The sequence below is a fragment of the Malaclemys terrapin genome, chromosome 2 (assembly GCF_027887155.1).
Source record: "Malaclemys terrapin pileata isolate rMalTer1 chromosome 2, rMalTer1.hap1, whole genome shotgun sequence".
Taxonomy (NCBI): Eukaryota; Metazoa; Chordata; order Testudines; family Emydidae; genus Malaclemys; species Malaclemys terrapin.
The window spans coordinates 25,882,622-25,954,710 of NC_071506.1; the positions used below are offsets into that span (position 1 = coordinate 25,882,622).

The 72,089-nt window shown below is 43.8% G+C and overlaps 1 protein-coding gene across 2 annotated transcripts; it reads right to left on the reverse strand.

Moving 5' to 3' along the window:
* Window positions 1-7,477: 7,477 nt before the first annotated feature.
* MED30 (mediator complex subunit 30) lies at window positions 7,478-37,392 on the reverse strand. 2 transcript variants are annotated; one of them, XM_054020030.1, is made up of 5 exons: window positions 37,238-37,392; window positions 34,905-35,110; window positions 29,526-29,684; window positions 22,667-22,777; window positions 7,478-7,961 (listed from the first exon to the last, which is right to left on the reverse strand). In XM_054020030.1, the coding sequence occupies exons 2-5, from the start codon at window positions 35,076-35,078 to the stop codon at window positions 7,866-7,868; spliced, it is 540 nt and encodes a 179-aa protein (XP_053876005.1). In that variant the 5' UTR covers window positions 35,079-35,110; window positions 37,238-37,392; the 3' UTR covers window positions 7,478-7,865. The 2 variants fall into 2 exon arrangements, with proteins under 2 accessions (XP_053876005.1, XP_053876006.1); XM_054020031.1 differs by lacking the exon at window positions 37,238-37,392 and adding an exon at window positions 36,945-37,231.
* Window positions 37,393-72,089: the final 34,697 nt, after the last annotated feature.

Here is a 72,089-nt window from a genome sequence, read left to right on the forward strand (position 1 = left end):
CAAAGTTCCTGTTCTGACAATGTTTATTGTGATAATTTACAATTCTGTCCATTTCTACTCTTTGCAATTTAGCTAGTGTGCTATCTGTTCTGGTGGTAGTTTACAGTGTTATTTGTCTCTCTTTCAGCTGAAAAATTGGAACATAATTCTTGGCCACTAGCTGCAGATGTATATAGTGTGTTTAAAGAACAGGAGTACTTGTGGCACCTTAGCCCTGGTCTACACTACGAATTTAGGTCGAATTTAGCAGCGTTACATCAATTTAACCCTGCACCCGTCCACACGACGAAGCCGGTTTTTTCAACTTAAAGGGCTCTTAAAATTGATTTCTGTACTCCTCCCCTGACGAGGGGATTAGCGCTGAAATCAACCTTGCTGGGTCGAATTTGGGGTAGTGTGGTCGCAATTTGAATGTATTGGCCTCCAGGAGCTATCCCAGAGTGCTCCATTGTGACCGCTCTGGACAGCGCTCTCAACTCAGATGCACTGGCCAGGTAGACAGGGAAAGGCCCGCGAACTTTTGAATCTCATTTCCTGTTTGGCCAGCATGGCAATCTGCAGGTGAGTGAAGTCCTCATCAGCAGAGGTGACCATGATGGAGTCGCAAAAGAGCTCCAGCATGGACCAAATGGGAGGTACGGGATGTGATCGCTGTATGGGGAGACGAATCCATGCTATCAGAACGCCATTCTAAAAGACAAAATGCCCAAACATTTGAAAAAATCTCCAAGCGCATGAAGGACAGAGACTATAACAGGGACCCACAGCAGTGCAGAGGGAGGGTCGACTGACGACATGGCTTACAGGGAATTAATATCAACAAAGGGAGTGGGTTTGCATCAAGGAGAAACACACACAATGGTCACACAGAATGGCCCCCTCAAGGATTAAACTCAAAATCCTGGGTTTAGCAGGCCAATGCTCAAACCACTGAGCTATCCCTCCCCGCAGTATTCCAGGCAGGACTGAATCTCCATTAAACTTTTCAAGGTGCCCCTGCCAGACCTCGCCGAAACGATTGTGGGCCGTTGATTTCACGGGGGGGGCGGGGAGGTGAGCAAATGAATACAAAACAAATCTGGTCTCTTTCTTGTTTTGATCCACTCCCTCTCTCTTATACATCTTAGGCTGGCAGCAGACGGTGCAGTATGACTGCTAGCCATCGTCGTCTCCTGGCTGCTCGCCAGAAAACGGTGCAGTACGACTGCAAGCAGGATTGAATCTCCAGGAGACGAAACTTAAAAAGAGAATGACCTGGAGTCACTCCCATTTATGTCCAGGCGCCCCTGACAGACCTCGCCGAGGTCTGCCAGGAGCACCCATGTCTGCCCAAGTGCCCCTGACCAACCTCACCAAGGTCGGCTAAAAGAGCACCCAGGAGACGATGACGATGGCTACCAATCGTAATGCACCATCTGCTGCCAAAAGGCAATGAGCTGCTGTGAGGGGAGGGATAGCTCAGTGGTTTGAGCATTGGCCTGCTAAACCCTGGGTTGTGAGTTCAATTCTTCGGGGGGGGGGCACTTAGGGATCTGGGGCAAAATCAGTACTTGGTCCTGCTAGTGAAGGCAGGGGGCTGGACTCAATGACCTTTCAGGGTCCCTTCCAATTCTATGAGATAGGTATATCTCCATATATTAATCCAGTACCACATTTGCCAGCACCCAGGAGATGTACGGTGAGCTGAGCAGGCTCCATGCTTGCCGTGGTATGCCATCTGCATGGGTAACCCAGGTGAGAAATGATTGTTTGCTGTTGCTTTCACAGAGGGAGCGGGGGACCTGATGACATGTACCCAGAACCACCCATGACTATGTTTTGACCCATCAGGCATTGGGATCTCAACCCAGAATTCCAATGGGCAGCAGAGACTGCAGGAACTGTGGGATAGCTACCACAGTGCAATGTTCCGGAAGTCGACGCTAGCCTCGGTACTGTGGATGCACTCCATAGAGTTAATGGTCTTAAGTGGGGACACACACAATCAACTGTATAAAATCAATTTCTAAAAAATCAACTTCTATCAATTTGACCTAATTTCATAGTGTTAGAGACTAACAAATTTATTTGAGCATAAGCTTTCGTGGGCTACAGTCCACTTCATCAGATGCATAGAATGGAACATATATATTAAATATTATAGTGATTTGATATCTACCTGTAATATTTAAGAATATAAGCATGACCATACTGGATCAGACCAATGGGCCCTCTAGCCCAATATCCTGTCTTCTGACAATGGCCAGTGCCAGATTCTTCAGAGGGAATAAACTGAACAAGGCAATTTATTGATTAATCCATTCCCTGTGGGCCAATCCCAGCTTCTGGCAGTCAGAGGTTTAGAGACACCCAGAGCATGGGGTTGTGTCTCTGACCATCTTGGCTAATAGCTATTGATGGACTTATCCTCCATGAATTTATCTAATGCTTTTATGAACTCAAGTTATACTTTTGGTCTTCACAACATCCCCAGGCAACAAGTTCCATAGGTTGACTGTGTTATATGAAGAAGTACTTCCTCATGTTTGTTTTAAACCTATGGACTATTAATTTAATTGGATGATCCCGGATTTGTGTGTTATGTGAAGGGGTAAATAACACTTCCTTATTCACTTTCTCCACACCATTCATGATTTTATAGACCTCTATCATATCCCCCCTCAGTCATCTCTTGTTTGAGGCTGAACAGTCCCAGTCTTTTTAATCTCTCCTCATATGAAAGTTGTTCCATATCCCTAATCATTTTTGTTGTCCTTCTCTGTACTTTTTCCAATTCCAATATATTTCTTTTGAGATGGGGGGTATCCAAAGTGTGAATGTACCATGGATTTATAGAGTGGCATTATGATATTTTCTTATTCTCTCTCTTGTTCCTAATGGTTCCTAACATTCTGTTGCACTTTTATTCCTGTATTAGGCTGTTTTTACTGTTTACCTACCACAAAAAAGAATCCAGCTAGCTTCAAGGAAATTTTAACAAAAATGCAATCACAGTCACCCATAATGGGCCTTAGTCTCCACTACTCTGCATCTCCTATAGCAGGGGTGGGCAAACTATGGCCCGTGGGCTGGTTCCGGTCCACCAGCTGTTTTAAGCTGCCCGTCGAACTGCCGCTGGGGAGCGGGGTCTGGGGCTTGCCCCACTCTGGCACTCCAGCCTAGGAGCAGGGTTGGGGGCCGCTCCATGCGGCTCCCAGAAGCAGCAGCATGGCCCCCCTTTGGCGCTCAAATGGGAGTTGCAGGGGTGATGCCTGCAGACGGGGCAGCGTGCAGAGCCACCTGGCTGCGCCTCCACGTAGAAAACAGAGAAGGAACATGCCGCTACTTCTGGGAGCCGCTTGAGGTAAGCGCCGCCTGGAGCCTGCACCCCTGAGCCTCTCCCCCTGCCCCCACCACCTGCCCTGATCCCCCTCCCGCCTCCAAAGCTCTCAATCCCAGCCTGGAGCACCCTCCTGCACTCCAAACCTCTCATCCCCAGCCCCACCTGAGCCCTCACCCCCCCGAACCCAGAGCCCCTCCCGCACCCCAAACTCCTCATTTCTGGCCCCACTCCAGAGCTCGCACTCCCAGTCGGAGCCCTCACCACCTCCCGCACTCCTTCCCCCCCTCCATTTCGTGAGCATTCACGGCCTGCCATACAATTTCCATACCCCGATGTGGCCCTCCGGCCAAAAGGTTTGCCCATCCCTGTTCTATTCCCAGATGTGGCTCTCGGGCCAGACAGTTTGCTCACCCCTGTCCTATAGTCATTTACACCAATAACAAAGTGAGTATAAAATACCACCAAATGAGAGTTCCCCTCTCACTTACACTGGTGGCATCATTTTACACCCATTGTGAATTCCTCTCCTTCTATCGGCAACAACACAAAGAAAAGGTCTCTGTGATGGAGTGTCCATCCCACACAAGGCCTGAAGGGGTAAATTAGGCCAATTAACCTTAGTCTGCACCTGGAGAAAACCTAGGGAGGGCTAGGGCCTAATGGCAGATTAAGCTCAGCTGGGGGGAGGAGCTGGGCAGGATCTATAAAGGGAGGAAGTTGGCAGGCTGGTAGGAGGAAACCTGCAGTCGCACTCCCTGGTAGAAGAGGTAAGAGCAGGAAGCTGTAAGGACAGAGTAGGAAGCAGTCCAGGGAAGGAGCAGTAAGGGCTTGGAGAGGAAAAGCCCAGACCTTCTGGGCTGAATGTCCCTGGACTAGAATCTGGAGTGGAGGGTGGGCCTGGGTTCCCCTACCAGCCACTGGGTGAGTGGCCCAGACCAGGCAGCGAATTGCCTGGGACAGTTTGCTTCAAAGAACTTGTATTACTCTGGAAGGGGAGAGGACTTTAATGTGATTTGGCTGGAGGGCTAAGCTATGGAGAGGAAAGCGCTGCATGAGAGGCTACAGAATGAGTGAAGTGAAAGACTGATTGAGTAACAGTGGGAAGGGGTGTCAGACCAAGTGCCAGAGCTAATTCCCCAGATGAGCCACAAGGTGGTGCTGCTGAGCAGTGAGTGGACCAGTCCCTGTCACACTCTCCCTTCCTACTCCATTACATGGACCCACAAACACACAGGGGGTTTGTCTAAATAGCGATTTAGAGTGCAGTGAGCCAGGGTGCAAATCTACAGTGCACCACCCTGCTGTGCACTTAATGGGTATATAGTCATGCCCACACACTCACCGAAGCAACTGGAAAAAAAGCGCTACTGCACCATAAATTAGAAGCAAGGTGTAGACTAGAGCGTGCACTTTTTAGAGAGGCCCAAACAGTGTCACCCATTTGCAACTCTCTTTCTATTACTCTGAAGAGGATCTTCACTAGCTTTGCCCTTTTTTCACAGTACAGCAACAGCAGAGTGTCCAGGGGCAGACAATCTTTCCATTATATTTGGTACGACTCCAGATCATCACCAAGAGCTCACCCTCGCTCAGCTGAGATGAGCAGCAATATTGGTCTGTTGAGGTATCTGGCATATTATTAGATCACCATTACTTCCAATTAGGCCTCTAATCAAAAATAAATTAATCTGAACCAAAATCCAATCAGTGTGTCCACTGAATTTGCGAGTCCAGAGACAAGACAGTTTGGGCACCTGCTATCTATAAACTTTCAGACACCAAAGGAGGAGTAAAGGGAGCAACTAATGACTTGTTTAGACTAGGAAACTTGCATGAATTTGTGTGTTTAGTTAACATGAACTAGCTCAGCTGATCTAAATTTGACCACTTTTCCTAATGTAGATATAGGGCAAAACCACTAGCTTTACTACAGCAGGTCAAACTAGATTATAACTTCCATTAGCTAAACCTGAACTAAACTCAGCTTTGTTCCCTAGTCAAGACGTGCTTAAGGCAGCAAAGGAAACTGCAGAGGACCTAAATGATATATCTATAACAGCCTTCAACACTGAGGTTGGGAAGATGCCTACTTTAGACCTCTGCTTTTTAGGTAATGAAAGAGGAGACTGAAACAAATGGATAGCAAGCCACCAAGATTGAATTGCATATATCCAAAAGTTCTGAAGGAATTTTAAAATGAAGTGACTGAGCTATTGAAAAAATTGAATGGAGTTAAAAAAAAAATAAAAGATTCTGGTGATGATCCTGGTCTTACCTCCAGTACGAGGTAAATTGGTTGAAACAGGAAATAAAGAACTTTAGTGGTGGGCATCATCTACTGAGAGGAAAGGACAAAATAATGAACCCTCTGCTGAGATAGTCAGATGCAGACACCTTGCACATGATGTAAGAACAAAGCAGTACAGCTTCTGTAAAGAAATTTCTAATCCACTGGAATTCTTTGAGTGTATCAGTGAAGTATGAATAAAGGAGAGCTGGTAGATATATACGGACTTCAAAAAGGTTTTGACTAAGGGCTGGTCCATACTGGGGCAGGGGATCGATCTAGGAAACGAGAATAGCGTAGCTGAAGTCGATGTTTCCTAGATCGAACTAAGTTTACTTACTGCGGGTCCACGCGGCACAGGCAAGCTCCCCCGTCGACCGCGCTTCCTCCTCTCGGCGAGCAGGAGTTCCGCAGTCGACGTGGGAGTGCTTCTGGGATCGATTTATCGCATCCAGATGAGATGCGATAAATCGATCCCAGAAGATCCATCTCTACCCGCCAAATCGGGCAGGTAGTGTGGACCTAGCCTAAGTCTTTCACAAGAGCCTATTCAGGAAACTAATTAGACACGAGATGAAAAGTAAAGTAATAGTATAACCCGTCTATGAGATGGGGTAGGAATAAATGGTCAGTTTTCAACCTGGCTAAATATTAACAGTAGGGTGCCCTAATGATCTGCAGTGGGAACATATTGTTTAACATAGTCATTGGTCTGGAAAAGGGGGTAAACAGTTAAATGGCAAAATCTGTGGATGATGCAAAATTATTTAAGAATCGGATAGTTTTATGACTAGAGAAGAGCTGTGAGGAATGCCAGAGTGACCCAACCAATTTAGGCAAATGGGCAGCACAAATACCAATGAAATGTGATGACTAATGCAAGATAATGGACTACTCACATACATTGCTGGTTTCTAAATGAATGGTAACCACTTAGGGAAAAAACATGGAGGTCATGTTGAACAATTTAATGAAAAATTTGCTCAATGCACAACAGGCAATAGCAGCAACCAAAATACTCAGGTAGAAGTATATTAATTCCATTATACAATACATGGCTCACCTGGAATACTGCATTCAACTTCTGGTTGGTCACCTCATCTTAAAAAATGGGGGTGGAGGGATTCAGAGAAGAGGATAAAACATGAGGAATGGTGAGACCTCCATAGAGAGAGATTGAAAAGAGTAAGTGTTCAGTTTAGAGACAGCATAAAGATATAACGAATGATATACAGGAAAAGAAATCAGGCACTCATGGTTACCCCTTCTCATAATATATGAACAAGAATGCTATCCAATGAACTGAAAGCCAATATATTTAAAACTGATAAAAAGAAATACTATCTTTAAACCAAACTACATAATAAAGCTGTAAAACTCAATGCCACAGACACACTGAATTCAAGAGCTTAGAAGGATTCAAGAAAATTAGACATATATAAAGGATAATAAGAACATCTACCGTTACAGTAGACAAGATAAAAATCAGAGACATAAATGTTTGTTTCAGGATGTATAACTCTTTAGTTAAGAACAATGATTAAGAGGAAACTAAATCCCCTAAAGGCAGGTTATTTCAGAACTGTTTCGTATGTGGCTTCTTGCACTTTGCTCTGAAACATCTAGTTCTGTCCTCTGTCAGACACACAACACTGGACAAAATGAACTAACCATCTGATTTGGCATGGCAATTCCTATGTTCCCATTATGTATCATCCTAGGATCCTATTATTACTTACATCAGAACCATAATCCTTTAGTTTAAATTTCCTTTGTATCACTTACATCACCTTCTTTCCCACCGGAGTGCTTTTCACTACAGACCACTGAAAATATTGAAAATACATTGAACATATTTGAATACTGACTATATTTTAAACAAAAGCTTTATTTGTTTAAACATTGAGAAATGTATTTCAAAACACAAGTTTTGAAGTCAGCTTAAAAAAAAAAATATCAGCGGAATTGGAATGCTAACCAAATGCCAACTACAGGTTACGAAGCTTATTGTAGTAAACACAAATGACTTTCTATTGTGTATACAAATGACATGATGAATTGTTTACACAAACAGAACCAACACATTTAAATATCACAAAAGAAACCACATAGTAACATTAAAGGAGTTTTGTATACCAGTGGGATTAGGAGAGGGGAAAATGAATGGCTTTTTAGAAAAAAGAAATTATGTATTTTCAAACAAATAAAGAAAGTCTATTTTCATAATTACAAAAAATAGTTAAATTGTATCATAGTTCAGTTCCTCATTGCCAACATGGCATTTATGTCCCAAATGAGATTCCGTAATTGATCCATAATTTGCTTCAGCTGCTGATTCTTCTGTTTCAGTTTCTGTGAAAAGAAAGAATTTATCAAGTGGTGTTTGATCAAGCCCAGACTATGTAATTGGAATTTCAATTAAAAAAAAAAAATCGTACTACATAATGTAGCACAGGGGTTTATTCTCACACACCAATGCTCCCTTTATCATCAACTGAATGCCATGCTCTCTTTAAAATGTACTCTTAGAGGATTAGAAAAACCAGGAATTAAGGAGTGCTGTAGGAATACTGTTTCTTTTCAAAACAGTTTTTTGGTCAGAACCCTTGTCTCTCACACCACAAACAAGCTCCTTTAAAAATTGAGTGATTGTGGGCATCAGAAGATATTAGCAAAGCCCTTAAAGCAACAAAAGCTTGCTTCTGTAGGAAGAAAAAACTGCACAGTCTGAACTAGTTAAAAGGTCTAGGGGGAACAGGTAAATTTATGCGAGCATATTTTGTGTAAATTGAGTGCTTAGAAAAGTGGTGGATTAATAGTACAGTAGAACCTCAGAGTTACAAACAACAGTTAATGAACTGACCGGACAACCATATACCTCATTTGGAACCGGAAGTATGTAATCAGGCAGCAGCAGAGACCCCCCCCCTCCGCCCCCCACCTGCCCAAAAAAGAAAGTACAGTACTGCGTTAAACATAAACTAAAAAGATTTCGCAAAGTTTAAAATTTTTTGACAAGGTAAGGAAACTGTTTCTGTGCTTGCTTCATTTACATTAAGATGGTTAAAAGCAGCATTTTTCTTTGGCATAGTAAAGTTTCAAAGTTGTATTAAGTCAGTATTCAGTTGTAAACTTTTGAAAGAACAACCATAATGTTTTGTTCAGAGTTACGAACATTTCAGAGTTACGAACAACCTCCATTCCCGAGGGGTTTGTAATTCTGAGGTAGTCAGAACTAGGCATGGTTTGAGGAAAAGAGCTGTTCAAGTTTTTTCAACAGCTCTCCCAAAGCACCTCAACCCTGATTTACAACTGATGTGCAGGCCAGCAAATAGGGCATCCTATTCATTCTAGATTCTGATGTGCACAGTCTAGGGATTAGGTGACCAGCAAAATCAGGGCTTGTCTATATTTATAGTGCTGCATTTGTGCCAATGTAGTGCATAGTGAAAATGCTATCTATGCCAACAGGAGAGCTTCTCCCATCAGTGTAGATACTCCACCATCACAGGGGTATCACCTTAGACCGCCTGACTGGTCAACTAGAAAAAAACAGTCTGAGGCAAAAAGGACTTCATACCTAGGGGTTGTAACAAAAGCCTCTAAACCAGTGGTGGGCAACCTGCGGCATGTCCGGGTAATCTGCTGGCAGGCCGTGAGACAGTTTGTTTACATTGACCGTCCATGCATCAGGATACTCCTCTTGGCGTCACCAGTAAAATCCAGAGGAGAGGAAGAACCAATACATCCGGTACCCAATCTGGAGTTCCCAGAAAGATACTAAAATGTCAGTACCTGACCGCCTTAGGGGCTCCACTCTGGGTTTCCTGTCTCAGGTTACTCTCATAGCCTTACATTCTCCCGAATTCACCCACAAGGCAGTGGAGCTTTTCTGTCAGGGGTTGCTCCCTTAGCCTTATGCCCTCCCAGGGTTCTCACAAGGTAGTGGGATTGATGAGCCACAGAGAGTACCATCTACTCTCATTACAGTAGCAGGCATAGCCTGACCTGAGAACTCTCTGCACTCCCCCGCTCTGCCAGTGCACCCCAACCCCTTGTGTCCCCCAGAGTCTTGGGGGAGGGGAGGAGAGGTAATTAGGGGATGGAGCAGTGGGGGAACACGCTAAAGTGGTAATGGGGCTGCAGTGAGGGGAAAAGGGATTATGAGGAGGGGGATAAATGGGGATGGGTGATAGGGGAGGGGAGAGAGGTTGGGGGCTCAGCTGAGGGAAGTTTGGGTGACTGGCAGGGAGACTGGGGAAGACTAGGGACAGGGACATTCTTCCTTCCGATGTGTTAATGCCCAGATCTGGGAGGCTCTTGCCCCTGTAAGGGGGTCTGGGCCCCGCTCCCAACCCTTCTCCTATGAACTGGGATTTGGGGGGCCTAGAGCCTTTGGGGGTGTCTGAGGCCCTCCCACTGCCCCCCATGAGTGTCAGGGTCTTCATGGGCCATGTCCATCTACAGGGGTTGGCTTCCCTCCCCCTTACGTGAGCCATTCTGGGGGTGTTGCCATTTTGGGAGGATCTGAGGCCTCCTCCTTGCCCTCCTCCTTTTCACTCCCTCCCCCCGAAAGTCAAGATCTGGGATAGTCCTGCCTCTTTGGGTGGGAAGCTGAGAAAGGGTATACTTCATCCATATCACAGATTCTAGAGCATTCAGGAGGAGAATGAGAACACATGTCTCAGAGCCATTGCTTCACATTGTATTCATTGCAATGCGGGGTTTTCATTTGGTTGAGAACATCATACTGAGATGAATGGGCCACTTCACATCTTTCAGAGCTTCCTATCCTGCAGGTGGATGTGTAGTGAAGCCCTTTCCCTCCATTTTCCCTCTATCCTTTCTGTGTAAAGGATGATGGTTCTAAGGCCTGGTCTATAGTACAAAGTTAGGTTGATGTAAGCTGCCTTATGTCAATATATTTGTGCATATGTCTACACTCAAATTTGTCTCCTGCTGGTGTAAATGCCTCATTATAGCAATGCAGGAAAATCAGCTCCCCAAATGGCACGGGGAACAAAGACATAGAAACATAGACATCTCGAAAAAGATTGTAGACGGAATGCAGGCAAAAGGGGTACAACAGCAGCACCATGCAAAAGTGAATGAATGTTGCTAGTCATACCACAAGGCCAAGGGAGGCCAAAAATCTATATGGTGCCGAGCTGCAGACCTGTTGCTTTTACTACAAGCAGCTTGCCATTCTTGGCAGAGACTGCACCAGGATCCCACAGAACATGGATACCTCAGAAGAGACAGATCCCTGCCATGAACAGCAAGGAGGAAGAGGAGGGAGAGGTGGTGGTGAGGGCTCCAACCAGGACCTGTTCGAGATTCTACCCCAGTCTAGCTAATCCCACCAGCTGAGCACAGATAAGCATGGTGCAGGAGAAGGCACATGCATTCATTTTTCCCTAGAATGTTTAAAGATGGCACTTGGTCTATCCCCAAGTTAACAAGACTCAGGTGTAGACTTTCCATTGTTTTATTCATTCAAGAAGAGGCAGAAGTACAACAGAGATAAAGTTGGCATCTGCTTTTCATTCCTCTATTGGGTTGGGGGGGGAACAGGCATGCAGAGCACTTGTTTATGTATATAAGGATATCCCTTGTATCCTCCTGAGAGATCTTGATGAAACTTTCATGTAGATACTCTGCAATCCTCTCCTGAACGTATCTATGGATGAAAGCCTTATTTCTTCCTCCATGATGGGACACTTTCCCAACCCATTCCACGATGTGTTTGGCTGGCACCATTGCAGTAAACAGGCTAGTGGCATACAAAGCCGGGTGGCTTCAGAATGCCAGTAGCAGCTTTGTTCTTTGTGCCTTTGTTAACCTCAGGAGTCAGATATCTGCTAAAACCACCACCACCACCTATGGAAAATAGTGCCAATATTCAGTGCTGTTGCCCTATACTTTTATCCATGAAACAGGAACTGAAATTTTATTGCTTCGTGCAACCAAAATTCCTTCCGTTCCCCACCACTCCTGGAGGGCTATACTTACCATGGTTGGGAATGGAGAGCGGTGCTGTGCAGAGGCGCTCCAAAGCTGAAGTGTCAATAAGTGTCTCTTTTAAAAAAATTTTATGGGAATAAGTTTCAAAACTCCCTTCCCTTATCTTTTCCTTTCCGTTGTGACTGTAAACCCAATGATACATCTGTCTGTTTTTATCAGCAGCTTCTGCCATTGCAGCCTTGAGGAGTGCCTCCTCCACTCCCCCACAATGCCTGATCCTGATGAGGAGAAAGAATAGCACTAGGGAGGATGTGTTTTGCAAGGTCCTGCAAGCTAGTGCTGCATCAGACCATGAACAAAGGGCTTAGAAGGCCAAAATGGCAAACTGCCTAGAGAAGGAAAGAGTGGACAGGAGAGAGACCCAAAGGTCCCAGCAGGAAAAGGAGAGTGGGATGCACTAGGGCATGATGGGTCTTCTCAGGCAGCAAACCCAAATGCTCCAGACCCAGGTTGATCTACAGGTCCAAATATCTCAGAGACTTTCCACCCTTTGCAGTCCTTGGAGAACACCATAGTTGCTGCTCCCTATGCCCTACAACTTACCACATGACATCATGGGCCACATCATTACCCCATCACCCCAGCATGGAAAACCACAGCTTCACATATACTGACCTGCAAGAATCATAATTTGTGTACTTATGGCCACAACAAACTACATTTGTGCACTGAAATGGACAGAAATGTTTTCTGCCTTTCCAATTTCTAAGTCCCATTCCATTAATCTATGTTTATAGTTTGTATTGCTCTGCCTGATGGTTTTTGCACTGCCTATTGGTTTTTACACATTGTTTTTCTGCACTGTTTTTGCCAGTTAATAAATTTCTATTTTTGGAGAAAAACAATTATCTTTATTAGTTCACAACACATATTGCAAAATACACAACATTACTCAAAGCACACAATACATGTAAATGTACAGCAATCATTACTCAACTCCTAGCAGCATCCAGTGCTCCAGGTCCAGCGAACAGTCCAGCATGAACATTACTGTGGATGACCATGAAAATGCCTTTTCAAAGCCTCCCTCAACTGCATAGCTCGATGGTGAGCTCTTGTAACAGCCCTTGTGTCTGGCTGTTCAAAGTAACAGACAGCTGCTCCACCTCTGCCTTTCACCTTAGCCGCAGCTTTTCCTCCTTTGCCTCACAGATATTATGCAGGAAACAAGAGACAACTATAACTATAAGGATATTTTTCCTCACTGAGATCCATTCTAGTAAGTAAACACTGCCAGCACTCCTTCAATCTATCAAAACCACTAACAATTGTTCTGCACCTGCTGAGCTGGTAACTGATTCTTTCCTTGGTGCTATCAAGGTGGCCAGAATACGGCTTCATGAGTCAGAGGAGCAAAGGGTAGGCTGGATACTCCAGAATCACTACTGCAATTTCAATATCACCAATGGTAATCTGTGAACTGGCAAATAATGTCCCTGCTTGCAACATTCTCCTTATCTCTGTGCCCATAGATACTTTCCCACAGCCATAACCAGGCCCTGCAGCTGTTCAACCAAGGATTGCATCTGAGCTTAGTAAGTACAGATAATGGTGTTAAATTTCATTATTATCAGCATTTTACTTGCAAACATTTTCAACAGAACTAAAGAAACAACGTCTGTCTTGCTATATAGCAGTCTATTGTGCAAATAACTTACTTCCTCTTTCCCTTCATGAGCATTAGGGGTATTTCTGACCACTAAATTATGCTACAATTACGTTTTGAAAAAGTGACTGCAAATTCCTGCTAAGGTTACAGTGACCTTTATTTTCCCCCTTAAACTAGGAAAACAGATGTTAGAGAAAAATTAATATTTCTGTTTAGGTAAGAACAAGTTCAGGATGCTTAGGCAATTTTACTTTCTTCTTTTAAAAATTCTTTTGAGTGGAATCCTTGAGGAAATGTGGGAAGTAGGGCAGGCCTCCTCCTTTGCTTTGTCCAGCTTTTGACTTTAGAGATTTACATCATTATGTGTAGAAGGGAGTTGTGGGGTAATAAATATATTACATAAACAACTATTCAAAGAATGGTAAAGTTACAAAGTCAAACACTCAAAAATTAAGAAATGCCACAATTAAGGTTGTCTGTGCCAACTTAATTTGACCCCCTTGTATTATTCCTTGGGGAATTCTGTACCACTGCGGACACGCATAATTCATGTGTCCTGCAGAATTTTTTCTTCCCTGCAGAAAATACATTTCTGCCCAAGAAGTGCTGCAGTTCTGCTTTTCACCCACCAGAGGCTGCTGTGGCACCAGAACAGTTAGCAGCATGAATGCATCTGGCTGTTCTGGCACCACAGCAGCCTCTGGTGGGCAAAAGGTGAAACTGCAGCACTTCTGGGGCAGAATGTATTTTCTGTGTGTGTGTGTGGGGGGGAATCTTGTGCATGCCCAGTGGCAGAGAATTCCACCAGGAGTAGAAGTTCATCACAGCAACCTGCCTGCAGAGTCAGATTAGGACAGAGTGGGGCTCACATGGCTGCTGGGGGGTGTCAGAGACTGAGGTTCAGAATGGCTAGTGGGAGACAAACTGAGGCACGAAGATGGGGGAGGAAGCTGCAGAGACCCATGGGGATGGGGAATACAGGGACAGAGGCAGACGTGCCTGACTGAATGGGAGAGGCTTGGGGTCAGCCAGGGTCTGCATGGGGGAGGATCCCCAATTCCCTAACAATCTCAACTCTCCCCACCCAAAAAAACCTGTACTATATTTCATCACCCACACCCAACAACCCTCCAAGTTCACTCCAGGCTCCTTCCCTCTCCTTCAGCTCCTCCATTACCCGACTCCCCCCCAAGCCTTTGCGTTGCTTCTGACAGGTGCAGGAAATACAGTTCTGTATTGTAATTTAAACGAATTACTCAAAGTTCTGTATTAATATGCCTAGTAAGGAATCTATTTGTCAAACAAACAAACAACAACAAAAAACCCTACCATAATCGGGGTTTTTTTTGGTCTGTATTGTTACAGACATACTTGCTGGCAGATATTTTGAAATAAATTATCAAAATAATTGAAACTGGCATGATTATATTGTGTTATTTTGACAAATAAAATATGCAGCATTTTGCAAAATTTTAAAAAAGACGGTTACTCACCGTTGTAACTGTTGTTCTTCGAGATGTGTTGCTCATATCCATTCCATTAGGTGTGTGCGTGCCGCGTGCACGATCGTCGGAAGATTTTCTACCCTAGCAACACCGGCGGGTCGGCTGTGGAGCCCCCTAGAGTGGCGCCTTCATGGCGCTGAATATATACCCCAGCCGACCCGGCGCCCCCTCAGTTCCTTCTTGCCGGCTACTCCGACAGTGGGGACGGGGGGCGGGTTTGGAATGGATATGAGCAACACATCTCGAAGAACAACAGTTACAACGGTGAGTAACCGTCTTTTCTTCTTCGAGTGCTTGCTCATATCCATTCCATTAGGTGACTCCCAAGCCCAACTTAGGTGGTGGGGTCGGAGTGAGACATTGCCGTGTGCAAAACCGCTGATCCGAAGGCAGCATCGTCCCTGGACTGCTGCACTAGTGCATAGTGAGCTGTAAACGTGTGGACTGATGACCAAACCGCCGCTCTACAAATGTCCTGTATCGGAACATGTGCCAGGAAAGCAGTCGAGGAGGCTTGGGCCCTCGTGGAGTGAGCGGTGAGGTGCGGTGCTGAGACACCTGCCAGGTCATAGCAAGTCCGGATGCAAGACGTAATCCAGGAGGATAGGCGCTGTGAGGAGACCGGTGAGCCTTTCATTCGGTCGGCCACTGCAACGAAGAGCTGCGTCGTCTTTCTAAAGTGCTTTGTGCGGTCAATATAGAAGGCCAGGGCCCTTCTTACGTCCAGGGAATGCAGACGTTGGTCCTGGCGAGTGGCATGCGGTTTGGGATAAAAGACCGGGAGAAATATGTCCTGGTTGATATGAAATGGCGAAACCACCTTAGGGAGAAAGGCAGGATGTGGACGAAGTTGCACTTTATCCTTATGAAAAACTGTGTAAGGGGGCTCAGATGTCAGCGCCCTGAGTTCAGAAACGCGCCTTGCTGAGGTGATGGCTACGAGGAAGGCTGTCTTCCAGGATAGGTACAGAAGTGAACAGGTGGCCAGTGGCTCGAATGGAGGACCTGTGAGCTTGGAGAGAACCAGGTTGAGGTCCCACGTCGGTACGGGCTGACGTTGTTGTGGGTACATCCGGTCTAAGCCCTTGAGGAATCTAACGACCATCGGGTTAGAGAATACCGAGGACGCGAGTTCCCTTGGGTGAAAGGCCGATATAGCGGCCAGGTGAACCCTAATTGAAGATATCGCCAACCCCTGATGTTTTAGGGAGAGGAGATACTCCAAAATGAGAGGAATGGGTGCCTGCAACGGGGACGTGGCTCGTTGTTCGCACCAACAGGAGAACCGCTTCCACTTGGCCAGGTACGTGGTGCGTGTTGAGGGCTTCCTACTGCTCAGCAGAATCTGTTGGACAGAGTGCGAGCATTGCTGCTCTGCCTGGGTGAACCATGGAGCAGCCACGCCGTGAGGTGGAGTGATTGCAGGTCGGGGTGACGCAGCCGGCCGTGGTCCTGCGTGATGAGATCCGGATACAACGGAAGCGGGATCGGTGTCTGAACCGAGAGTTCCAACAGTGTGGTGTACCAATGTTGTCTCGGCCACGCTGGAGCGACCAGAATTACCTGTGCCTGGTCTCTGCGCAATTTGAGCAGTACCTTGTGGACCAGAGGAAACGGAGGGAAGGCGTAAAACAGGTGGTCTTTCCAGGGAAGGAGAAACGCATCCGAGAGGGAGCCCGGAGCTCGACCTTGTAGGGAGCAGAACACGTGGCACTTCCTGTTGTCTCGGGATGCAAACAGGTCTATCTGGGGAAACCCCCACCTCTGGAAGATGGAATGTATGATGTCCGGACGGATAGACCACTCGTGCGTCTGGAAGGACCTGCTGAGTCGGTCCGCTAGAGTGTTCTGGACTCCAGGGAGGAACGATGCCGTGAGGTGGATTGAGTGGGCGATGCAGAAGTCCCACAGGCGAATGGCCTCTTGGCATAGGATTGACGAACGTGCTCCTCCTTGCTTGTTGATGTAAAACATGGCCGTGGTGTTGTCGATGAGAACTAACACACATCGGCCACGTAGGAGGTTGAGAAATGCCTGGCACGCCAGTCGTACCGCCATCAGTTCCCGAACATTGATGTGCAGGGCTAGCTGGGATGCAGTCCACAGGCCCTGGGTATGGTGTTCGTTGAGATGGGCGCCCCAACCCAGAGATGAAGCGTCTGTGACCAGGTGCAGAGAGGGTTGTGGGGCGTGAAATGGTATCCCCTCGCAGACCACATTGCGATCTAGCCACCAGGTGAGGGAGGCCAGGACCGAGTTCGGGACCGTGACCACCATGTTCAGACTGTCCCGATGTGGACGGTATATTGATGACACCCAGGTTTGAAGTGGGCGAAGCCGAAGTCTGGCATGCCTGGTTACGTACGTGCAGGAAGCCATGTGACCCAGCAGGGTAAGGCACGACCTCACCGTGGTCGTTGGGAAGGCCTGGAGCCCTTGAATGAGGCTCGTGATGGTGCCGAATCTGTTGTCTGGCAGGATGGCTTGTGCACGTCTGGAGTCTAGAACTGCGCCGATGAATTCTATTCTCTGGGTAGGTTCTAGAGTGGATTTGTCCTTGTTGAGTAGGATGCCCAACTCGTTGAATGTGTGCACTATTATGTGGACGTGAGCTTGAACTTGCTCCTTGGTGCGACTGCGTACCAGCCAGTCGTCTAGGTACGGGAACACCTGTATCCCTTGCCGACGAAGGTATGCTGCCACGACAGCCATACATTTCGTGAACACTCTTGGGGCCGAGGATAGGCCGAAGGGAAGGACTGCAAATTGGTAGTGCACTGTGTTTACCACGAATCGCAGGAAGCGTCTGTGAGGTGGGTAAATTGAGATGTGAAAGTATGCGTCTTTCATGTCGAGGGCGGCGAACCAGTCTCCAGGATCGAGGGAAGGGATAATGGCCCCCAAAGAGACCATGCGGAACTTCAACTTTACTACGAATTTGTTGAGTCCGCGCAAGTCCAAGATGGGCCGCAGACCTCCCTTGGACTTGGGGATCAGGAAATAACGGGAATAAAATCCCCTGCCCCTTAACTCTATCGGAACCTCCTCTATGGCCCCCATGGCCAGGAGCGTAGAAACCTCCTGAATAAGAAGTTGCTCGTGAGAAGGGTCCCTGAAGAGGGACGGGGAAGGGGGGTGGGAGGGGGGGATAGAAGAAAATTGGATAGCGTATCCCCTCTCCACCATGCGGAGGACCCAACGGTCCGAAGTTATAAGGGACCAAGCACGGTGGAAGTGGGAGAGGCGATCCCGAAAGGAGGGGGTTGGATCCTGGGGGATGACTGGGGCGCCGTCCTCGACCGCACCTTCAAAAGTTTTGCCTGGGGCCTGAAGGTGGTCTAGGTGGCCCCTGGTTCTGGCCGGGTTGAGGGCCGGTCCACCTTCTTCTACCACCTCGCCCTCGCCTCCTGGCCGAGTCCTGTCTCTGACGAGGTGGGGGGGGGTAGAAGCGCTGAGGCTGCGGCCTAAATGGCCTGCGCTGAGGGCCCACAACATGCATCCCCAGGGAGCGCATGATTGTTCTCGAGTCCTTTAGGCTCTGCAGGCGAGAGTCCGTTTTGTCTGAGAACAATCCGTGTCCCTCAAAGGGGAGATCCTGTAGGGTTTGCTGCAGCTCCGGAGGCAAACCCGAGACCTGAAGCCAGGAGATCCTACGCATAGCGATACCCGAAGCCAGGGTCCTCGCAGCTGAGTCTGCTATGTCCAAGGAGGCCTGCAAGGAGGTCCGAGCCACCTTCTTGCCCTCCTCTACCATGGCTCCAAACTCTTCCCTGGACTCTTGGGGAATCAGCTCCTTAAACTTCCCCATAGAGTTCCAGGAGTTGAAACTGTAGCGGCTCAGCAGCGCCTGTTGGTTCGCTGCTCTAAGTTGTAGCCCTCCGGCTGAGTAAACCTTACGGCCAAACAAATCGAGCCGCTTAGCCTCTTTTGATTTAGGCGCTGCAGCCTGCTGGCCGTGGCGCTCTCGTGCGTTCACTGATTCCACCACCAGTGAACACGGTTGGGGGTGGGTATACAAGTACCCATAGTCCTTAGACGGGACAAAGTATTTCCTTTCCACCCCTCTCGCTGTGGGTGGGATAGAGGCAGGAGTTTGCCATATCGTATCCGCATTCATTTGAATCGTGCGGATCAGGGGTAACGCTACCCTCGATGGGGCATCCGCTCCAAGGATATTCACGATCGGGTCGTGAACCTCCACTATCTCCTCCGCCTGCAGGTCCATATTACGGGCCATCCTGCGCAGAAGATCCTGGTGAGCCCGAAGATCTATTGGAGGCGGGCCTGTGCACGATGTGCCCGCCACTGCCTCATCGGGAGAAGAAGAGGAAGATGCCTCCGGTGGAACAGGATCCAAGGGCTGGTCCTGGTCTCCCTGTTCCTGGGCTGAAGCATCACCTGTGCCTGGGTCCAGGGTGTCAGGTGGTGCGGACCCAGAGGCCTCCATGCCCCCTGGCGGAGGCCGAGAGATGGTGGACTCCGGGGCCCCTCTGACGGAGTGACCGGAGCGAGAGGTCGACGCAATTGGAGCCCCTTGCGCCTGATGGTACGCCCACGGGGTCCAGAACGACCAGTGAGATGGGCCATGAGCAGGGTCCTCTGCTACCTCCTGCCAATGGCCTATGTCCTGCTCCTCGGCTTGACCCTGAGGGGGGTATGCCGATCTCGATACTTCCTCAGAGGAGCGGGACACCGATCTCGATGGCCATGGCGGTGCCGAGTGCGTCGAGACGAATCCCGTGGGATGCGGTGCCGCACGGTGCCGGTCCGGGGATGTTCTATCTCCACGCGGTGCCGGCGATCGGTGCCGGGACCGCGACCGGTGCCGATGACCTCGTCGGTGCCGGGAGTCGGATCTGGACCTCGACGAGGACCTGGAGTATGCCCGGTGCCGGGAGCGGCCTCTCGACGTCGAGCGTCGACCGTAGCGGTGCCGAGAGCTACGTCTCGACGTTGATCGGTGCCGACGATCATATCGGTGCCGAGACGTAGAGCGGTACCGCGAAGAAGATCTTGGCCGCGAGTACGACCGGTGCCGAGACGATATTCGGTGCCGGGACTGCGAGCGGCGTGGGGACCTGCTTCGGGACCTGGAGCGGTGCCGAGGTTCCAGTCCTTGTGGAGGGCGCATCAAGGCAGGTTTCCCCCTCGACTGGACCGGGCGAGTCAGCGGTGCAGTCGGTGCCGGTGGTTGAGGCGGTGCCGGCTCCGTGAGAGCTATTAAGTCTCTCGCCGCCGCGAAGGTCTCTGGAGTCGACGGTAGGCACTGTATCACCGCCGGCCTCGGTGGAGACGCTATCTGCACCGGACTCAACGGCTTCGGTGCCGGAGTCGCTTCGCGCAGGAGGCGCACTGCTTGAAGCCGGGAGCGTTGGGCATGAGCCCGGCCCCGCGGCCGGGGAAGAAAGGGGGAGACGACCCCCTTAATCCCCTGAGCTACTTAGAGCAACTATAACAACTTTTTTAAAACTATTTAACTATTTAACTATAAACACTATAACTATAACTACTAATAACCAACAAAGCTAGGGAGAGTGGAGAACAGCTAAGCAGCGCTCCACAGTTCCAACGACCGTCAGGGGCGGTAAGAAGGAACTGAGGGGGCGCCGGGTCGGCTGGGGTATATATTCAGCGCCATGAAGGCGCCACTCTAGGGGGCTCCACAGCCGACCCGCCGGTGTTGCTAGGGTAGAAAATCTTCCGACGATCGTGCACGCGGCGCGCACACACCTAATGGAATGGATATGAGCAAGCACTCGAAGAAGAATATTGTGCGCAGAATTTCTAATTTTTTGGTGCAGAATTCCCCCAGGAGTATAAACTGCACAAAAACAAAATGGGAAATGACTGTCTAGGAAGGAGTACTGAAAAAAAGAATCTAGGTGTTATACTGGAGCACAAACTAAATATGAGTAAACAATGTAATTCCATTGCAAAAAAGCAGACATCATTCTGGAATGTATTAACAGGGGTGTTGCAAGCAAGACACTGGATGTAATTTTTCCATTCAGGACTGATATGGCCTCAACTGAAGTACTGTGTCCAGTTCTGGGCACCACACTTCGATGTAGATAAACTGGAGAAAGTCCAGAGGAGAGCAACAAAGGTGACTAAATGACTAGAAAATATGATCTACAAGGAAAGATTGAAAAAAATTGGGTTTGCTTAGTCTGGAAAACAGAAGACTGAGAGGGGACAGGATAACAGTCTTCCAGTACATAAAAGATTGTCATAAAGAGGAGGATGATAAATTGCTCTCATTATCCACTGAGGACAGGACAAGAAGTAATGGGGTTAAATTGCAGCAAGGGAGATTTAGGTTAGACATTAGGAAAAACTTCCTAAGTATAATGGTAGTTAAGCACTGGAACAAATTACCTAGGGAGGTTGTGGAATCTCTATCATTAAAGGTTTTTAAGGACAGGTTTAACAAACACCTGTCAGGGAGATCTAGATATAGTACTTAGTTCTGCCTCAGTGCAGGGGACGGAACTAGATGACCTATCGAGATCCTTTCCAGTCCTACATTTCTATTATTATTATTAACTTATTTTGTTAAAAGAAAGCTTAAACATTTATGAAATTCCACAAGATCATGCCAAGGAGGTTTAAAAAACAAATTTGCATACAAGTAAAACAACAAGGGTAAAAACATGTCATAAAACTATCAAAAACACAGTAAATACAGACAGTTATGTTTATTAACAGTTAAAGATTGCAAATAAATGTGCATAAATTCACAGTATAACATTATACAGGATTTAATATATACAATCCCGCTACATCAAACGTAAGAAGATAAAATACAACAGGAAAGCTTTCAGTTGCTTTTCTCTCAATTCACATGCTGTCTCCGGGTAAATATAGGGTTTTATGTAATATCTTTCCCTCTCTAATTGGGAATTGAGAAGTTGAAACATCAAAGAAATATTTTCAGTGGATTTTCTGGTATTTCTCTATACCACTTCTTTTAATTACTTGGAATCTAGATACTTCTTTTGTTCGGTTGTTTTCTGTCTATTTTACATATACCTGTACTGCTTTCTACTTAGTATTTACACATATGTCTATTCCAGCCCTTCAAACATTTAATTAATCCTATCTTTATGTTTTACAATTTGAAGGACCAACTACTTGTGCTTTACTGATGCTGCATATTTTAGTAACCTTTGTACACTGTAGTAAATGCTAATTGGTCTTTTTTTTTTTTTAGATTTGAATAAAATTTTAATTAGTAACTATACCTGCCATTCAGACTGAAAATTTAACAGCATCTTTAGCATATCTGATACATTTCGCTTGAACCAGTTACTGTTTCATAAATGCTACACTTGACAAAAGAAAAGCTCTTCTTCAATTTCTCAAAATACAAAAAGCAGACCCCCTTTTTTCCCCCCTTCAAACAAGGAATTTATTACTCATGAAAGGTGTTGGAGTAGCAGCTCTAAAGTTCGTTATTAATCCACAACATAATTCTGATAATATTTTCACATCTTACATTGTATATACATTCTGCTATCCAGCATTCCTGGAGAAGCCTCAAAACCACAGAGAACCCAACTATGATCTCATCCCAATCTACTCTCCAAACACTAACCAGAACTACTAGGTGCAAATCCAAATGTATGTCATTTATGAAAATCTCACAGCACTGGCTAGGAAACACTAGAGAGCAACATAATTTCCATTGTTGGGGTGCCTTAGTTCTGCAATCACCCAGTAGAACAAAATCAAAAATTGCTGAATGATGGAGAATGCTGAAATCCTGATATACAGGAAATGTTTACGACTGAACTATTTGTTACTTGGGGCCAAATAGCAAACACACTGCATTTTATGGAGCAATCTAGTAATACAAGCTTCACATGGACAAAGCGACATATTTTCTGCGTTATGCAAGTCAATCTCAACTTTGTTACCTTATTTACTTCCATGATTTCCCTTCTTTCCTCACTAGCAAAACGAAGCTGGCTGGCAACACCTCGATCATCATGCTTGGATCCATCCTCTTCAACATATGGAATAAGTTGCTATGAAGGTGAACCAAATGTTAGAGTTCAAGTAAAAAACTATTTTTGCTATTGTCAGGACTGAGATCCCCACTTTGAACTTTAGGGTACAAATGTAGGGGCCTGCGTGAAAAACTTCTAAGCTTAACTACCAGCTTAGCTCTGGTTCGGCTGCCACCATCAATGGATTCCCTCCCTGGGAAGCCTTGAAAAACCCTCACCAAATCCCTGGTGAAAACAAATCCAAAACCCCTTGGATCTTAAAACAAGGAGAAATTAACCATTCCCCTCCTTCCTCCCACCAACTCCTGGTGAATCAGTTCCAACCCCCTTTGGATCTAAAACAAGGAAAAATCAATCAGGTTCTTAAAAAGAAGGTTTTTAATTAAAGAAAAAGGTAAAAATCATCTCTGTAAAATCAGTATGGAAATTAACCTTACAGGGTAATCAAACTTAAAGAGCTCAGAGGACTCCCCTCTAGTCTCAGGTTCAAAGTACAGCAAACAAAGATAAACACTCTAGTAAAAGGTACATTTACAAGTTGAGAAAAACAAAGGAAAACTAACACGCCTTGCCTGGCTATTTACTTACAAGTTTGAAATAGGAGAGGCTTGTTTAGAAAGATGTGGAGAACCTGGATTGATGTCTGGTCCCTCTCAGTCCCCGAGAACGAACACACTCCCAAACAAAGAACACAAACAAAAGCCTTCCCCCCCAAAGATTTGAAAGTATCTTGTCCCCTTATTGGTCCTTTAGGTCAGATGCCAGCCAGGTTACCTGAGCTTCTTAACCCTTTACGGGGAAAAGGATTTTGGAGTCTCTGGCCAGGAGGGATTTATAGTACTGTACACAGGACAGCTATTACCCTTCCCTTTATAGTTATGACAGCTATGTATGCTAAAAATTTGAAGAGAACCATAGTATGCTCCAGAGTTAATAAACCAAAATAAGCCAAAATAAACTTCTCACGTACATTTATGGCAATACAATCAAAATGAAGCATTTCAGTGCCAATGTCGTTTCCATTATAAATCTCTGCTCTCAGTAGTTTAAATATATTAAACAGAAATCTTAACACGTTTCCTGATCTGAAGCATATGTTTGTAAAGGACTATTTAGTATTATTATTTTAATACTGTCAAGCTTATAAACAGTATTTTTTACAGAATCAAAAAACATAAGAAGCAGATTTTAAAATATTCTAACCCTACAGCTCTCCTTCAGTGGGCAATGGGAGCTCTGCATGGGAATATATGCAAATACAGAGTTCTTAATCTGAACCACTCCTTTGTTTTCTTTTGTGTGTGTGTGTGTGGGGGGGGGGAGTAAGGGAGAAGAGGGAAAGAGGAACAGAGGCAGACAGAGGATAAGAAGGAAAGTTTCTTTTTACAGGTGTGCTATATTAGTGCCAGATTGTCCTTAGCCTTTGGATAGGTGCATAAGAGAGCAAAGACATCACGGCTTTCTCTGGAAGTGCAAATTGCCCTAAAGGGAGGTGGTGGTGACATAGCTTACTCAACCACCTCCTCCCACCCCCGACACAAAGGCCCACAGAATGGCTCCAGCACCCCTACCACCCCCACTACACCAGGGAGGGGTATTGTGCTTCAAGTAGGTACAATGCCTCACAGACCTATGCTTGGACCATTGAAACTTCATGCAGGCCTCAACATGGGTTGTGGTTTACAAACAGGGAAAATCTAGCCTTTAATATTTTAAGAAGTCTATATCATGATGTCTTTGTATTTTTGACCATTATAGGTTGATTCAAATAGAAAGATCTTAACAGGAAAATATGTCAAATATGAATTTTGTCTTAAAAAATTTCCATTGTGATCAGATCAAAAAACCCATGTTTCATCATTTCCTACAAACTGCCACTGTAAAGAGAAACAGTCTGAACCCCAAATCTGATGAAGCAGTCCTAAATGAACTTTAACACCTATATCCTTCCTTTAAAAGAAAATCCAACCAATCTGCATATAAAAATTATAGACAAGAGTATTTTTCTGAGTAGCAAAAAATACTACTCTGATTCAAGAGCAGTACCCTACAACAGCTTAGAATTAGATCTTAGAGTTAATGAAACCCGTATGTGAAGGCACACAGTCCATTGTTGGCTTCTTTAAACTTCCATTTCTGAAAAAAATTGAGAATTTGGAACCCTTATACATGTCAACACAATGTCTGAGTCCTCAAACAGCAGGCACTGAGAAAAGATGAAGCTGCTAGTAGAATAAGATCCTCTTAAACGTAAACAGAGAACAGACAAAACTAAGATTAGTAGGTTTCAGAGTAGCAGCCGTGTTAGTCTGTATCCGCAAAAAGAACAGGAGTACTTGTAATCAGTAATTACTGGAAACATGCAAGGAGAAGACAAAGGTTAAGGATTAGGTTCTCAATCAAATTCACATTCATCTGTTATTCAGCTACATTGGAAACTGAACCATTTATGCTGAGGGAATGTGAAAGGAAGAGAAATCATGAATACTAAATTATTTATGCAGTCCAAATATATCTGTTATACCTCAGATAGCATGATAATTTCCATCCTAACCCATTTTCAGACATTCATAACTTACTGAAATATTTACCCTTTGTACCATAATTTTGCAGGGATTGGTCTCTGCTTAAGGGAGTTTTTTATTTTTTTAAGTTGAGCAAAGACATTAAATGTATTCTAAAGTACAAGAGTGGAACCTCCATCTTCCTCAGACATTCCCAATTAAAAAAAAAGAAATCAAATGTAATTTTTTTTTTTTAACAATTCTAGGAGTAAAATGGATGCGGGTAGGAAGTTTAAAGTTGGTATGTAGGAGTCCTCATTTTAGAATTACCACCTCTGAATACACTGGTGAAAACTAGTTTGGATTTAACCCATTGAAAATTGAATTTCATGCATGTGAAATACATTTTGCACGGAATTCTCATTAATCTTGTTAAAGTGGACAACCAATGAAATCCAAACTGCATATGTGAATCTAAGCTGTACAGTGAAAATGTAATGAAAGTGCATGATTTATAATATTTGCATCCTATAAGGAAGAAGCTACTTAGCTACTAAGGTTCTCTGGAGGAGGGCTTCCTTTAATACCCTGCAGGGCAAGGAAAAGGCATTCTGGTAGCTTGCAGCCAAATATACTACACTATGAAATTTCTTTTATCTCTAAACCTAATGCAATTTTTTAATAAAAGTGACTAAGAACATTCAAATTGAACAGTTCAGCACTCAACATTCAGGAAATTCAGGCAAAGGAAGTTTGTAGTTAGGCCAGCTTCATAGTTAATTGCCTCACATACTGATCTGTTGGCTGAAAAGGAGTTGCACAGTACAAAGAAACCAACTATATTAATGTATATAAATTAAAGAGAGATTTATTTTAAAACATTTAAGTAAATAAAGATTGCCAATGAAAACAGAGTATAGCAAAAATGAAGAATTTTTTTTTCCCCCAAGATGCTGCACACATAGTTGAAAGCCAGAATCCTGCAACTGATTCTGATGGAATCAGTGGCAGGATGGGAGCTAAATTAATATAAAAAATAGTGTAGAACATAATATTAATAGATTCATAGATTCTAGGACTGGAAGGGACCTCGAGAGGTCATCGAGTCCAGTCCCCTGCCTGCATGGCAGGACCAAATACTGTCTAGACCATCCCTGATAGACATTTATCTAACCTACTCTTAAATATCTCCAGAGACGGAGATTCCACAACCTCCCTAGGCAATTTATTCCAGTGTTTAACCACCCTGACCGTTAGGAACTTTTTCCTAATGTCCAACCTAGACCTCCCTTGCTGCAGTTTAAACCCATTGCTTCTTGTTCTATCCTTAGAAGCTAAGGTGAACAAGTTTTCTCCCTCCTCCTTATGACACCCTTTTAAATACCTGAAAACTGCTATCATGTCCCCTCTCAGGTCTTCTCTTTTCCAAACTAAACAAACCCAATTCTTTCAGCCTTCCTTCATAGGTCATGTTCTCAAGACCTTTAATCATCCTTGTTGCTCTAATAATATTGTATTAGTACGTCATTAGAGACTATACCAAAAGCAATGCACAAGGCGACAGAGTTATGGTTACGCAACCTTTTCTTAATCTAGGTTTATTGATGGAATGTTAGTTATAGAAATCTGGGAACTGGAAGAGAGCTTGACCTAACACACACACTTCCTTTTGAACCTGAGGACAATTTCTCTGCATTCACCAATGCAATACCATTTTGCTATATTCAGCCCAAATTCTACCTCTTCAAGATACTGTGTGTACCAACAATACTTTTTCACTTTCATAATAGAAGGTAATTAAAGGTCCTATGAGGGAATATGACAAAGGGACACAAAATAGTGAATGGTCTAGTCCAGTGGTTTTCAAACTGCGGGTCGCGAATGTACGGCATTGGGCCACGGCGGTCCTGATCAGCACCGCCGATCGGGCCGTTAAAAGTCTGGTTGGCGGTGCTGCCCGGCTAAGACAGGCTAGTTCCTACCTGTTCTGACACCGCGCTGTGCCCCAGTGGTGGACAGCAGCAGGTCCGGCTCCTAGGCAGGGGGGCCAAAGGGCTCTGCGCACTGCCCCTGCCCTGAGCACCGGCATTCCCAGCCAATGGGAGCTGGGGGGCGATGCCTGCGGGCGAGAGCCACGTGGAGCTGCTTGCACGACTCCGGCTAGGAGCCAGACCTGCTGCTGGCTGCTTCCGGGGTGCAGCACAGTCTGCGGTGCCAGGACAGGCAGGAAGCCTTCCTTAGCACCCCTGCGGAGCTGCTGACTGGAAGCTGCCTGAGATAACCTCGCACCCCAACCCCATGTCCCAATCCCCTGCCCCAGCCCTGAGCCCCCACAAACCCAGAGCCCCCTCCTGCACCCCAAAACCCTCATCCCCAGCCCCACCCCAGAGCCTGAACCCCCAGCCCAGAGCCCTGACGCCCCCACACACCCCAACCCTCTGCCCCAGCCCAGAGCCCCCTCCCACGCCACAAACCCCTCATCCCCAGCTCCGCTGGATCATGGGCATCAACATTTTCTTCAACTGGGTTGCCAGAAAAGAAGTTTGAAAACCACTGGTCTAGTAGATTCAGCTTCTATTCACCCTGTCTCATAATTCACAAGAAGAGGAACAAAATGAAACTCAAAGGTAGCAAACTCAAAACCAATAAAAAGAAACTTCTTCCACAAAAAGCACAATGAAACTCATCGCACAAGATATCACTGAGGCCATGAGATTAGAAGGAGTCAGAAAGGGACTGGACATTAATATGGACCACAAAATACCCAGATATATTACAGGAAATGCTTACAAAAAATCCCCAAAGCCCATAAACAAACTCCAAAAAGGATATAAATCTACATGCTACGGGGCATAAGACAACTCCATCCATCGGGGGTTGGGAGGAAACTTTCCATGGAGCAGATTACCCCATAACAGCCTGCTGCAGGGTTTCATGTACTTTTCTCTAAAGCAGGTGGTAATCTTGTCAGAGACTGGTCTAGATGGACCACAGGTCTGATCCTAAATTTCCTATATTTCTTTGTCGCTGTTTAGTGAACATTTTAAAACATATAACACCATGTTTAAATTAAACTGTAGAAAATCCAAAAATCTAGTAGTAGTAGTAACAGCAGCAGCAATAGCATCCAGAGGCCCTATGAGGATAGGCGCCCCATTGTGCTATACAGTAAACTCACATTAAGTAGGGCGTGTCTAAATTTCAAAGAGAAAAAGGTAGATTTGACGAAGATTAAAAAAAATCAAGGAGAAACTCTCATTTTCTCTCAGGTTTTCTGTTTACTTTTGGCTGAATGGAAAAAGGATTTTCCATCCAGTGTTCTTCCCCTCACTTTTTCCCCACTGGAAAATAATTGGAAAAAGAAAAAATGTGAGAGAAAGTAGTGGCTAAAAATCTCCACTCTAATTTTTTTTCCACCCAAATGTATTTCTTTCCCCTGGAAAAGTGTAAAAAAAGACACACAGAAAGTAAGCTTTTCTCCAATTTGTCTCTCTCTCTCTCCCACTTTTTAAAACAAAAACAAAAAAAACCCTTTTCTCCTTTATTTCTACTGGACAAAGACTACTCCAAAATCTGAAATGAAATATAAGTTCATTTAAAAAAATGTTTCAAATTTTTCATCCTCCCAAAAGTAAAAAAACCTCATTCAATCTAAATGAAAAAAAATGTAGTTCTATTTTTTTTTTAATTAAAAAAACAAAAACCAAAATTTCAACCAGCTCCACAAAATGACAATCTGTCCCCTGAAGAATGTAGCGCAATGGTCCCTAAACTGGTGGGCGCATCCCCCTCGGGGGGGATCAGAGGAACATATCGGGTGGGGGGTGTGGTGGGGTTCAGGACAGCCCCCACGGGGTGGGGAGGGAGTGCCACCCAGCCCCGCTCTGCCCCCAGCCTCAGGGCCCTGGTCATGGCCTCACTCCCGGCTGCGGCCACATCTGCAGTCCTGGCCTTGGCTCCCAGCCCCGCCCCCTGCCCTGCTCTTGGCCCCCAACTGCAGCTCTGCTCCTGGTCCTGGCTCCTGACGGTGGCGCCGGTCCTGCTCCCAACCATGGTTCCAGGAGGAGAGGGTGGACAGGTTCCATTATGGGTAAGAAAGGCCACAAAATAAAAAGTTTGGGGATCACTGGTTTATGGTCTCGTTTAAAATCAGAGACAACAGCAGAGTATAACAAGCAATCTGAAGGAATGAGTGCTACTGTAACATAAATAAACAATAAAAATCAGACCCACCAATCATGCATATCAAAGTAAATACTTACCTCTATGGGTACAGGATCTAGCCCTGCACAGTTTTCATTGCATTTGTCATAGACTAATCTCAGTTTCCTGAAGAGTATTGATAGCTGACGGAGATGTTCTTGCAGCTTTGCTAATCTGTCTTGGTACGTCCCAGTATGATAAGTAACACCATTTGGTAGCTTAAAAAGCCAAACAATTTAAAAAGGAAAATGGTTAACAAAATAAAAACAAAACAAAAACAAGTTACTAAAAAAAAACCTTTCTAGCCCATTAACTAAAATTAAGTATTTATGAAAAGTTCTTTTTTACTAGGGCTGACGATTAATCACAGTTAATTCATGCGATTAACTCAAAAAAATTAACTGCAATTAAAAAATTAATAGTGATTAATCACACTGTTAAACAATAGACTAGAAATGCCAATTGAAATTTATTAAATATTTTTGGATGTTTTTCTACATTTTCAAATATATTGATTTCTATTACAACACAGAATACAAAGTGTACAGTGCTCACTTTATCTTATTATTTTTATTACAAATATTTGCACTGTAAAAATGATAAAAGATTTTTTCCCTTCACCTCATACAAGTATTGCAGTGCAATCTCTTTATTGTGAAAGTGTAACTTACAAATTTAGATTTTTTTGTACATAACTGCACTCAAAAACAAAACAATGAAAAACTTTAGAGCCTACAAGTCCACTGAGTTCTACTTCTTGTTCAGCCAATCGCTAAGACAAACAAGTTTGTTTACATTTACGGGAGATATTGCTGCCTGATTCTTATTTACAATGTCACCTAGACATTTGTATGCCCCTTTATGCTTCGGCCACCAGTCCACAGGACATGCTTCCATGCTGATGATGCTCATTAAAAAAAATAATGCATTAATTAAATTTGTGACTGAACTCCTTGGGGGAGAATTATATGTCTCCAGCTCTGTTTTACCTGCATTCTGCCATATATTACATGTTATAGCAGTCTCGGTCGATGACCCAGCACGTGTTCGTTTTAAGAACACTTTCACAGCAGTTTTGACAAAACGCAAGGAAGGTACCAATGTGAGATTTCTAAAGATAGCTACAACATTCGATGCAAGGTTTAAGAATCTGAAGTGCCATCCAAAATCTGAGAGGGACAAGGTGTGGAGCATGCTTTCAGAAGTCTTAAAAGAGCAACACTCCGATGCAGAAACTACAAAACTCAAACCACCAAAAAAGAAAATTCAATCTTCTGCTGGTGGCATCTGACTTGGATGATGAAAATGAACATGCGTCAGTCCGCTCTGCTTTGGATCTTTATCGAGCAGAACCCATCATCAGCATGGACAATGTCCTCTGGAATGGTGGTTGAAGCATGAAGGGACATATGAATCTTTAGCGCATTTGGCACGTAAATATCTTGTGACGCCAGCTATAACAGTGCCATGCGAATGCCTGTTCTCACTTTCAGGTGACATTGTAAATAAGAAGTGGTCAGCATTATCTCCTGCAAATTGTAACCAAACGTATTTGTCTGCGTGACTGGTTGAAGTAGGACTGAGTGGACTTGTAGGCTCTAAAGTTTGACATTTTTTGTTTTTGAATGCAGTTATTTTTTGTACATAATTCTGCATTTCTAAGTTCACCTTTCATGATAAAGAGATTGCACTACAGTACTTGTATTAGGTGAATTGAAATATACTATTTATTTTGTTTTTTACAGTAATAAAAATAAATATAACGTGAGCCCTGTACATTTTGTATTCTCTTGTAATTTAAATCAATATATTTGACAATGTAGAAAACAACAAAAAATATTTAAATAAATGATATTCTATTATTAACAGTGCGACTAAACATGATTAATTTTTTTAATTGTGTGATTAATCGCGATTAACTTTTTTAATCACTCGACAGCCCTATTTTTTACATTTTCTCTCCGACTAACAGTCATAGATGTTCCAGCCACTTTCTTTACCTTAAAAATGTGCACCTTATCTGCTGATTTTATATGCCAAATCATTGATATAAAAACATCAACAAACCCAAGTCCTATGTAATCAACAGAACCTTTATATGATCAATAACTCATTATTTAATATCTTCAAAGCATTTTGCAAATGCTAGCATCTTTCTTATTGATACTCTCTGGTATCATATACAGATCTGACCAGTTTCAGAGTGGTAGCCGTGTTAGTCTGTATCAGCAAAAACAACTAACTAACAATCTAACTCCTCATTAGATCTGACCAGAGTAATCCACACACTTATTCCCCAGACATATTCACTATGTCAGGGAAAGAGGCTCCATAATGTAGAGTGCAGCACTCTGCTCACTTAGCAAAGGCATTGGATTCTGTAGTCAATTCATTTTAGTTAGTTATTAACAAAAAAAAAAAGTTTCAACAACATTTTTAGGGAAAATATTTCTAAATTTTTCAAGTATTGTTTCTGTTTATGACCAATTTACAAAGATTGAAACTTTTTGAAAATTCAACATTTTGATGAAATAATTTTGTGAGATTTTGACCAGCTTTAATTTTAAAATTCACAGCTCGCTGTGGGGTTAACATTTGTTACCTAAGATCACTTCTTTCTCCACTGACAGCTAAATTCTATTGGAACCATGAAACTGTTTACCAAGAGACACAGACGAGAGAATGAGAGTCTGGATCTAGACTATGGAACTCAGTCTTACAGGACTTCCAAAATTAGAACTTAATACAAAACACATCTCATCAACTTAGCTTTTCCGCAATAAGTTCTCTACACAGACTCATATATACATCACAAAACAAAATGTCTTCTACTTTTCAAGTTTTCCCCGCTGATGGAAATGAGAGAAAGAATTTGTTTTATTATTTTCATTCAGGAGGTGATCATACTCACGACTATAAATATGAATTCTGTAACTGAAGTTAAATCATGAATAGTCAGAGATCTCTACAGCCAATGCAGCTAGCTGGCCATCTCAGCCACGAATCAAAGTGATGAATTAAGGGCTTGTCTACACTTGCAGCGCTGTAGCGCTTAATGAAAATGCTACCTGCCAACAGGACACCTTTTCCAATCAGCATTGGTACTCCATGTCCCTGAGAGGAGGTAGCTATGTCAATGGGAAAGCCCTCCCAACGACATAGTGCTGTCTATACCAGGAGTTAGGCTGGCATAACTGCGACACTCATGGGTGCGAATTTTCCACACCCCTGAGCGATGTAGTTCTACTGACATAAGTTTGTAGTGTAGACTAGGGCTCAGTGTCACATTTCTGTGGTTAATAAGAGAAAAGAAGAGGCTAAGGTGGATTTCCATAAAACCAAATATTGAAAGGAAATACAGTCATAAATTTCTACAAAAAAAACTCCACTATGAAATTCTGAGAAGTGGCTTTAGTACTGTTACATAACACAGAAAATATTTATTTTTAAACAATAAAATTATTTCCACTATATCTAAGTTAATTACTTCATTAATCTGTACCAAACGCATGAGCATTTCTTTAAGAGTTGAAAAGAGAACTAAGATAGACTGTATATATTTGCTAGTTATAGCTTAAAGGGTTTTTATAGATCAAAGCTATATGAATTGTATTGAATTTCATAGAAGCCATGGTTTCTTTCATTCTGTTTAAATGTTGTAAAAATAATTTACACAGAAGATCTTTTTGTATCCTCCCTTTCTGATCTAGGGAACATTTTCACACAACTAGATTATGTTCTGTTAATAATAGTGTACAACCTGTACACTGGTACTACTTTTTTATTTAGTCCACAAATAAATTATTCTTTTTTCACCTTTACTTTTAACTTAAGGATAGCATCATATGAATGTCATTACAATAATAGAGGATTTGCAATACCTAATCAAACTGTATTGGTCATTGCTCAAAGCAATACTCCTTAAGGATACATATTTTTCTTGCAGATATTTTACAAAACTTCTCACTTTACTTTTATTTGAATATAGTGAAGTAGCTCAAATGAGACATCTTCATAGTTAAATTTGGATTTAAAAGAAATAACTTGTTCAATAAAAAATTATGCAACTCTAGTAAGATGCACAATTCCGGAAAACCTCTTAGAAATGCAATAATTCTCAAGCTATAACTTTTTAATCTGTTATATATCAATTTACAAAGGCTATTCCATTTTGTTGGCCAAATTCTGTCTTGTACTCAAAAATGCTTCTACTCAGCTCCCATTTACTTCAATGATTGTTGGATTCCTTCCACAGATATGAGTACCTGGCTGCTATTATTTCTCTCACCTCCCAAAACAAGTGCTATGACAATCCTAATCCTAACCCCAACCCTAAACTGGTTTATGCAAGATGCAGAAGATGTGATATTGGATGCCATTTTAACATTTTATGAGATGTTATCAAGCTCAGTATCAAAATGCTTTAGCAATAATCTTTGACATAAATACCTACGTATAGATAACAAATTACAATAGTCTGTTAGTCTTAAAGGTGCCACAGGACCCTCTGTTGCAAATTACAATATAATATAACTTCCAACTAAATAAAAAGAAATCATAGTCACAGGAACAAATAATGACAGGTTTCAGAGTAACAGCCGTGTTAGTCTGTATCCGCAAAAAGAAGAACAGGAGTACTTGTGGCACCTTAGAGACTAACAAATTTATTAGAGCATAAGCTTTCGTGGACTACAGCCCACTTCTGCATCCGAAGAAGTGGGCTGTAGTCCACGAAAGCTTATGCTCTAATAAATTTGTTAGTCTCTAAGGTGCCACAAGTACTCCTGTTCTTCTTTTTGAGGAACAAATAAAAGGATTATATTCCAATTCATCTTCTCAGATTCCATTCTTTAAATACAATTACATCTTGGGGTTTGTTTGTAAATTTACTCAGTAACCAGCCTCACACTGAAGATTACCACTTTCGGAGTATAAAAAGAGCGTTGAGAATTTCACCCAGTTTTGGATGGAAAATGATATTCTATAATAAGATGATCAAAAAAATCTCTGGCAAAATAATCCCCAAAGGCCAGCAAGAATACAGAAATGCAGTTCACATACAAACAAATTTTGTTATTTCTTAAAAGAAAATAGAAACATGAAGACAAAAATCTTACATTTAGAGTGTATCCACAGTATACTAAATGAGGATTTTCTCTAATTCTCAACGCTCAGGCAGCCAGGATGGAAGAACAGATTTACCGAAATAATCCAACAGCAATACACAGACGACATATCCTCACCCCCAAAAGCAGCTTGGTCAAGAACTTGCTCTAAGCTAAACTACCCCCTCAAATACTGAAAACACGTTCTACACATGCTATGATGTACCTGATCACCTCCAACTGAATATTAGTTGTTTAAAATATATATATATTTGGTAGGAGATGGGAAGGGAACAGAAGAGAATGAAAAGGGAAGGTCTTTCTGCTTCTCACCTGCATATTCCGCAGTAGCTGAAAGATTTCCATTGTCCGAAATACAATATCCTGCACAGTTTCTTGGCCAATGCGACAGAGAGAAGCTGTGTTCACTTCCCGGGCTGCTTGAGCCTGTGGTCCTGAGAAAGCACCAGGAGGCATCCCTGCCCCAGCGAGAGGAGGAGTGGACATTGTCTGACTCCAATCAATCCCACAAAATTAGGCTGCACACAGACAGGGAGAAAGAGATGCTGAAATATAGTTCATGAATTGTCAGTTAAAACTCTGTACGGTTACTATGCTGTTCTTTTCCTCATGACACCCCTATCCCAAACGTGAAAAACAAACTATATTACTAAACAGGCAAAAGACAAGTTGGTATTTTAAACATCAGGTTTGAGATATCTTCAGCTTCCTTGAACCACAGGTTTGTAACTCAGTAGGATGAACTCAGTTCTATCAACTTATATCCAAGCAATTCATACTATAAAGGAATTATTTGGATGAGTCCTGTCTCCTATCTGCTCTATGTGGACATGAAAGATCCTAGAGCACTTTTCCTAGAAGTAGGAGTTTATCCTAGTACCCTTGACCAAAATTCCTTTCCTTCCACTGTTGTCTTGTATGACTGATGTCAACCCAATTGCTGTCCTTTCCACCTCAGAAAGGTTTTTCAGGCAGTATATGTAGTCCAGGAGCAGCTCTGGGATGAAAGGTGTAATAAAAGTTTAAAATAAATTCCATATCTAGATATTCTTTCATTTGGTTTATCAAGCTCCTCTCTAGAACTCTAGATGCTTTACACACTGTACAAACATCTAGAAAAAGGCAAGCAGGCCCAAAACTTTCTACCCCAAGGAAGATGGTTTTGATGCCTGGGCAACATGTCAAAGCAGTAGGGGTTGCCCACCAGAAGCTTAGTGGGAAAGGATGAGAGAACACATGGGCTCAACTACTCAGTGTGTGGGGGTTATCAATCCCCATCCTTTCCTCACGGCTGCAACCTACTTTGAGGTCACCGGACTCTGAAAAGTGGAACATGGCGGGAAGTCCTTCGCACTGAAGTGAGGTCTCAGTCTCCTATTCTGCTGGGCTGGGGAGGGGACCAACCCCCTATGCTCCTGCTTCTGTGTGGGAGGGGTCAGTTCCAGGGGAGGCAGGAGGCACAGTCCTTTACTCCAGAGTCAGTGATGGGCAACCTGCGGCCCATCAGGGTAATCCGCTGGTGGGCCACAAAACAGTTTGTTTACATCAACCATCCGCAGGCCCACGCCGCTTCCCACAGATCCCATTGGCCGGGAACAGCGAATGGCAGCCACCAGGAGCTGCAGGCGGGTGAGCGGGCCCTGCTCCAGTCCTGGAACTCCGGGCGGGTGAGCAGGCGGCGTGCCCCTCCCCCAAGCCCAGGAACGCCAGGCGGGTGAGCGGGCGGCGTGCCCCCAGCCCTGGAATGCCAGGCACAGCCCCGGAATGCCAGACAGGTGGGCAGCATGGCCTCCCTCCCCCAGCCCCAGAGTGCAGGCCAGCTACCACTAGCCCCCCAGTTACCCCGCAGCACAGCCCGGGAAGCAGAAAGGGACCTGGCGGCAGAGTGTGGGTGGGGCCACACAAGGCTGTTTTGGGAGGCACGGCCTCCTCCTGCCTTCAATACTCGCTGTCCATGCACAGAGGTCTTTTGGAGGTACATCAAGTCATCTAGATATTTGCCTAGTTTTACCACTGGCTACATAAAAAGCACTAGCAAAGTCACTACAAACTAACATTTCATACAGACAATGAGTTGTTTATACTGCTGTATATACTATACACTGAAATGTACATACAATATTTATATTCCAATTGATTTATTTTATAATCATATGGCAAGACTGAGAACATAATCAATTTTTCAGTAATAGCATACTGTGACACTTTTGTATTTTTATGTCTGATTTTGTAAGCAAATAGTTTGTAAGTGAGGTGACACAAGACAAATCAGACTCCTTAGAGGGGCACATTAGTCTGGAAAGGTTGAGAGCCACTGCTCGAGGGGAGGGGCGGGAGGGGAGAATTTCTCACCTGTGGGGAATGCAGTCCGGGGGGGAAGGTTGCTCTTGATCTCCTGTGGCTCCCAACACCTGAGGGGGGGGGGGCGGGTGAAGGGGAAGAGGAGCAGCCCCTGAGGGTGGGGGGATTCCTGACCTGGGGGGAGGGGCAGTCCCACACCTCTGGGAGTGAAGGGCAATGCTCTGCTTCGGGGCGGGTGGGGCAGTGCTCTACTCCCGGGGGAGAGGCAGACGGGCGGGGCTCCTCTCCGCCGAGGAGGTCGCTGAGAGCGGGGTGCAGTCCTAGACCGCTGCTGCGCTACTTACGCCGGGCGGGGGGCGGGCGGGCTGATTCCCCCGTTGGGAGGCGGGGGACAGGAATCTCCGACCGGCGCGGCCAGTTACCCTGGAAACAGCCCGGCGGAAGGAGATAACAGAAGAAGGGAGAGAAGTGGCGGCGAGGCCGCGCGGGAAGTGACGCCAGAGGAAGGGGCGGGACGCGGCGCGTGGCTGGGAAGGCGGGAGCGGAGCGCGCGGGCGCTGACGCGAGCCGCGTTGCGTTGTCCGCGGTCAGAGCGGTCCCTGGGGTGTCCCAGGGCCGCGTCCCGGCGGGGGCGGGAGGGCGAGTTTTTGGGGCTCAACTTGTTTGTTGGCCGAGGAACGCGGAGTGGGGCCGGCCCAGACCCCGGTGGCTCGGGTCTGTTTGCAGTGACCAATCCTGGGGCGCCGGAGCAGCCAGGAAGCCTGGTGTGAATGCCAACTTCGATTTTGTTCTCCACAGAGCAGCAGCCGAGGAGAACTGAAACGTTTCGCTTGGTGGGCTGGACCCAGGGGCTGGGACTCCGGGAGCAACTTCTCCTCGTGCCCGGCGCTGGGGTGTTTCCAAATCCAAATATTTTTTTAAAATCCTCAGCCTCCCCAAATATCATGATTGGTTTAAAAATTGTCAGATTTAACAAAAAAAAATGCAGTTCTTTTTATTGGCCTTCTGGGTTTTGAGCCGTTGGGGTGCACTTGTTTCACATTTTCATGCCTTTCTCTGCAACTGAGAGGGCTAGAAGTGCACTTATTTAAATGAAAGCTGAATTTCTCATGTACTCCCATGACTCTAGGAGCTGGGGCTTTAAGAAAGATCCCAATTAATGCAAGAGGTTGCAACTTGGGATGTTATTTTTCATCTCTCTCTTTAGGTTGAAAATTTAGGGTCAAATTCTTCTCACCTGACTCATCCAAACAGCATTATTGTTGTGAATAAGGCAAATAAGATTTAGCTTTTAAGCCTGTCCATTTTCCTGTGAGATTATATTACTATAACAGGCTATCTGTTTTTGGCAACTCATTCTGAGGCCTGGTTTACATACAGACTTTGAACCAGTATAACTAGGTGTAATTATACTGGTACAATACCTGCGATGGACACATTTATACCAATATAAAAGTGCTTAATACAGATATAGGGTATTCCCTTTCCTGCATGGGAATAAGCTTAAAGGCTTGTTTACACATGGAGTTTTTCCTGGTTGACTCTGTGTGTGAACACTCATCTTTGGGGTTAAGAGTGCTGTGTTCCTGCTTAGGGTACTCTCCCTAAGAACAGCTATTACACTTTTAATTCATACCCTGTTAATTCATAACATATCAGTGTTCACTTTCAAATGTAGACAAGCCCTCAAACACCATTACATTGATATAATTGAATGCAGACAAGGCCTGAGATAGTTCTAACATGTTGAAAATCAAAATACACTGCCTGGAAGAAGCAGTGTGGGGTATGAATCCTCTGCTGTTACTCCAAAAATTGTGTTCTTTGCCAGAAAAATTATATAATAAATATGTAATGTCAAGACCCTCCCCCCCTTCCTGTTCCCACATTTCTTGCTTGATCACCTTCTTTGAAGAACAGGGCTAGATAGACAAACATTTAGGGTAAAAAATGTAACCACATTAGAAAACTAAAATTCAGAGTGTCCCAAGTACTGATAAAAATGTCTTTGAGTACTAATAAATATACTTGTCTCCATATGGTGGAAAAATGAACCAATGCCAGTGTTTGCTTCCTTTCTTTGTAAACGCAGTCAAGTTTCTGCATGTGTTAGCTTGATAAAAATCAAAGTTCCTGTTTCCACAATTATCATCGTAGTTAAGACAGTTGTTCTAATGATTCTGACAATGACTGCATGAAAACTCAGAAGGGTGAATTTATACAACCGGTGGCTTTTTACTAATTCAATGTGTTTGGATTGAAGTATAGGGCTAAAGTGTTTGTGATATATATACCGATGGCATGTACAGTCTTCTATATGATATGCATAATGTTTGTAATTCTGGTAACAAATCAAAGTCATACTGTATACCATGCTCAGTTTTTAAGAGGAAGAAAGAAATCAGTAAAGATTACTAGGGACAGACTTGCCACCAGAACTAAGCTGCTGCTGAGGTAGGTATCTGGCCTTCATCCCCTTGAAACAGTTTAATGAAGCTTTGACCTGGCTGGCTAAATTAATAGTAATTTTCTTTCTAAAACATTCCCCTAGCCAAAGCACAGCACAAATGATCCTAACAAAGATCTTAGCATTAACCAAGCTGTTTAATATAATGTTTTCTAAGATGGATAGAGCAATTATATAACTATTTAAGGATTAAACTATCAAACTTTATTTCTATAGTCAAGTCAGTAGTTGTGTAAAAAAGTTTACTGAGTGCCCTCTTCTTATATTAATAGCTTAAATGTGTAAACTACCCACAATGTGTGTTTATATATAGATATAGATAAAAACAACTTCTAAATAAAAAGCTGCTTTCGTAAATTGATTGTGTAGAGGCTCTGTGTAAAAATAAGAGGAATATATTTCCAGGCCAGCAGGCTCCCACTGTTACTAACAATAAATGAAAAAGACTGCCCACCATGCCTGGGTGGTCAACACTTGGCAGATGTAACTCCAGCCCCTAAAGAAACACCATTCCCTCTCTGCAAGGGACTTAATTCAGTCCCTCTTTCCTGGGAGGCTTTAGGTTGTGCACATAGGGATGCCCACAATCACTCTTCTAGCTTTGCAGCTGGCTTGAGCACAAGGGGCATGGCTTCCAGATCTAAGTGTCCAAAATTGGTGTCTGAAGCTTGCTGGAGACTCTTGCTCAGAGAACTAACATTTTTCCTATGTGACAAGGATCTGGAATTCTCTGAATCTTGTCAGGATTACACCTTCTGATCTTTTGTGCCAATGGAAGGGAGCCAGAACCACCTCATACCTTTTCCCTGCTTGAACCAGAACACCCCCCTCCACCCCCGCTTAAACCAGAAAACAAACACGATACTGTCTGTCTGTTTTGGCCAAATGTGTGCAGCTCAGACAGTCCCTCCTTCACATCTATACTGATATATAGCATTAGTTCAACCAGTGTCTCTGGATACAATGGCCTTTACCAACTACCACACACAGCATCAAATCTCTCTCATTTCTCTACCTAAGAAGGCTCACTGAAAATCTAGCAAAAAGCTGTCTCCAAACACATCTGCCCCTATATCCTTCCCAATAAGGTTTAAGGTGTTGGTGGACAATCTCTTCTTTTCCATGAATAAAGAGGAAACATCCATATTCATACTCTAAGATCCCTCCACAGGATTCTTTACTTTTGATCACTGAATGCTGCTATCCTGCCTGAGAGAAATGGCAAGGGTACAGGGAAATGTTTTAAACAGAACCACAGGGTTCTAGTCTCCCCCTGTCTGATTCAATGTTTACATGCAGGTACTAGGAAGAATAGTGAGACTTCACTGATTCAGCTGCCAATAATATGTAGCGAACATACACGTCTGTTAAACTATGATAAGGCCATGTCACCCACTTATCTTAGTGGCTGGCCAACAACAGATGAGGAAAAGATGGCTGAAGTCAAACGTTATGCAAACAGAGATTATGCTGGTAGGCCAAAGGAACCATGTTGAAGAGCTTACTGCCACAGTCTTGTCTCCCCTGTTGAAGATATACAATCACAAAGACAGACATTTATAGAGGCCGAGCACATCCACAGTTGGGCTACATGGGATAAATTATTGTAGAAGGGGTATAAGACCTCATGCTACAGGACATAAGGCAACTACTAACCGCTTGAGGTTAGGAAGAAACATCTGTGAGTAGGAATTTTTCATAACTGCTCACTATAGGGTTCTTTTACCTTTGTCTGAAGCATTTGGCACTAACTCACTGCTGTCAGAGGCAGGATACTGGACTAGCTGGGACTTTGGTCTGATCCACATGGCAAATTGGCAATTTCTATGTTTGTATGAGATACAGGCCTCAGTGGGGCATTTTAGCCAGTTTCTGAATGTTTGCAGTATGGCCGAGCAAAGAATTTGTAGGAACCATGGGGTTTTCAGGAGTGGCACTCTTTCCTCCCCTACATCATAGCTAATAATGGTATCTGTCTTTCCACCATAATTCTCAGAGACCGTGCGTACCCACTTCTCCCCTGGTTTATGAAGCTCTAGCCTAACTATACAAACCCTGACAGCTGGTGGTTCTACTACAAACTCAGCCGGTGCAAAATGGTGATGCAATGTGCATTTCGGTGGCCTAAAGCAAAGTGGAGGATCTTGCTGACATGCAATGATGATGCAGTCAGCAATGTGAGTATCACTATCATCCTGTGGTATTCTGCAAAATGTTAGTGAAAGCAAGAGTGAGCTTGTTTTGGTTGGCTGAGAGAGGGGAGGCCAGCCCTGCTCTACACTATAAGTCCTAGGCCGCGAAAGGAACAGTAGCCTGGAGTTTTTCCAGACACCAGTTGTTACCTGGGGTCCATTTCCTCCCTCTCTGTGTCTGTCATTCTCTTGGTCTCTATCTGGCCTATAACTCCAGAAATGGGTAGACTGACCCCTGAGACTTCCCACTCTGGCCTTAAAGGGCCAGTATACCCCAGTCCAGTTCCCTAGTGCCTTGTCTTTTGAGGAGTTGGGTATCCACTAGTGGATTGCACAGGTAGTTCACATTCTCACTGCCTAGTTAGACTCATCATTGCTCCAGGGCACACACAGTAAGAGTGGCATGAAATGCCTTTTCACCTATAGCCCCATTCTGATAAACAACATTATTTGCTATTTATTCACTGTCAATCAATTTGGATTTTATGGTCTCTGTTTTATTTTCAGGTTCCACAACCCTTGCTGGCCACTAGAGATAATTGCAAACGACTGCATCTGTTCTCCAGGGGCTCATGTTCTCCCATGGCAGGTGTATCAGGATCACTGCTCAATGCAAAGCAGCACATCTGTAATTACAGAAGTGAGCCGGGCTGGGATGCAGACAGATGAGACTGGGGAAAGTGTATTTAGGACACACAAGGAATAGGAGCAGAGACTACACAAGAGATGAAATGGAAGGGCTGCAGACATTCAAATTATTCCACCAGTGATATAGCGAGGTGGGGATTTCAAGGAAGCCCAACCAGTTTAAATACCACAATTTATCTTAAAAAACATTTGTTAAAGCTCCCACCACAAACAATTTCTCTGAAGCAGATCTCTGTTGCAAGTCAGATTGTATTTGACTGGCCACTGTCAGAAGGTAGGCTATTGGGTTAGATGGACTATTGGTCTGACCCAGTATGGTCATTCTTAAGTTCCTCAGCGCTGTTGCCCTTCTTGGGGCTGGGGGCAGCTTCAAGGCCATATTGTTGAAGGCTGCTACCATGAATAGGGATGTGGATGCACATGGGGGCAGGAAGCTACCATAGTGCACATACATGAAATGGCCTGTCGTGCTAAGGCTTAGAGCAGCTGTCACAGGGATCCCTCATATGCTATCATTTTTTAAACCAGGACAGTACTATTGGAATTTAGAAGAACACTGTTAAAACAAATTTGGCCTTAAACTTAGGTTTTGTAAAAATTAGGTTTTACCAAACATAAGCCCGGTAGAGATGTTGCCATTTTTTATTTTCAACATTCCATTAGAAACTCTCTTGCAGTGTTTGCAACTAGAACTGGTCAGGAAATGATATTCTCCCAGCCCCCCGGCCCTGGAAAGATTTTGGTGAAAATGAATGTTTGTTTGTTGCCACTGCAAGGTGTTTTTCTCCAAATGTTGGCGGGGGGAGTTTGGTCAAAACTGATTTAAAAAAAAACCTTTTTTCTAAACAAATTTTCATTTAATTGAAAAGCCATTTTCTATCAAAAATGTTTTAATGGAAAGTTTTTGATTAGCACTATTTTCAACACAAACATCACAGCATCTTAACGTGAAACTTACTAAAAAGTGACAAAGGAAGATGAAATTGACTAATTGTGTAATCAAGGTTCAAGCAAAAAGGAAGTCAAAAAATAAACAGCCTAAATAGTGAGGGTTCATCTATATGTGTGAAATCTTCTGTTTTAATACTCTAAGGGATAATTTGGAACATGTGACGGGAATTGTGACTTTGGGCAAGTGGGATTTTGTTTGTTTTGTTTAACTTCATTTTAACCAAACACTGGTCCTTTAAGAGAATACTTTTCAAAAACTTCAATAAATACTATCCCTGTGGATCTCAACAAAAGAGGCATCAGATATGAAAAAAAGAAGAAATCCTAGTCCTTTCCCATAATACTGGCAACAACAATAATAGTCCATGCATCACTGCAAGAAGGAACAGATAAAATACGTTTCTAAGGGCTTTATCACAAAGCACTGAATGCTTTCTGTGAGGTACTCAGCATATTTAGCTCCTATTGGGTGAGCTGAGGATGCTCAGAACCAGGCAGGATCAACCCTAAATCTCCACCTCTCTGTTTCTCAGGTACAAATGCCAAATTACCATACATAAAAAGGCATATATAAAGAACACATAAAAGAGCTATTTTCTTTAATCAGACAATCTGTGAAATCCTTTTCACAACCTTTACAGAATCAAAGTCTTGGTCTAGAAAGAGTGCATGCAGGTAAAAGTCAGTGTCCTGCTGCTGCTTCTGAAGTTGAGATTAAAAGAATTTTAATTTTATCTGGAAAGATTAAAATTCACCTGTCTGATATGTGTTTCACATGCAGTAAGAAGACCCTTTGCTTGGAACTGCATGTTCATATCCTTCAAACATTGATATATATACACTGGCTGCCAGAACAAAGCAGAGATGCAAACCACTACTTATCTGTTTTTCTCTTCTAGAAAATCTTAATATTCAAAGGTAAAAATGTATTTAGAATGCTGTTTCCATTAGTGTCAGAAGTGACAGAGCAAACATACAGTTTTATACGGTGTGGGAAGAGACTTTTCAGCAGGTGGTATCTACTAAGCAATAGCGGCATATGTGGGGAAGAATGAAATGCTTATCCTAAAGCAAGAAAAAGAAAACTACAGTGCAAAGGTCAGGTCAATGTTTCATCGTTTGTTGGTTAAGTTGAACAAGATAAAATCATTTCCTCTACCAACTATATGAAATGAGAAGTTTTGTAAGTGACTTTTCTCATCTCTGTTTGGCAATATTCAATGATTCAGTTGTTTAGGAATCTGGCTACAGGACTGATTAACAGATACTGCATCACATTCAGTGTAAACAGAAAGAAGGATGAATACCTTTGGGCAGATCTTCCACTGGTGTAAATTGTCATAGCTCTATTGACTTCAAATAGAGTTATTTACTGAAGTCAACTAAGCTTTGACAATTTACACCAGTTGAACATCTGCCCCATTTTGTATTACGCTAAAATGTTTCTGAGACTGAGCCCTGGTCTACACTGCCGCTTAAATCGATGTAAGTCACGTCGCTCAGGGGTGTGAAAAAAATCACACACACCCTGAGCGACGTAGCTTATATCGACCTAACATGATGTCTACACCATGTTATGTCGGCGAGAGATGCTCTCCTGCCAACTTAGCTTCCGCCTCTTGGGGAGGTGGAGTACTGAAGTCAACAGGAGAGCGCTCTCCCATTGACTTATCACGTCTTCACCACACCCACTAAATTGATGCAGCAGCACCGATTCAGTGGGCTAGTGTAGACAAGCTTTGAGAGAAGGATAATCATGGATAAACCTCATCTAGGTTTCACTAGAGCTGCAATCTGATCTGCAAAATTTAAAATTGAGATTTGGAACATTCCAAAGCTTGGGAAATTTTGGATCCAGGGATTTGGTTCAGCCAAATACAGTAAATACAGGGCCACTTCCAAAATCTGGATCCACGTTTCGATAATGAATGGAATTTTATTTTACAAATGTCAAGTATTATATACTCTGGCTATTCTGTGGGGTGATTTTCCACTGCTTTGCACCATTTGTAGTCATTTATAGCTACACCAAGAGAATGCAAAAGGGGTATAAAATACTGATCTGCACACAAGATGCAAGGGGATGGAGAGAAATGCCCTTTCAATGTCTCTTTTGGCAGGTCCTCCTTAATTCTGCTTTCTGTGACAATCCCATAAGGCTTGGTCTTAGTGCCCTCCATTGTCTCTCTCTATATACAGTTTCTGTGCATAATCTCATCTGTTCACACAGCTTCAGTTACCATCTGTCTGCTGACAGCTCACAGGCCTACCTTGCCACTCCTGGTCCCTTCAATGAATCCCTCCTCTCAGGTGGTCTCTTTGGTCCTGATCCGGAAAGTACTTCGCATGTGCTTAATTTTGAGCAATTGAGATTCAAAATACAGGCAAATATCTCACTTTAAATAATAAGTAATATTATTATTGAAATTGCTGTGCTTTGCACTATAAAGTTGACAGAAAAATCAGATTAATATCAGATTAATATCAACCCTTTCAAACAGAAAGGGTTAGAAAATCATTCAGCACATAAGTGATTTTTAAACTTGCAGAGGCAGAAGATGTGTATGAATTTAAAATCATCTATGTGTGGCTCAATGCAACTCATATATAAGGCTTCCAGCAATTAAATCTATATTTAGGATTTGGGGTAATTTTTTTTATACTTACTGGTCACCTTTAAAAGGTAAATCATGGTATCCAAAAGTTAGATGAGGAAAAGTAATTGTCTGTCTGACCACTCCAATAGTTTGTGTGTGACAAATCCTGAGAAACGGCTGAGCAAAAATGTTTTCCTATCTGTCCTAACAGGGCAACAGGGTTATAGGAAAACTATAGCAATTTGTGTCTTGTCTTGGCTGTTAGTTATTTAGTAAATGTCAGGAGAGTAATTGGTCTATGGGAATTCTATCACTGCTGATAACATTTTCCATATTGACATATATGAAGAAAACATGCCAATATATACTGATGTGTTTATAATGGGGAGAGTGTTCTCAGAATAACTGAAGTGTTACTTAGCTGGAGGAAAAAGAAACTGTAGAAAATAACGTCAGACAAAATGTTCCTTAGGCGCAGATATGATCCGTATTTGACCATATATGGTAAGACCTAAATTTGAACACAGCCTTCATAAATGGGTAAGAGCCAAGAACAGATTGGATTCCTGGCATAAAGTGAGAGAATTGCTTCAGCAAACTCTGCTCATTATGTTGCTCCCAATGGCTTAAATTTCACTGTAGTGGTAATCACTGCTTCTGGGTTCATACACATTCTCATTGGGGAATGAAGCATAGAGACTGGCTCAAACCAAAATCACTGATCTGAATGTAGTTGACCCCACTTGTGTTAAGAGGGGGGTTTGAACTGGGGGCCACTAAGTCCTAAAAGCATAAGCCTGTGCCACTTGAGTTAAAAGACAATTATTTGCAATTATGGGGTCTTTCTCTAAAGTTTTTGTTACTGAACTCCACTAGAGGTAGTATCAGAGGGGTAGCTGTGTTAGTCTGGATCTGTAAAAAGCAACAAAGAGACCTGTGGCACCTTACGGACTAACAGACATATTGGAGCATAAGCTTTCGTGGGCGAATACCCACTTCGTCAGATGCACATAGTGGAAATTTCCAGAGGCAGGTATAAATATGCAGGCAAGAATCAGTCTAGAGATAACGAGGTTCGTTCAATCAGGGAGGATGAGGCCCTCTTCTAGCAGTTAAGGTGTGAACACCAAGGGAGGAGAAACTGCTTTTGCAGTTGGCTAGCCATTTACAGTCTTTGTTTAATCCTGAGCTGATGGTTGTAGATCACTGATGATGCATTGGAGAGGTTTTAGGTGAGGACTGTAGGTGATGGCCAGTGGAGTTCTGTTGGTTTCTTTCTTGGGCTTGTGTTGCAGCAGGAGGCTTCTGGGTACACGTCTGGCTCTGTTGATTTGGTGTTACATGCACAATTATTTCAAATTTGATGACAATATATACCTCCAGACCAGCGGCACCGCATGGCCCCACAATATGCCAACATTTTTATGGCTGACCTGGAACAACGCTTCCTCAGCTCTCGTCCACTGATGCCCCTTCTCTATCTATGCTACATTGATGACATCTTCATCATCTGGACCCCTGGGAAGGAGACTCTGGAAGAATTCCACCACGATTTCAACAGCTTCCACCCCACCATCAACCTCAGCCTGGACCAATCTACATGGGAGGTCCACTTCCCAGACACCACGGTACAAATAAGTTACGGTCATATTAACACTACCCTATACTGAAAACCCACTGACCATTATGCCTACCTTCATGCCTCCAGCTTCCATCCCAGACACACCACACGATCCATCATCTACAGCCAAGCGCAGAGGTACAACCGCATTTGCTCCAACCCCTCAGACAGAGACCAACGCCTACAAGATCTTCACCAAGCATTCTCAAAACTATGATACCCACACGAGGAAATAAGGAAACAAATCAACAGAGCCAGTCGTGTACCCAGAAGCCTCCTGCTGCAACACAAGCCCTACATCTGTTAGTCTATAAAGTGCCACAGGACTCTTTGTTGCCTTCCACTAGAGATAGGATTTTGGAGTAATTGGGCCACTGATCTGACCTGATATGGCGATTGCTGTATCCCTGTATGAGTTAACAAGGCCTGTGGCTGGTCTAACCCTGACTTGTTGCACTAACATTTCCAAACGCATTCTGAATTCCTTGATCACGAATTGGTACAGATGCTTGGTGTGCTGATTTTCCCCCCAACTAACTTTGTACTGCTTTAGCCTACCAGCCACAAAATCCATTGCATTATGATTAGAGTGGTTCAGAAATTTTCCCAACAGAACATTCTTCTGTCAAAAAATGCTGATTTGTTGAAAGCAAAACATTTCTCAGAAACGTGTCCCCTTTGATGAAAATTCCTTTCAAAAGAAAAATTGAAAAAGGAATGGAACTGGCACAGGCTGGCTACCCCTTTAAGGCAAATTGGGCTCAGCCTCCCGGCTGAGTGTAATGGAGACTTAATTATAATGGCTGACCCCAGCGGTGGGGGATCAGAGAGCACTACTTAAACAGAGCTGTGAACTCAGTCCAGAGAGGAGACCTAGGAGAGAGGAGCCAAGGGTTTCTTCCTCTCTGGGAACAGGCCTGGTGGAGTCAGGTTGGAGGTGATATGGAGAGCAGGACAGGATCCTGTGGGGTAGCCCTGAGACAGGACCTGTAAGGAGCATGGAGATCCCTGAGATAAGCTGCTGGAGACCCTGGTGGCAGAAACCTGCTGGGAAGAAGCAGCATAGGAGAAACTCTGTAGGGCCCAGGAGCAGGGGCAAAAAAAGACGGATAACATCAGGGTAACCAAAAGGTGCAGACGAATTATTAATTTAGATATTTGTTTGGACTTACAGACCCTCATGGGGCCAAGGAAGTGGTCACTAGAGGGCACTAGAAATGGAGGCCACTGCAACGCCACTTCCTGCCAGCAGGGGTGGGTGCTATGGCAGTAAGAGCAACTGCTTACAGCAGAAGTGGGCAAACTACGGCCTGCAGGCCAGATTCGGCTCGCCAGCTGTTTTAAGCCGGCCCTTAATGTCCCACTGGGGAGCGGGTTCGTGGCTTGCCCTGCTCCAGCATTCCATTTGGGGAGCAGGGTTGGGGGACGCTCCATGCAGTTCCCGGAAGCAGTGTCATGGCTCCCCTCCGGCGCTCCAATGGGAGTTGCAGGGGTGATACCTGCAGATGGGGCAGTGTGCAGAGCTGCCTGGCCGTGCCTCTGCATAGGAGCTGGAGAAGGGACATGATGATGCTTCCGGGAGCCGCTAGAGGTAAGCGCCGCACCCCTGAGCCTCTCCCTGCGCTCCAATCCTCTGCCCCACCCCTGATCCCCCTCCTGCCCTCTGAACCCCTTGATCCCAGGCCAGAGAACCCTCCTGCACCCCAAACCCCTCATTCCCAGCCCCACCCCAGAGCCCACACCTCCAGCCGCAGCCTGCACCCATTCCTGCACCCCATTCCCCCACCCCAGCCCAGAGCCCCCTCCCATACCATCAACTCGTCATTTCTGGCCCCACCTCAGAGCCCGCTTCCCCATCGAGAGCCTTCACTCCCTCCTGCACCCCAACCCCAATTTTCTGAGCATTCATGGCCTGCGGTACAATTTCTATTCCCAGATGTGGCCCTTGGGCCAAAAAATTTCTCCACCCCTGGCTTACAGGAACATTTTGATTTTCCATTGCAAAGTGGCTTCCATTTTTGAACTATTATATTATAAAATAAAAAGTTGAAATCGGAACAAAACATTTAATTTGATCAAAGCAACTTTTTTTTTTTTTAATTTCATTTGGCAGGAAATTTAGAAATTTATTGTTTTCAGTCCATTCCAGAATGGAAGAAATTTCAAAATTTTGAAACTTCCTCTGCCCCCAAAATGAAAGATCTGGTTCCCTTACAGCAATTTATTGTACTGATGTCCCAAGGGATATGAATTCTGGCAGGTTCCAGCTAGGCAGTTTTGCTAATTAAGTTACATGAAAATCTATATAAATTGTGCCTAAGGAGGCTTGGTTTAAAAAAAAAAAGAAAAAGAACAAAACCTTCAAGTAGCCAGGACACTAGTACCATGAGAGACAACCAGCATTGATTCTTTGGTCCAAGCTTTTGTTTCACGGGCTGACAACAGCTAGAAAATAATTAAAAATACTGAAATATGGAATTATGAACAATGACTAGCAAGGTGCTTCCATAAAAGTCCTGAACTCTTGAAGAGAGCCATTTGTGTCACTCTGTAACAACCCTTTTGGCTGGAGAAGAACAAAGAGCAGCACGTAATGCTGCATCCTTCTTGTATAAGGAAAGTTGTTGCACTGTGGACTATCAAAGAACTTTTTGGGGTTTGTATGGCAGTATGTTTAGAGATTCAGGTGAGATGATGGCCCCATTATGCTAGGTGCTGTACAAACAGAGTAGGAGACAGTCTCGAGTCTGTCCCAAAGGCTTTACAATCTAAATAAACAAAACAACTAGTGGATGGGAGAAAGGAAGGGTTATTATCCTCATTTTACGGAGACGTTACGGAGGCATTGTCGAGGATTATCCAGCCCTCTGACTACTACCCCATGCTACTCATCCATGTGGGCACAAATGATACTGCGCGGTGTGACACTGAGCGGATCAAGAGTGACTACAGGGCTCTGGGAGTACGGGTGAAGGAGTTTGGAGCGCAGGTGGTATTCTCTTCAATTCTTCCTGTCAAAGGTAGGGGCCCGGGCAGAGATAGATGCATCATGGAGGTGAATGCCTGGCTGCGAAGATGGTGTCGCCAGGAGGGCTTTGGCTTCCTAGACCACGGGATGCTATTAGAGGAAGGACTGCTAGGCAGAGATGGCGTTCACCTTTCGAGGAGAGGAAAGACCCTATTCGGACACAGACTGGCTAACCTAGTGAGGAGAGCTTTAAACTAGGTTCGACGGGGACAGGTGAGCAAAGCCCACAGGTAAGTGGGGAACATGGAGACCGGGGAGATGGGTCGGAAACAAGAGGGAGTGTGGGCTATATTGGCAGAGAGAAAGGAGAGTCAGGACAAAACTGGGAGGAAAGATCAAACCAGTATCTTAGATGCCTATATACAAATGCGAGAAGTATGGGGAATAAGCAGGAAGAACTGGAAGTGCTAATAAATAAATACAACTATGACATTGTTGGCATCAGTGAAACTTGGTGGGATAATACACATGATTGGAATGTTGGTGTGGATGGGTACAGCTTGCTCAGGAAGGATAGACAGGGGAAAAAGGGAGGAGGTGTTGCCTTATATATTAAAAATGTACACACTTGGACTGAGGTAGAGATGGACATAGGAGACGGAAGTGTTGAGAGTCTCTGGGTTAGGCTTAAAGGGGCAAAAAACAAGGGAGATGTCATGCTAGGAGTCTACTACAGGCCACCTAACCAGGTGGAAGAGGTGGATGAGGCTTTTTTCAAGCAACTAACAAAATCATCCAAAGCCCAAGATTTGGTGGTGATGGGGGACTTCAACTATCCGGATATATGTTGGGAAAATAACACAGCGGGGCACAGACTATCCAACAAATTCTTGGACTGCATTGGAGACAACTTTTTATTTCAGAAGGTTGAAAAAGCTACTAGGGGGGAAGCTGTTCTAGACTTGATTTTAACAAATAGGGAGGAACTCGTTGAGAATGTGAAAGTAGAAGGCAGCCTGGGTGAAAGTGATCATGAAATCATAGAGTTTGCAATTCTAAGGAAGGGTAGAAGGGAGAACAGCAAAATAGAGACAATGGATTTCAGGAAGGCAGATTTTGGGAAGCTCAGAGAGCTGATAGGTAAGGTCCCATGGGAATCAAGACTGAGGGGAAAAACAACTGAGGAGAGTTGGCAGTTTTTCAAAGGGACACTATTAAGGGCCCAAAAGCAAGCTATTCTGCTGGTTAGGTGTGACGATGCGGTTCTGGTGGAACCCAACTGAGAGTGCCAACTCAGGACAAATTGCTCAAACAGGGCAGTTACAGCCCAAGGCTGGGGTTTTTTCCACCTCTAAGGCAAACCAAACCAGCCAGACTAGGAGGACTTCGGTCTCACCCCCTGGCTAACCGCAAGTCTCACAAGCAATCTCCTTAGACACCCCAGTTTCCCAGTATTACCACCAGTGCCACTCGTTATGGGGACAAATGGTTATGAATACCAATACCCCAGTAAAAGAAAAAGGTTCTCCCGATCCCAAAGGACCAAGCCCCAGACCCAGGTCAATATACAAATCAGATCTTATCCACAAATCACGCTGTTGCCAATCCTTTAGAATCTAAAATCTAAAGGTTTATTCATAAAAGGAAAAGGATAGAGATGAGAGTTAGAATTGGTTAAATGGAATCAATTACATACAGTAATGGCAAAGTTCTCGGTTCAGGCTTGCAGCAGCGATGGAATAAACTGCAGGTTCAAATCAAGTCTCTGGAACATCCCCCGCTGGGATGGGTCCTCAGTCCTTTGTTCAAAGCTTCAGCTTGTAGCAAAGTCCCTCCAGAGGTAAGAAGCAGGATTGAAGACCAGATGGAGATGAGGCATCAGCCTTATATAGTCTTTTCCAGGTGTAAGAACACCTTTGTTCTTACTGTGGAAAATTACAGCAAGATGGAGTCTGGAGTCACATGGGCCAGTCCCTGCATACTGTGCTGAGGTACAAGGCGTATCTGCCTTCTCTCAATGGGTCCATTGTATAGCTGATGGTCCTTTAATGGGCCATCAAGCAGGCTAGGCAGAGCTAACACCATGTTGTCTGGGATGTCACCCAGCAGCATAGCCTAAGTTTGCCATACAGACAGTATAGAGCCAATATTCCTAACTTCAACTACAAAACTGATACATACATATAGACAGCATAATTATAACCAGTAAACCATAACCGTGTCTTAGACACCCCATTTGACCCCCTTTATACAAGATCTGGGTGCCACTACCAGACCTTGGTTGCAACAATGATCTATATGGTCCCAGATTATATCAATAACGTCACACCCCCAACGCAAAATTGATGCAGGAAGGGATGTCACAAACATCACTGACTGCATCCTAAGAGCTCTCCACTCTGGACAATGCATCAGCTACAATATTTTCCTTTCCCCTTATGTGGACTATATCCATTTCATACTCCTGAAGGGCTAAACTCCAACGCAGCAACCTGGAGTTGTTGCCCTTGGCCCTGTGCAGCCAGACCAGAGGGGCATGATCACTCAACACAGTGAATTTTTTATTGTACAAATAGGGCTTAAGTTGCTTGACAGCCCAGACAATGGCATAACATTCCTTTTCAATGGTAGCGTAATTTTGCTCAGTGGGGGACAATTTCTTACTTAGATATGCCACGGGATGTCTCTTCCCTCCTTCCCCCTCTTGCATCAGCACTGCCCCCAGCCCAATATTGGAAGCGTCTGTACATAATAAAAAGGGCTTTTCAAAATCTGGGCTGGCCAAAACAGGCTCCTTGGCCAAAGCGCTCTTTATGCTTTGAAAACCCTGCTCACAGGCCTCTGTCCACAGCACCCGGTCTGGTTTTTCCTTTTTCGTCAGGTCTGTGATGGGAGCAACAATGTCGCTGAATCCCTGCACAAATCTCCTGTAATAGTTGGCCAGACCAATGAAGGATTGGACCTGCTTTTTAGTTCTAGGGGTTGGCCAGTTTTTAATGGCCTCTACCTTTACAGGCTCTGGGCGCAGTTGCCCATTGCCCACCCTGTGCCCCAGGTAGGTCACCTCAGCAGCTCCCATTCTGCATTTAGAAACCTTAACCGTTAGATTGGCCTCCCTGAGCCGGTGCAGCACAATCCCTATGTGGTTCAGGTGATCTTGCCACGAACTGCTGAATACGGCCAGGTCGTCTATATAGGCCCTCGCAAAAGATTCTAATCCCCGTAGGACCTCATTTATAAGTCTCATGAACGTAGCCCCTGAATTTCGCATCCCAAAGGGCAGCACTTTGAACTCATATAGGCCCGATTCCACTATGAAAGCGGATTTTCCTTGTGCCTCGGCATCTAGGGGTATTTGCCAGTACCCCTTAGTCAGGTCCAGGGTGCTTATAAACCTTGCCCCTCCCAGCGTATCCAGTAGATCCTCTATTCTGGGTGTGGGGTAAGGGTCAGGCTGGGTGATAGCATTTAGCTTCCTGTAATCCACACAAAACCTCATGGTCTTATCCTTTTTTGGCACCATCACAATGGGAGAGGCCCAGGGGCTCTGGGATCTGGTGATTATTCCCATTGTCAACATGCTCTCCACCTCTTCCTGGATCTGTCTTTGCATCTCTCCCTTGGCCCTGTAAGCTCTGCTAGGGGCTGGGCGGGGACCCACCGTCTGAATGGAGTGTGTCATCCTATCTGTGAGCCCTGGCCTATTGGAGAATGTTTGCTTGTGGTGTTTTAACAGCCTCAGCAGTTCCTTTCTTTGAGGGGGGGTTAAATCCTCCCCCATCTCAATGCTCTCAAGAGGCGTCTCCTCCTGGCTTTCAGCAACCATGTCAATTAAAGGGGCAGATCCTGCCTCTTCCTCAGCATAACAGATTGTGTTCACATTTACCTCCCTTGAATGGTAGGCCTTCATTCTGTTCACATGCACTGTCTGCACACTTCCCTGGACCTGGGGCTTCCTCACATCATAGGTAACCTCATTAATCCTTTCCACTACCTCCATGGGTCCAGACCAAACATCTTTCATTTTGTTCTTCCTGACAGGATCTAGCACCAACACCATGTCCCCTATTTCAAACGCTCTCTCTTTAGCATCTCTGTCATACCAGGCTTTCTGCGTATCCTGGCTCTCTTTCAGATTCTGCTCAACCAACTTCATCATCTCCTGCAAACTCTCCTTGAATTGAGCCACATACTCGGCCACCGGCTGCTCTGCCTCCTCCACATTACCTTCCCACGAGTCACGAACCAAATCTAGGGGCCCCCGGACCTGCCTCCCATAGAGCAGTTCAAAGGGAGCAAACCCTGTAGACTCTTGGGGCACACTCCTGTATGCATACAATAGATACGGCAGCATAACATCCCAGTCATTCTGGCGTCTATCCACATACATTTTCAACATAGACTTCAGGGTTCCATTGAACCTCTCCACTAGACCATTAGTCTGGGGGTGGTAGGGAGCGGCTTTCAGGTGCTTCACCCCACATAACTCCCACAACTGTTTGAAAACCACCGACATAAAGTTAGACCCACGGTCAGACAATATTTCCTTGGGAAAACCCACTCTGCTGAAAATAGAGAACAAGGCCACTGCCACTGTCTCTGCCTCGATATTAGCCAAGGCTACAGCCTCCGGATATCTGGTAGCAAAATCTACCAACACCAGGATGTATTTCTTCCCATTTCTGGAAGGTTTAGGGAGTGGCCCCACAATATCCACAGCTACTCTGGCAAAAGCTTCCCCAATAATGGGCAGAGGCTGGAGGGGCACCTTGCTAGGCCCCCTTAACCCCTTACGCTTCTGGCACAGCTCACAGCTCCTGCAGTAATCTCTCACTGACCCCGAAAGGTGAGGCCAGTAGAAATTCTGCTCTAGCCTGTCGCACGTTTTGCCTATACCCAGATGTCCTGCAAAGGGACTATCATGAGCCAACTTCAACAAATCATTGCGGTAACTCTCAGGTACCACAAGCTGTTTGCGAGCTGTTGCTTGGGAATTCTTCCTTCCCCTAGGTGGTTCCCTATACAACAGCCCATCCTGCATAAAAAACCTGCCTCTCTCTTCACAGGCTGGGACCTGACTCTGAGCATCATTCCTGGCCCTCTCTAGAGATACATCACTCTGCTGAGCCACAATGAATTCACTCTGGGTTTTGTTTGGATTCAGAATCATCTCTGATATTTCAGATAAACCCTCACTTGATCCATCTTGAGAGGCACTCTCTGTCTGGTTGCTGCCCCCTTCACTGCCATTAGTCAGGGTATCTGCCCCAGCCCCAAATTCTTTCTGTGACCTGGTCACTACATTAACTTGGCCAGGCACCCCCAATATGTTATTTCCTACCAAGACATCAGCCGGAATCAAATCCCGGACAGCAGCCTTCACATCCCCTTTAAAGCCATCCCACTCCAGGTGGATTCTGGCCATCGGCAGGTTCACAGAATACTCGGATAACGCCACTACCGTCACATACTCCCCCGGCAGCATGTCCTCCGGCTTCACCAGATGTCCCTTGACTATAGTTACATCCGAGCCAGTGTCTCGCCATCCCGTGCATTCAACATCATTGACCTTTGCCTCCATGATAAACCTCTCACTCCCCTGCCATGCCTCAGTCCTGACATAACTGGTGAGCTTATCACCTCCTCCCATGCCACTGGAGACGATGGGGTTAACATTAGCTACTGCTGTGCTTGCACCTGAACTTAAGGTGGAGCTGTTGTGGCTTGGTTCAGCCTGAGTGCTCAGGGTAATGGAGTTGGCATTTATCGTGGCATTTGGGGTTGCTGGCTTTGGGCTGCCCTTCAGGGTCAGGCAATCTGGTCTCATGTGGCCCAGCATACCACAGTGATAGCATGTAATCTGTTCCGTCCTGGGATGAGAGTTCCTACCCTCCGGGCCCCCTTGAACTCCTCTAGAAGAGTCAGGGACAGATTTACTTTTAAATCCCTCCCTCCTCTTGAACTGGGGAGAATGGTGATTAGTTTTCCCCGGGGTTTTACACCCTTCTCGAGCCCTGTTTTGGGTATGGGCATCCGCAATCTCTGCTGCCCGTAGGACTGACTCAGGGTCCCTGTCACACACAGCTGCTCTCACATGGTCAGGCACGATATCTAAGAACTGTTCCAAAGTTATCAAATCCAGCAGTTTTTCAAAACTCCCATGCGCCTTGGCCCCCACAACCCACTTTTTAACAAAACCCATCAGCTTATGAGCACATTCTACAAAAGTACAATCCTTAGGCATTTTAAACTCTCTAAACTTAACTCTGTAAGATTCAGGAGTAACCTTGAATCGCCTTAACACAGAATCTTTAAACTGCCCATAATCCAAGGCTTCTTGTTCCCCCAAGTCATTAAATACCTCCCTGGCTTTTCCAGTCAGTCTGGTCAGCAGGACAGGCATTCGCTGACCCTCGGGGATCTGGTACAGATTGCAGAGGCGTTCAAAGGTAGACAAAAACTCCTCTATATCCTCAGTATCATTGTAAATGGGACACATCCTTTCCCAGTTTTTCTCATGGCGGGGGGGAGGTGGAGTACCAGGTGGGGATGACTTTCTCCGCTCTTCCATTACTTGGAGCTGAAGTCTGGCCGTCTCCTGTTCCATCCTGTGAGTCTCCTGCTCAGCAGCGAGCAGCTCTAGACGTCCCTTACGAGCTCTCTCTTCTCTCTCATCAGCCTCCTTCTTTCTTTGATCGGCTTCTTTCTCTCTCTCAGCAGCCTCCTTCTCTCTCTCAGCAGCCTCCTTCTCTCTCTCTCTTTCTAATTCTGCTATTTTTTGCTTCTCCAGCAATCGAAGATCTGCTAGCTTCTGTTCATGCTCAAATTGCAGTTTACTTGTCACCCTTTGCATTCTAATTTTTTCTGCCTCTTCTGCAGCCTCAGGTAAGGGCTGTGCTCTTGCCCCCTGATCACTGGCTATTAACAGGTTTCTCAGTTCTTGATTTGTAGCTTTCTTTCTAAAGCTTATCCTCTTTTCTGAACACAAATTTTCCAGGGCTTTTTTGCCAAGTCCCTCATATGCTCTTTGCTCAGCCATTGCAGCAGTTCTTTAACCAACAAAACTCTCAATCCCAAAACTCAAATTTGGACAGCGTGGGGTTCTGACCCAAAGCTTAATTGACCTGGTTCTGTGGATCCAAGCACGACTACGCCACTGTGACAATGCGGTTCTGGTGGAACCCAACTGAGAGTGCCAACTCAGGACAAATTGCTCAAACAGGGCAGTTACAGCCCAAGGCTGGGGTTTTTTCCACCTCTAAGGCAAACCAAACCAGCCAGACTAGGAGGACTTCGGTCTCACCCCCTGGCTAACCGCAAGTCTCACAAGCAATCTCCTTAGACACCCCAGTTTCCCAGTATTACCACCAGTGCCACTCGTTATGGGGACAAATGGTTATGAATACCAATACCCCAGTAAAAGAAAAAGGTTCTCCCGATCCCAAAGGACCAAGCCCCAGACCCAGGTCAATATACAAATCAGATCTTATCCACAAATCACGCTGTTGCCAATCCTTTAGAATCTAAAATCTAAAGGTTTATTCATAAAAGGAAAAGGATAGAGATGAGAGTTAGAATTGGTTAAATGGAATCAATTACATACAGTAATGGCAAAGTTCTCGGTTCAGGCTTGCAGCAGCGATGGAATAAACTGCAGGTTCAAATCAAGTCTCTGGAACATCCCCCGCTGGGATGGGTCCTCAGTCCTTTGTTCAAAGCTTCAGCTTGTAGCAAAGTCCCTCCAGAGGTAAGAAGCAGGATTGAAGACCAGATGGAGATGAGGCATCAGCCTTATATAGTCTTTTCCAGGTGTAAGAACACCTTTGTTCTTACTGTGGAAAATTACAGCAAGATGGAGTCTGGAGTCACATGGGCCAGTCCCTGCATACTGTGCTGAGGTACAAGGCGTATCTGCCTTCTCTCAATGGGTCCATTGTATAGCTGATGGTCCTTTAATGGGCCATCAAGCAGGCTAGGCAGAGCTAACACCATGTTGTCTGGGATGTCACCCAGCAGCATAGCCTAAGTTTGCCATACAGACAGTATAGAGCCAATATTCCTAACTTCAACTACAAAACTGATACATACATATAGACAGCATAATTATAACCAGTAAACCATAACCGTGTCTTAGACACCCCATTTGATCCCCTTTATACAAGATCTGGGTGCCACTACCAGACCTTGGTTGCAACAATGATCTATATGGTCCCAGATTATATCAATAACGTCACATTAGGAAAGATAGAAAATGTGGCAAAAGACCACCTTGGCTTAACCACGAGATCTTGCACGATCTAAAAAATAAAAAGGAGTCATATAAAAAATGGAAACTAGTACAGATTACAAAGGATGAATATAGGCAAACAACACAGGAATGCAGGGGCAAGATTAGAAAGGCAAAGGCACAAAATGAGCTCAAACTAGCTACGGGAATAAAAGGAAACAAGAAGACTTTTTATCAATACATTAGAAGCAAGAGGAAGACCAAAGACAGGGTAGGCCCACTGCTTAGTGAAGAGGGAGAAACAGTAACAGGAAACTTGGAAATGGCAGAGATGCTTAATGACTTCTTTGTTTCGGTCTTCACCGAGAAGTCTGAAGGAATGCCTAACATAGTGAATACTAATGGGAAGGGGGTAGGTTTAGCGGATAAAATAAAAAAAGAACAAGTTAAAAATCACTTAGAAAAGTTAGATGCCTGCAAGTCACCCGGGCCTGATGAAATGCATCCTAGAATACTCAAGGAGCTAACAGAGGAGGTATCTGAGCCTCTAGCTATTATCTTTGGAAAGTCATGGGAGACGGGAGAGATTCCAGAAGACTGGAAAAGGGCAAATATAGTGCCCATCTATAAAAAGGGAAATAAAAACAACCCAGGTAACTACAGACCAGTTAGTTTAACTTCTGTGCCAGGGAAGATAATGGAGCAAGTAATTAAGGAAATCATCTGCAAACACTTGGAAGGTGGTAAGGTGATAGGGAACAGCCAGCATGGATTTGTGAAGAACAAATCATGTCAAACCAATCTGATAGCTTTCTTTGATAGGATAACGAGCCTTGTGGATAAGGGTGAAGCGGTGGATGTGGTATACCTAGACTTTAGTAAGGCATTTAATACGGTCTCGCATGATATTCTTATCGATAAACTAGGCAAATACAAATTAGATGGGGCTACTATAAGGTGGGTGCATAACTGGCTGGATAACCGTATTCAGAGAGTTGTTATTAATGGTTCCCAATCCTGCTGGAAAGGCGTAACGAGTGGGGTACCGCAGGGGTCTGTTTTAGGACCGGCTCTGTTCAATATCTTCATCAACGACTTAGATATTGGCATAGAAAGTACGCTTATTAAGTTTGCGGATGATACCAAACTGGGAGGGATTGCAACTACTTTGGAGGACAGGGTCATAATTCAAAATGATCTGGACAAATTGGAGAAATGGTCTGAGTTAAACAGGATGAAGTTTAACAAAGACAAATGCAAAGTGCTCCACTTAGGAAGGAAAAATCAATTTCACACATACAGAATGGGAAAAGACTGTCTAGGAAGGAGTACGGCAGAAAGGGATCTAGGGGTTATAGTGGACCACAAGCTAAATATGAGTCAACAGTGTGATGCTGTTGCAAAAAAAGCAAACATGATTCTGGGATGCATTAACAGGTGTGTTGTGAGCAAGACACGAGAAGTCATTCTTCCGCTCTACTCTGCTCTGGTTAGGCCTCAGCTGGAGTATTGTGTCCAGTTCTGGGCGCCGCATTTTAAAAAAGATGTGGAGAAATTGGAAAGGGTCCAAAGAAGAGCAACAAGAATGATTAAAGGTCTTGAGAACATGACCTATGAAGGAAGGCTGAAAGAACTGGGTTTGTTTAGTTTGGAAAAGAAAAGACTGAGAGGGGACATGATAGCAGTTTTCAGGTATCTAAAAGGGTGTCATAAGGAGGAGGGAGAGAACTTGTTCACCTTAGCCTCTAAGGATAGAACCAGAAACAATGGGTTTAAACTACAGCAAGGGAGGTCTAGGTTGGACATTAGGAAAAAGTTCCTAACTGTCAGGGTGGTTAAACACTGGAACAAATTGCCTAGGGAGGTTGTGGAATCTCCGTCTCTGGAGATATTTAAGAGTAGGTTAGATAAATGTCTATCAGGGATGGTCTAGACAGTATTTGGTCCTGCCATGCGGGCAGGGGACTGGACTCGATGACCTCTCGAGGTCCCTTCCAGTCCTATAATCTATGAATCTATGAATTTTACAGATCAGGCATGGATAATTTAAGGATATGTCTACACTCCAATAAAAACCCACAGCAGCAAATCTCAGAGCCTGGGTCAACTGTCTTAGACTTGTGGGGCTTGTAATAGTTGTTTAAACCAGTGTTTCTCAACCTTTTTGATACCAGGACCAGCTTGTTGCCTTCCTAAACTGTGTCAGGGAGATCTCAGGTCCAGCACTATTCCACGGACCAGTCATTGAGATACACTGGTTTAAATGTTTGGGCTGGGGCTGGACCCCATGCTTTGAAACCCGGTGAGGGAATCGGGTCTCGAAGCCTGGACTCCAGCCCAAATCCAAAACATCTACACTGCTATTTTTTAGCCTGGTAGCATGAGCCCTGCAAGCCTGAGTCAGTTGATTTAAGCTCAGAGACCCCCTGCTGTAGGTTTCTTATGCAGTGTAGATATACTCTACGTGACTAGGGCAAGTCTATGGTATAGCTAGGAACTGAACTCAGATTTTGAGAGTTCAGTGCCATAACCCCTAAACTACCCTTCTCTATAAGATGAGCATTACTGAGGAACAAACTGAGGCTGTTAGTTGGGACAGCTGTAAAGGATTCTTCTGAAACTGTATCCATGTCACTATTTCTAACTGAAATTTCAAAGGCTACCGAAGAAACTGAAGGCTGAGTGGAATGCGGAGACCTGGAGAGAATGGTTCTGATGCAGGAGTTGTGTGCCTATGTCGTAGGCAGTGTGGCTCTAGTTAAAGCAAAGTTCTGAAAGTGACACAACAGGCTTCCTTGTGTTTCTGGATGACCCACTGTGCTGTGTGACAATGGCAGATAAGCCTCATTCCAAAACAAACAAACAAAAAAACATTAAGAAGCAGTCCCTTTGTGGGGCTCACTGGTGAAGCCACTCACAAGATAAGAAATGCTCAGAAGGGGATTAGTGATCAAACACAAGACATGACTTTTGAAAAAGGGTCACTAAGATTAAAGATTGTCATCCTACCTAAAAATGTTGTTTTGCTGACAAACGTTTTGTTCTCAATAGGGGGTAAATTCCAGGTAATGGGCAAAGGAGTAAATATGTTAGAAAATAAAATGGGAGAGATTGAGAAGATGAAAATAATTACAAAGCTATTGAAAATTTTGTCTGTAGCAACATAGAGTAATTTGAGCTGATTGAACCTTGTCCTGCAAGTTTTTCTCATGTACGAAGCCTTACACACACCACTCCAATTTAAGTTAAAAGCACCAGTGCCTGAGTAAAATTTGCTCTACTCTATAATATTGTACTAGCAAAACTTTCCTTTTTGGCACAGCCTGGCATGCATCCAGATTTAATTGTGTCTCCTACTGACAATCCTATCTTTCTGGCAGTTATTCCCCTTTATGGTGTGATATAAGCCCCCCTCCTGGTACAGTTCTGTCAGGACAGTGGCAGTCTGGACACACACATACTGGTTTTAGCAGTCTTCCCACTGTAATCCCACAATGCAACATTGCTTTCAGGAGTGACCGTCTCATAACCCTTACTACCCACAGGTTACAGTGTGCAGAAGTCCACCTCGCTCTTAAAGGGCCGTTGCGGTCTTCTAAGCCACTTCTTTTCCTGTAACTGGCTACCTTTTTGCTGAAAGCATGGCTCCTCACTCTGGATCCCGTGCTGCTGACTGGTGCAGGAAGGAGGTGCTCAATTTCAGTGCACAGTGGGGGGAGGAGCATGTGCAGCCACACATATGGCACTCCCACAGGAGCAATGACACAGGAAAGGAAAGAGAGGAGCCCAGTGCCATGGAGTGGGAAAGGAACTGAGGCAGGGTTTCCAAAAGGTGAATGAGAATTCCAGAATCATGACCTGTGCCTCTTATAATGAGCTGGATGGTATATTCAGCAGGGACGATACCACCTCCCCTGTAACCACTGCAGATATTTTGCATCCTGCAGAGGAGGAAGAAAGCTATCAAGATGTGGTGAACGTGCATCAACCAGAAGTGGACAGCATGAAAAAGTATAGGTGAAAGTCAGGAACTGTTCAATACTTGTCCAGACCCCCATACATAGTCTGAATGTCTCATGCCAAGTGCTGTTCCAACAGTGAAACATTTGTTCACTATTCAGACATTCTCAGTTGAGTCTGTCTGAGCTCTGCATCCTTGCAAAATACAACAGTTTTGTATGCCCTGATCTTACAATGGAGAAGAGAGCTGTGCTCCTCCGTGACACATCCATGTTTGTAGCAGCAGATTCTTAAATGACACACAAGAGCCATTGATTATGGGATATAACAGAGGGCATTGTGGGTATTCAAACCCCAACTGCCACAATTCCCCGAGAAGTGTACAGGTATCCCATAATGCACAGTGACTGCTCCACAGTATACAGTGACAATTACCCACAAGGTAGTGCAGCCTGAATGCAGCGCAGAAGCTGGGATACATACGCACAGTGGAATATGCTTTTTGCCAATACAGCCTGGTGCTCTGTGGACACAATGCAGTGGCAGAAGCAGCCAAGTGTGAACACACTCTTCTGAAATAGCTTTGGTGGTGGCACAATGCCGCAGAACTTTTACCAGGACAGCTTTCTAGTGTAGACAAGGCCTCGGGATTACTGAGCTGATTAGGCTTGAGTATTTATTCTACTAATGTGGGTAGCAGACCTTGTAAAACAATATCCTATGTTTCATTTTCACTTCTTCCCACCCCACTCCATAAGATGGTAGGTCAGTATGCAAGATTTTCCCCAAGCTGAGTAACGGTTTGAGGTGACTTGGTTTTAAGATGCCCAATTTGCAATAACTTTCATAACGTGCCAGGCATCTGCCTATGAAAATCTCAGCTCTTTTTGAAAGGTGACCCAAGTTGGGCACACAAAACTGAGTGACCCCAAAACACTAATCGTCTTTGAAATCATGGCCTGAATTTGCAATTTATTGAAAATTGAAACTGGAACTGCATTCCAGTTAGTTTGCTGCTAACAGTGGCATATTGGTTAAAAAAACAACCTGATTTAGAAGTGAAGTGAAGGCAGCAATAAAATATTAATAATATATTACAAATGGAAGAAAGGGAAGCAGATAGTAATGAATATAAATCAGAAGATAGGTATTGTAGAAAATTGATAAGGGACACAAGGAGAAATCTGTGCTCCATAGAGCTGACAATAATAAGAAGGGTTTTTTTTAAGTCTAATAGGAACAAAACGAATCCTAACAATGCTATTGTTCCATTATTAGATGGAAATGATAGACTTAACAATAATGATGCAGAAAAGGCAGAAGTGTTCATTTCTGTTCCATATTTGGGGAAAAAACAGTTGATATAGTCATATCATATGATAAAACTCTTTCCATTCCACTAAATCTCTGGAGGACATTAGGCATAAGCTACTAAAGTTAGACATTTTAAAATCAGCATGCCCAGATAACTTCCATCCATGAGTTTTAAAAGAGCTGGTTGAGGAGATCACTGGACTGTTAATGTTGATTTTCAATAAGTCTTGTAGCACTGGGGAAGGTCCAGAAGAATGGAAGAAAGCTAGTGGTGTGCCAGTTTTTAAAAAGGGTAAACAGGGGAACGACCCAGGTAATTATAGGCCTGTCAGCTTGACATCAATCCCAGGAAAGATAATTGATTGGCTCATAAGGGACTCAGTTAATAAAGAATTAAAGGAGGGTAGTGTAATGCATGCAAATCAATATGGGTTTATGCATAATAGATCCTGTCATGGTAACTAGATTTTTTTTTAATGAGATTAGAAATTCAGTTGGTAAAACTAGTAATGTTAATGTAATATAATTAGACTTCTGTGAGGCATTTGACTTGGTATCAAGTGATATTTTGATTAAAAAAACTAGAAAGATATAAAATTAATGTCACACATTAAATGGAATAAAAACTGGCTAATTGATAGGTCTAAAACTGTGATTGTAAATGGGGAATCATCAAGCAGGTGTGTTTCTAGTGGGGTCCTGCTGGGATCAGTTCTTGGCCCTATGCTATTTAACATCTTTATCAATGATCTGGAAGAAAATAAAATTATCACTGAATAAAGTTTGCAGATGACACAAAATTGGGGGAGTTGTAAATAATGAAGACGACAAGTCACTGATACAATCTGGCTCACTTGGTATGCTGCGCACAAGCAAACAATAGGAGTTTTAGTATGGCTAAATGTAAAAGTATACATCTAGAAACAAAGAATATAGGCCATGCTTACAGGATGGGGGAATCTATCATAGGAAGCAGTCACTCTGAAAAAGATTTGGGAGTTGTGGTGAATAATCAGCCAAACATGAGCTCCCAGTGTGACACTGTGGCCCAAGGACTAATGAGATCCTTGGATGCATAATCAGGGGAATATCGAGTAGGAGTAGAGAGGTTATTTTAATTCTGTATTTGGCACTGTGGTGAGACTGCTGCTGGAATACTGTGTCCAGTTGTGGTGTCCACAATTCAAAAAGGATATTGATAATTTGGAGAGGGTTCAGGGAAGAGGTATGAGAATGAGTAAAGGATTAAAGAACACGCCTAAGAGTGACAGATCCAAGGAGCTCTATCTATTTAGCTTAACAAAGAGAAGGTGAATGTGTGACTTGATTACAGTCTATAAGTATCTATGTGGGAAACGAATATTTAAAAATGGGCTCTTCAATCTAGCAGAGAAATCCAAGCTGGCTGGAAGTTGAAACTAGACAAATTCAGACGGGATAAGATGTAAATTTATAACAGTGAGAGTAATTAACCATTGGAACAATTTACCCAGGGTCATGGTGGATTCTTCATCACTGGCAATTTTTAAATCAAGATTGGATATTTCTTCTAAAAGGTGTGTCCTAAGAATTATTTTGGGGAATCCCTATGGCCTGTGTTACAAGGAGGTCAGACTAGATGATCACAATGGCCCCAGAATCTATTAAATGAATCAAACACCAAGCTAGGGTGACCAGATATCCCCATTTTATAGGGACAGTCCCGATATTTGAGGCTTTTTCTTATATAGAAGCCTATTACCTCCCCACCTCCTGTCCTGATTTTTCACACTTGCTGTCTGGTCACCCTACACCAAGCCATTTTTAATGTAATTTAACAATTCATCTGGTGAAACAGCTTACTTCATTCTCACAGCCCACTTGGTGTAGCTCTAGCTATCAGTCAGATCAGGAATTCAGTTTCTCTTCACATGCTCCCACCACTGACAAGTTAAAAAAGAAGGAGGCAAGAGGAATAGGAGTTCAGACAACCAGCTTGGAATGACATGACATGCGTATTGCCTAATGTCCAGTATATCACCGTCAGTAGCCGTGAATCCAGCATCTTTTGGCACTTCTGAATCATCACCAGCTTTATGGATTTCCCCCCAATCCTACATCTCTTTCTTGAACTGTATTATTTGGGTTTTTTTATCAGGTAATATTTCTTCCGATTTTTCTTTGCTTCCAGATCTATTTTTATGCTACTAAGAAAAGATGTTTTGTCACCTGAAGCTAAGCTGCCAACTGAAACTGGCTGATGTGAATCTGCAAGATTCACTGGCAGCTAATAAAGTGGTTGATTGATGTTAAGAAGATTGTGTGACATTTAAGATCCTATATATAGAGTCAGCGCTATTAGTCTTATTATTTATTTATATAGTACCATAGGCATATATGGCACTTTACAAACAAATAGGTCCCTGCCCTGAGTAGCTTAAAGTCATATTTAGATAGGTATGATACATAAAATAATTAGCCAGGAGTAGAAGCAGACAGCACTGAAGAGGAGCTAAGTGATGGAAAGCTGAGTGAAAGCAGCACTTTTTAAGCACAGATGACCTCAAAGACATCCTTCAAAGAGGAAGGTGGGTCATGTGGTTAAGGCACTGCACTGGAACTCAGGAGATCTGGATTTAATTTCTGGGTCTGCCACAGACTTCTGTGTGACTGTGGTCAAGTTTCCTCAATCCTTCAAAATGTTGCGAACTCTTGCCCTGATCCAGCAAAGGTCCTAAGCACGTGCTTAGTTTTAAGCATCTTGATTTCAATAGAGCTACACCAATTTACCCCAGCTGAACATCTGGCCCTAAAAAAGAAATAGCTCCCATTTTCCCTCTCACCTGAGCGCCTAAAAGATATTAGCATACAATATGGTAAAACCATATTATGCACGTTTTATGTTTGTCCTACAGTATAAATTAGAATAAATCATAGACTCGTAGAACTGGAAGGGACCTTGAGAGGTCATCTAGTCTAGTCCTCTGCACTCTTGGCAGGACTAAGCCCCAGTCTACATTGCGGGGGGTCGACCTAAGATAGCATAGCTGAAGTCGGCGTATCTTAGGTCGACTTATCTGTCTGTGAGGATGGTGGCAAGTCGACCGCTGCCGCTCCCCCGTCAACTCCGCTTCCGCCTCTCACGATCTGGAGTTCCAGAGTCGATAGGGAGCACGTTCGGGGATTGATTTATCCGCGTCTAGACGAGATGCGATAAATCAATCCCCAATAGATCAATCTCTACGCGCCGATCCAGCGGGTAGTGAAGACCTGCCTTAGTATTATTTAGACCATCCCTGACAGGTGTTTGTCTAACCTGCTCTTTAAAATCTCCGATGATGGAGATTCCACAACCTCCCTAGGCAATTTATTCCAGTGCTTAACCACCCTGACAGGAAGTTTTTCCTAATGTCCAACCTAAACCTCCCTTACTGCAATTTAAGCCCATTGCTTCTTGTCCTATCCTCAGAGGTTAAGAAGAAAATTTTTTCTCCTGTGTCCTTGTAACAACCTTTTACATACTTGAAAACTGTTATCATGTCCCCTCTCTGTCTTCTCTTTTTCAGACTAAACAAATCCATTTTTTTCAATTTTCCCTCATAGGTCATGTTTTCTAGACCTTTAATAATTTTTGTTGCTCTTCTCTAGACTCTCTCCAATTTGTCCACATCTTTCCTGAAATGTGGCACCCAGAACTGGACACAATACTCCAGTTGAGGCCTAATCAGTGCAGAGTAGAGCAGAAGTATTACTTCTCATGTCTTGCTTACCATACTCCTGCAAATACATCCCAGAATGATGCCTGCTTTTTTTGCAACAGCGTTACACTGTTGACTCATATTTAGCTTATTGTCCAGTATGACCCCCAGATCCCTTTCCGCAGTACTCCTTCCTAGGCAGTCATTTCCCAATTTGTATGAGTGCAACTGATTGTTCCTTCCTAAATGAAGTACTTTGCATTTGTTCTTGTTGAATTTTATCCAATTTACTTCAGACCCTTTCTCCAGTTTGTTCAGATCATTTTGAATTTTAATCCTATCCTGCAAAGCACTTGCAACCCCTCCCAGCTTGGTATCATCCGCAAACTTTATAAGTGTACTCTCTAGGCCATTATCTAAATCATTGATGAAGATATTGAACAGAACCGGACCCAGAACTGATCCATGCGGAAGCCCACTTGTTATGTCCTTCTAGCATGACTGTGAACCACTGATACTCTCTGGGAACGGTTTTCCAACCAGTTTTGCACCCACCTTATAGTAGCTCCATCTAGGTTGCATTTCCCTACTTTGTTTATGAGAAGGTAATGGGAGACAGTATCAAAAGCTTTACTAAAGTCAAGATATACCACGTCTACTGCTTCCCCCTTATCCACAAGTCTTGTTACCCTGTCAAAGAAGGCTTGGTTGACATGTTGGTTTGACATGATTTGTTCTTGACAAATCCATGCTGACTGTTACTTATCACCTTATTATCTTCTAGATGTTTGCAAATTGATTGCTTAATTATTTGCTCCGTTACCTTTCCAGGTACAGAAGTTAAGCTGACTGGTCTGTAATTCCCTGGGTGGTCCTTATTTCTTTTTTTATAGACTGGCACTAAATCCTGTGTTACCCCCCAAAATAGATCTAGGGTACTCACAGAGTAGCTCATCAATATATTGCCCCTTCCTGGGTTTACCAGAGGTTCCCCTCAAGTTGGCCTATTAACCTATTATGTTTTTGCAGGGTGAAAGGAGGCCTGCCCTAGAAGAATTACCTGGGTTTACTAGAGGTTCCCTTTTAGAAAAAACCCTCAGCCGTTACTCGTGGAAGGACATGGATACAGCCTTCCGATATGATTGATTGACACAGTTTTATTACAGTAGCACACTGATGATCCCTGGCTATAATGTAATCTAAACAAGACAATTCCTTAATACAGATTTTAAAATATCCCAATTGCAATGTCATATAATTAGAATGGTACTAAGTGTTTCACCCGGCATACGGTGATCAGCCATGTGCAGTTGCTGACAGCAGTGTTAGAGCTTAAACTTTATACATGTAAAACAATGTGACATTCATAACACAAACACACATCTTTATTAATCCCGATGTACATACAGATACTCATTAATACTATTTCTATGTTATATTTACACTATAGCTAGCATTCTTATTCTCCATAGGCTTCTCTCCCTCCGCTTTGTCAATGCACCTTCTTCCCTGTCAGTGTAACTGCTGCTGTGGTTGCTGCAATTGCTGTTGCTCTCACGGCAGCTGTTTTTTGTTGGTTTCTTGGTCTGTTGCAAAAACTACAACCACCCAGGCCCTTCCTAGGGGTGCTGAATAATGTGATAGGTTTTAATGAAGTTAAAGAGGGTAGCTACTTTTACCTATATAATGTAACAAAAAAAGCAGTGGTTTATGGGGACCATCTCTGGACTGGAATTTAACATCAAGCTTCTAGAACTCTGACCCCTCTGCACAACCATGTCATGCAGAGGCATCGCTGGAAACCCCCAGAAGAGAGGATCCTGACTGGCCATCAGGTGAATTTTGTCTGTACATTGGGGGTGGTGAGCATAAGAGATTTGCTTGGTATATGTATTTTGTGTGTGTTGCTAATAAAAGATGTTTAGAACACAGCTGTGTAAGGTTCTCTCACTGGGAAAAGGTTCCGCAGACCTGTAGAGCCCTGAGCTCCTAAGGAAAGGGCAGGTACTTAAATTGACCAGGTTTCTTCCTGAGCCCCGTGGGTAAGGATAGGTGCCTTACACCCTGCGCCCTGGGAAGGGAAAGGGTGGGGGTACCTAAATTGATTGGATCATGCCTTGAATCCTCAGGAGGGTATAGGCAGGGTGCCCTAGATTTTTTGTGGGTAACAACCCAGTCATTCCTTAAAATTAGACAGAAAATCAAACTGACACTGCCTCTGACTCGTCTTAATGGTCCTTCTGCTCTGTCATAAAAGAAAAGCTGGGTTTGATGTCTCCACGCGGCTGTTGCTACTGCCTCAGAGGCTGCTGGAGCTTCTTCAGTTACTGTTTCTGCTTCACCAACTGCTGTTCTTTTTCAAATCTTCTGCTTCTTCCTTCTCCTCAGCTCACACTCACACACACCAGCCCCGCAGCTGTCTTCTTCTATTCAGTTTCTGGCCTTCTCTGATTGGTTGCTGTCTCAAGCTTACTAATTAGCATGGATCCTCCCTGCCTGGGTGTCAACTGTTCAACCAATCAGCTCTGCCTGTCATTTGAGCTGATCAGCCTCCTACCCTTCAGGTATTTTAGAATGAGTTGAGTTATACCTATTGAACTGTATTTCACCCCTATTTCCTATCTGCTATTGCTCAATTTTGTCTGTGTCCTCCATTTTCAAAGTTTCTAATATAAAATCAGTGTGGCCACCATTTTGGATTTTTTCCTATAAACTATCGTTAATTATTATTTATCTAAAGCCTTATTCCTAAAACTTACTGTTTTATGCCAGCTAAAGCGTTATGATACTGCCACCACCATTGTTATTCAGATCTGGAGAGGTGATTTTCACGATGTTTTAAACCCCTCTGACTGATGTATTTTTTTCTCCTCATATCTCTGTCCAAGGTGCTGCAAGGTTTTTCAGAGAAGCTAAAAGCAAAATCTCCTGTTTCACTATCTCCTCCCTAACATCTTCTCCAACCATTTGAATAACTCAAAAAAAAAAAAAAAAATCCCTTCGGGCTCTCTGCCTTATATTTATTTTCGCCAGCTATCAGACCCTTTCTGATTGGCTTGTTTTTCAATCCTGATATTAGCATACTTTACTTTCCAGTCATATTTGTCCAAGCCTTCAGCTGTCAATCATAATAAATATTATGGTATCCCATTTATTATGATATGTTTAGTGACTATTATGGTTTGGGCCTGTTTCTTAATATTATGGTGTGTTTTACTATTATGTTCTGCCAAATATTGTCTGTACTGTTATTGTAACTTTTACTCTATAGTCTCACTGAGCAAGCTTGCGTGACCTACTTAGGTGACCTTTCCCCTAGATTTCTACTGAGCACATCAGCCTTTACTCTGCTCTTAGTGCCCAAGCAACCTTTAGCCCATTTTCCTGTTGAGCATGCTCCTCTCTCTACTTAGATGCATGGCAACATTCCAAACAGCTTACTCATTCTACTTGGCTGTGTGCCAACATTCCACACATACCAAAATATAAACAATTACTTCTCCCCTATAGTATGCATATTCACATTCCAATTGTCACTCTCTTTAACTCAATGTTATGGTGTATAGCTACCACTCTATTTCTTTATCAGTTCAGATTATTTTTACTAATTTTCCCCCTATCTTCAGCTAATCATACCAGCATAACGCTTTTAGTGCTATGTTCAAGATTTAGTATAGAGCAGCTTAAAATCTCCAGTATCATTCCCCTCCTTAATAGTTGATAGATTTATTTATCTAACCATCATGTCTTAATCTTATTAGTGAGTTCAGTGGACGCTCGATTTTGTCCAACATTAGCTCATGACTCTCCTCCGAGACCAAGCAAGCTTTTCTTTTTGTTGGCACAATTCCTTACTTCCCCTGATTCTGCCTCTCTAAGGTTGAACATTCAAAGATTATATATACTTTAGCTGCTTAAACCTTCTTCTGATCCAACACAGTAGGATGATGAGCATACAAACCACCAAAATCTAAAATGCCAAAATTATTATAACAGGATGTAAAATAGCATTTAAGAATCCTGTTGCTGTGAGAGACCATCCCAAAAATACTTCCCACCATTTATGTTTAGCATCTCTTTTTACTAATTCCATAATTTGTTCAATCTCATTAGCTGAGTGATGCACAGTGACCGTAACTTTTTTTGTGTGTATTCTTTTTGTAATTGCATCTGCAACTCAGGATGAGTAAGTAAATGTTTAACTAAACTTATATTTATAGTTAATGGTACTGGCTTAACACTTGAATACATTTGATTCTGACCCTTATTTTTTCCCATATTTAACTTCAGGTAATGTAAAATTAAAATAAGATCCTTTTACAACAGTTATATTAGACAAACACTGGTAATCATGAGGATCATGAGTTATATTGAACAAATGATTAACTTCAGTTTACACTAATTTCTAATACATACACATTTGCTTCCCATGTATATAGCCACAGATCCATTAAATGGAAAAGGATCCAATTGGTAATGACATTTCCCATTTTTCTGAATTCAAACATATATTATATGGCTATGTAGCATGATTATTACAAACATATCCAATTTCACATTCTTCTATATAAGCT

Bases quoted from the DNA above. Each gene is read 5' to 3' on its own strand.
- MED30 (XM_054020030.1), bottom strand. From the start codon at position 35,078: ATGTCCACTCCTCCTCTCGCTGGGGCAGGGATGCCTCCTGGTGCTTTC. The intron at 29,685-34,904 runs GTGAGAAGCAGA...TGGCTTTTTAAG, and splicing joins AGCTACTGCGGAATATGCAG to CTACCAAATGGTGTTACTTA. The intron at 7,962-22,666 runs GTAACAAAGTTG...TTCTTTTCACAG, and splicing joins AAATCATGGAAGTAAATAAG to AAACTGAAACAGAAGAATCA.